The sequence below is a fragment of the Parasteatoda tepidariorum genome, chromosome 1 (genome assembly GCF_982258835.1).
Source record: "Parasteatoda tepidariorum strain Cologne lab strain chromosome 1, Ptep-v5.0, whole genome shotgun sequence".
Classification (NCBI taxonomy): Eukaryota; Metazoa; Arthropoda; class Arachnida; order Araneae; family Theridiidae; genus Parasteatoda; species Parasteatoda tepidariorum.
Window position 1 is genome coordinate 96,247,612 of NC_141755.1, and position 72,089 is coordinate 96,319,700.

Here is a 72,089-nt window from a genome sequence, read left to right on the forward strand (position 1 = left end):
CTAAATAACGTTAATCAATACGTTTCTGTTAAATATTAACTAAGTGTCGCTATTTACTTGGCATCATTTACAATTTTAATTATTTTTTAGAGAATTTACTCATTATCATTTAAAAATCTCTAATTATGGTGCATTTCAAATCTGGGCCATTTTATAATTATTATTCTATTTTTAAAATTTTAAACCTCTGCTGGTTTATATTACTCCTCGAAGTACAACCACTACACCTTTAAAATAATATTTCAGAAATACTATTTCTACATCCTTAAAATTATACTTCTGAAATACAATTACTATACCTCCAAAGTAATATTTCCGAATTACTATAACTTCACCTTCAAAGTAATACTTTTTGAATATAACATGCTGTATTCGCTCAAGGAATCGGAACAACTTTTTTATGAAGAGAAAAGTACATGGCCCCCTTTCAAGTATCTTAAGGTTTTGGTTAGATGACAAGAAATAAAAAAAACAGAGAAAAAAAATTTGAATCCTCTTTTTTGTCAAACACATAGTTTTTATAGGTCAAACAAAATAGTTATTCTGCGTACAAAAAAATTAATTAACATAAAACTAGTCCAAAAGGTATTAGTAACCTCAATTTTAAGAATGTGTTTATTGTATGGCATACTATAATGTCTCTACAAAATATTGAAATACATGACTTGCCAAAACAAATAGTTTTTTAACGAATAAAATTAGTTACAATTGTTTTTCGTATTCCAAACAACTAATTTGCCCATTTGCCATAGGTAATTGAAAACCATGACAACAGAAGGGAAGTCTTTTATTTTTATTATAGCAACGGCACCGTTAGGTGATTTGAAGAAACAATATGTTGAGTAAAATGTGAAAAACTGTTTGCAAACTTAAGGATATATTATAGTCAACTTTGAACAACTTATAAAACATAAATCTAGAACATAAATCTATTCTTGCAAGGCGCTTTTTAATATCATTTTGCTAAAATAATCTTTTCTATGTGCTCTGAAACAGATTCAACCAAGTAAATCAAAATTCCAGGTTCCAAAAAATAACCGACGATAAAAATAAATTAAAGAAAAACAGAAGAAAATAGAAGGAAAAAAATGATTTATGACACTTTGCTTTGCAAACCAGAAATACTTTGTCAACAAGTTTTAAAATTATTTATAGATTTTGTTGGCAGATGGCGCTGTCGACTGATAAAAACTATGAAAAAAATGTTAAACTATTCGCAGCAGGAGTGAGGACAAAATTTACAGACGACCTGTATATATTTCAAAAGGAAAGTTCTGATATTCCGCAGAAAACTTTATATAGTTATTCAAATTCTTTGTGGTTTTCGATGGAGCAATATATTTCGTAAGCATAATTTTTCCTTGGCATTCTGAAGCAGTAAAAATTCAAGGGTTTCCTAAAATGACTGATTTGTAAAATCAATCAAAGAAAAAAGGTTTAAGAAATAAACGATTTGTTACATTCCTCTCAGTAAACCAGAAAACTACTTCCCACAAAGTTTCAATATTAGTCTTCGAGTTTTCCGGTAGATGACGCTGTTAACTTCTAAAAACTTAAAAATAAAACAATTTTCAGCAACAACGAGGATAAAACCTGACGACCTGTTAATATTTCAGCTGAAAAGTTCTGATAGGTAGCAGAAAACACTGTTTTATATTTTTCCCAGTTAGTTTTGCTATTTGTCGACATAAAAATGTATTTGGTACTGATAAATAACAAGTATAATTTTTTTTTATTACATCTAGAAACTCTGAAAAAGGGCTGTTTTCATGTCACAATTAGTTCTTCTTACCATTTATAATTCGTTCAGTATTTCTTTACAAATATTGCTGTAGAATTAATTTTAGAGATGTACTTAGCTTCAGAAGAATTTCCAAGAGTAGCCCCTTGGGTGAAATGAGAATAGGTTATCGACCTTAATAAATGAAAGCTTCTGTTTTGTTTTATTCGGTATCATATATTTAGTTAGAAATATATATTCTAGAGCTGAAATTTTTTTTCTTCCTATTTATTGATTAATTTATGCCAACAATTTAAACTTAAATAAATTTGCATTGTTGAATCGCAATGTTAATGGTTTTAAATCAATATTGTTTACTAATACTTAATTTAAATAAAATTTTAACGAAATATCTTGTTTGCTTAGTATCATAAAAGAAGAAAAGTTTCGGAATCAATTTACGTTAAAGTTTTAGTGCTGAAACAAAAATATAAGTTTTTATAGGAAAAATCTTATATTGGTTTATATTAAAAAAGAAGAATTTTTAAAAGTTTATTTTAGCACTGAAATAGTATTTTTATTTATTCTTCCTTTTGCATTCAAAGCATAACTATATCTATATATTGATTTTTGACAGTTTGTGAAGACATTTCATAAGCGTAGCAATAGGTTTAAATTTTATTTCATGATAAATTTAATATTTTTCGTCAACAAAAGAAACTATTTTATTGCTCCGCTCGGATATATTTCCTTAGAAGTACTTTCCGATAAAAAGAAATGTTGGATTTTTGATTCGATAACTTCGAAGTTTTTTTTTTTTAATATAGAATCTTTAAATTTTGCAGATATTACTCTAAATTCTGCAGCCATTTTAAGTTAAACTTGAGAGAACTTGAAGGTTTTTTTTATTAGTTTTTGGTTCGTAAATACTTTTAGAGATACATAGATAATTGGAATTTTTAAATCCTCTTACTAAAATTATTCTGTTTTTATGTTTCATTGAGATTTTGTGGATCTTTCCTAAATTAGAATTTGACATTCTGGTTAATGTAAAATTGTATAAGTTTCAAGTTCATAACATTATTTAAGTTTACATAGCAAATCATTTATTTTGTTTAGATGGCTGGGAAAGGTAGACATAGAGCACATCCCTCTCCCGGGAATAGAATTATCCCTATTTTTTAAAAAGGGATTTATTACAATTTGTTCTAAAGTTTAGTGTTTATTTCAGCTTGATGTCGCGTTCTTAAAAGTAAGGAATTTTAATTTTTTGATGTACGAAGGAAGTTTGTTACGATATATCATCCTTAGAATAGAATAAAATATCAAGAACCATTTTTTCTAATGAGTCAGACTGTGTTAGATACTTCGCATTTTTGATTTTTTTAAAATTTTCTGGTCATGTTCTTCATGTAAAACTATCAGACTCATGATTTTTTTTTTATTTCTGCAAAAAAAAAAAAAAACTTAATGTTTATAGTGAGGAGATTTATTTATAGACTATGTCAATCTTCATCTATCATAAGGTACCTCATGATGGAATCAAGTTAACATGTCTTATTTACTAGTGATTTGACATTCAATATTTGTAGTGGCAGTTACACCACATTACTCCCCTTCCAGAATTTTATCTGTGATAGAATTCGATGTCCAGATTCCGCTAGTTGATTCATGCTGTTTTTTTAAATTTTTTTATTTCATTTTTGCTCATTGTCTTTTTCGTCTTGTGTTTTTAATAGCTTTTCGCTATTTTTTCCCTTCATTTTTATACATTTTTTTTCTTTATAGCATTTTGCTCATTCTTTTTTCTTTTTATTTAAAGCATTTCGCTCATTTTTTTTTATTCTCAATGTTGCTTATTAACCGGGAGACTTTATTTACTTCAATGAATTTTTTCTCTCTCGTTGAGCAATATATTTTTAAGCAAATCAACTTTTTTTATTGTGGACCATCCATCATTATTGGCAAGTTCATATCACGTCCGGGTCACCAATGTGGGGAATTATATTATCGACTATGTCAACCTTCATCTATCAAAAGGTACCTCTTGATGGAATCAAGTTAACATGTCTTATATACTAGTGATTTGGTACTTAATATTTGTAGTGGTAGTTACGCCACAATAGGGTGTCAAAACTGAAAATCCTCTAAATTTTTGAAAAAAAAAATAACATCTATTTATACTCGGTACTACTTTTTGTGAAATGAGTGAACCACGGTATAGTGCTATCCAGGCAAGTAAAGTATCTATACCTTACTTGCTTTGTCAAAAGCATAAATATGCACGAGTCAGAATTTCCTCTGTCTCTATCTGAAACTTAAATGACCTCTAACTTTTAGATATAACGACTTGGGTGGGATTTCATTCGATTTAGAGTAACTAGTTATACCAGAAGCATATCATTTGCTTCGATAGCAATCGATATGTTTTGCACCTGTTTGCCCCATCCCTCTCAGTAAATTTAAATCGAAACTAAACGTCACTTAACTTTATATCTCAGACATTCATACTGGGCCTAAATCACACTTTTAAAAACAATTTACGGCTTTTCGATAACTATTACTGCTGCTAATTTTACAAAAAAATGTTTTGTAACAGGTATGGTAATAGTTTTGATTACAATAATAAAAAACTAGTATTTTAAAATTTCTCATTTTTAACAGAATACAAATATCGAATCAAAAGTGTTCAACAAAAAACAAAAAATTGAAAATTAAGGTACATAAACTCTATAAAGTACAAATATAAAATGACTTTATTTTTTATCGTGAATACATAAGCAGTACAATGTGCATAAGTAGTACAAACTAAATTTTTATATGAAAAAAGTAAACTGATTTACAATATGAAACAGCTTAATTTTCATCCTGTAAATACTAAAAAAACAACTAGAAAGTACATTTTTGGTTATACTGACGTAAGATATTTATTTAGAAAATATTAACTAATTAATTAAAAAAATGGCGCTACTTTACATTATGCATTACTGCAATTAAAAACTCAGTTGAAAAAATTAATTTTATTTGAAATGTTCATAAATTTAGGGGTTACGTAGTATACTTGTTCCATGACTGTATAGACCAATCGTAGCATGCTAATCAATAATTACAGTTTTATTCTGATTGATGAGTATTATTGTTAAGAAATTATGTAAAAGACCTTGAAATAAAGCAAGGAGCAATCTTAATTCACATGCAGCTGAAGCTTCATTTTAATAAAAAATAATATGTTTTTGATCATAATTTTGTTTAAAAGTTTGCTAATAATTGTGTTTGATTTTTTCGAATCATTGACTTGTGTTTGATTGTAATTGTGTTTGATTCTTTCGAATCATTAACTTGTTGAGAACAACATAGCTTTAATTAAAAATCAAGATTTACAAAAATATTAATTAAAAATAATAGTTTTTGTGAATAATGTTTCAGAACTATAATAGATTTGAGGCGATAAATTTATATAAAGAGTTCATATAGCGTACACATAAAGTAAAATAATACAATGATGTAATAACACAATAAAGTAAGAAAAATGAAATAAATGATTTTACTAACAATAGTAACAATATAAATGAACTCACTTATTTTCTGACTCAACAAAGCAGTTTATGCTTTTCTTCGAAACAATCTTTTTTTTCATTAAAATAATTAAGAGTTTGAAAATACAAAATGAATGCACTATAAAGTTTGTAAATACAAAATAAATGCACTTTTTTGCTAGTTTTGCCTTTTAAGATATAATTTACTAGATTAGTTTATGAATTGTATGGCTAATTATATTCAGTTTATGAATCATATGGTTTCTTGATACAAGGATAGAGAGAGATTATTATAATCGAATGACTCGTCTAGCACAGTATTGGTATCGCTTATAAAGTATGTTAAATTTTTAATAAATGCCGAACAACAGAACGGTTAATGAACAGCGAAACTAAGTAAAATAACATTGCGTTACTGTGCAATATAAAGTTGCAGTTATTACAGAGAATCCAACTTTATCATTACAAGGAACAGGTAAAAAAGTCATATGTATCAGTTTCCTTTTTAAAAATACATTAGTTATTACTCATGCACTTTTAGATGCCGAATTCAAAAATATATATAATTTTCTATTAAATGAAATTTTAATTGCTATAAATTTTTATGAATAAATGTTATTGCCGGATCTATGAAGGCTCAGAAGTTAAGCCTAATATGGCGACTTAATAGAACAAACACAAAATCCTGGAAGTATGAAGGATAACAACGCCCTTTGTTGTAGAAAAAATCATTCAATGCAAACATTTCAACAACAAGTTATTTACATTCAGTAGATTCGAATATATGTTTGAATAAAATAAATAAGAGAAACACTAAAAAAGAATACATTTCAGTTTTTTTTTAGAAATTGAGTTTCCCAGTAATGAAGTTTCCTAATGCAGAAGGATCATCCGAAGTGTAGTATTCAATGGCCAATTCGCAGAAATATGCAAAGTCTAAAGGTTTCGTTTCATTCTGAAATTGCAAAATAATAATATAAATTTTTATTTTCCAAATGAGGACTAAAATACATTAGAACAATTGTTTTTCCGACCAGAAAACATAAAGTAGATTTAAAAGTGTATAATGTGGAAACTGGTGTGCCTCATTTTTCCAGCCAGTCACATTTAGTTGATTGAGACAAAAACCAAAATGCCGCATTTAATACGTTTTAATAGATATAGGTAAAATCTAATTTTTTATATTTGGTAGAACAAAGTGCATTTAAAGTTAAAACTAATTCGTCGTACTTGGTAGATTTAAGTGGATATAAAGAAAAAATTATTATTTCATATTGAGAAAAATAAGTAAGTTTAGAGCAAATGATTATTCACTATGAGTAAAAATAGTTTTCAAGTGTAAACACTGATTTCAAATCAAAAATTTAAATTTGAATTTATATTAAATTATAAAGCTATTTTAGAACATTAGCTAAAAATTTGAGAAAAACTATTACATATTTTTTTAAAAAAAAAAATATATAATCTAACTGGGACAAATTATCTCGGGACAGCATAAATGGCACGAATTAATTTAACGGGACAAAATATTTCATAGGCAAAATACTTTTGGACATACTTTTTTGCTATAGCATTTCATGCCAGGAGGATGTTTCTTTTTGAGGAATTAAACAAAATACTAGATTTTTACAGCTCCTTTTCTGATATTTGCATTCCAACCTTTATCAAACGAAATAAAAAAAAATTCAAACATGGAATATTTCCAATCCTTTTGTGCTTTTTCCTTCTTTTCAATCCTTTTGTGCTATTTGCTCATCTAACAAATTTTTTATTATTTTTTTTTGAAACGCATCTTCAATCTGACTATTTTGATAATAAGATAAAAAGTACCGGGACCCTGAGTGCAGATATTTTTTACCGTAATTTGATCCGGAATTTTTTAAAGTGCTAAGTGTGCAATGAACGATATATATATATATATATATATATATATATATATATATATATATATATATATATATATATATATATATATATATATATATATATATATATATATATATATATATATATATATATATATATATATATATATATGGGTCATTCTCACAAAAACAGTCATTTTCATGTCCCCAGTATATTTTATGTTTGTTTTACAACTTACGAAAAAAAATTTTTCAGGGAAAGTGTCCTTCAGAATGCAAGCTAACAAAAGAATAAAAATAAAATTATCAATTTTTATTTTTTATTTATTTTAGATAATTAAAATATACCAATATGTCATTCCCTCACTTGTCCCCACTGCTGATTTAAAAGAAGAAAAAAATTGTTTCTGAAATAAAAAAATTTTTTTTTACAAATTTGTGTTTTTTATTTGAGAATATTGAAATATAGAATTCAGAAAATAAATTTTAAATTTAATTTCTGATAAAAATATTAACACAGCACTATTTTAAACTTTGTCTCCAGTGTTTCGCGTCATTCCCTCACAACAATGTTCTTATCACCTGCAATCATCTTAGAATAAAAATATTTTAATAAAAACTTCAGAAGTTAACAACTGGCATCATAGAACAAAATTGCAGTATGTTTCCATCTTCAACTTAAAGAAGTTTTGCTGTGGAATAAATTTGAATGAATCAAACCAGGTAAAATTTTTTACATTTGTCATTCCCTCATGTCGTTTTTTAGAGTAAAATAAAATACAACTTCATCGAGAAAGTGGATAATTATGTGTTGCTTTCTTGTATGAATATAATTGTATGTGATTGACTTCAGAAATTAATAAAGCCTAACTGTTATTTTTAAATTTTATTGAATTCGTCATTCCCTCACTAGTGTATAAAGTGAGGGAATGACGCTGAAGTGAGGGAATGATTCAAGATGAGTATATTATTAAATTTTTTTTTGTTCAATCGTGCCAGCCAATTTTATTTCCCAAACCTGTAAAAACTATTAACTGTATAAGACTAAATTATAATAAATATTAGATATACTTAGTATGTTATCATTTTCAAACTTTAGGTAGATGTAACTTAGATAAAAACATGTATTAAAATAAAATATCATTCCCTCACTATTAGTGTCAGTCCCTCACTTTTTAAATAGTGAAAATAATTAATTTACTTATTAATTAATTTGAAAAATAAATTAATAAATTGATTTATTAAACTAATTAATTTATTTATTAAATTAATTAATTAATTATTAATCATTATAAATTAATAATTATAAATTAATAATTATAAATTAATTATTTAAAAAATTAATTAATTTAAATATTAAGTATAATTTATAGGATATATACTTTCTTTATAATGCCATTACATATTTCTATTAATATAGAAAGTTTCAGAGCTTTTTATTCACTTTAATTTTTTGGGATTTTATGAACTGAAAAATGACAGTTTTCGTGAGAATGACCCATATATATATATATATATATATATATGTATATATATATATATGTATCTATATATATCTATATATATCTATATATATATATATCTATATATATGTGAATGTGACCTGTCCTATAAACGGGTTTGTGGTAGTGTGACGTGGGCGACACTGCTCCAACGCCGTGGCTTCGCCGCAGATGCCCACTGGGTAACGAGAAGAGAGTAGCAGTTCTGGCATTCCTGTGGCCAATGGAATAATCCCCAAGTGCCCGTTATTAAAATATATATATATATATATATATATATATATATATATATATATATATATATATATATATATATATATATATATATATATATATATATATATATATATATTTTAATATATATATATATTTTAATATATTTAATATTTTAATATATAATATATATATATTAAAATATATATATATATATATATATATATATATATATATATATATATATATATATATATATTAATAACGGGCACTTGGGGATTATTCCATTAGCCACAGGAATGCCAGAACTGCTACTCTCTTCTCGTTACCCAGTGGGCATCTGCGGCGAAGCCACGGCGTTGGAGCAGTGTCGCCCACGTCACACTACCACAAACCCGTTTATAGGACAGGTCACATTCACACACAAAGGTATTCACAACATAGAACACACACAGAGAGAAAGAAACATCCATGCCCTGGGCAGGATTCGAACCCGTGACCATCGGCTCCGCAGTCAGACACGCTAACCACTCGGCCATCTGGCCGGCATGAACGATATGTCTTTATTAGGAAAATATAGAGAAATATATATTTAGATCCTTAAAGATATATTAAGGCCTTAATATAAAAGTTGCACTTTGATATGCCCAGGAAAATATGACCTTACCAATGTCATCATGATAAAACATTGTTTCGATTGTCTTTCGGGTATTCCGAAATTTTCTAAAATATAAGAGAATTCTTCGACATCTATTGCTCCGTCACCTGTTCAAAAATATACGATATATATATCATTGAGATAATTTGAGAGACAATTCTTTACTTCAATATTGAATACGTACAATAAATATTAAACATTTAGACATAGTAGAACACAGTATAGGTGTCTATGCAATATATGTACTACATTAACATAAACATACAATAAGTATTCCATAATCATCATCTTTAAAATGTGTTTCTTAGATTAATATGAAAAATGAAGTATATTAAACACATTAGGGTGGAGAACTAATACCGTTTTAAATTTTTTTTTGTAAAACTCTAACGAATTATTATCGAGTTTAAAGAAACTGAAATAGAGTTAAATACATTAAAAATGGTTAAATTGAAGGTTTATATATTTTATTTTTTACTGATTTAAATAATACACGAACAAAGCATGAAAATACTTTTCACTACAATTGCACAATGAGAAAAAACGTATTATGAAAACAGACAAAATATGGTAAACTTTAGCGTGTTTTTGGCTCTATGGAAATACCAACAAGCTCGGTAATTTTCATTGAATCCCTTTGGTAACGATTTTGATAAAATTGACAATAAAAAATAGTTTTATAGTTGGTTACAACATTTTGGTAAATGAAGTAAAATTTGATAGTTTTATCAGGACACTTTAGAGCATGGGATAGAAAGCATTTTTTTCCCGATTAAATCTACTTTTCAGTTTCTACTAAATGTGTGGAGGTAAGAAACATAATTTTGAAAACCTGAATTTCCAGTAAACCGCTACCATATGAACGAAAAAAATTTCAAAAAAAAAATGGTTTAAATATCTTATATTTTGGTTTTATTAGCCAGAATTATTATCCCCTCCCCAGAAATATCAGTACCATACAGTACAATAACTTTACCAGAATTTTTCTCTGTGTGCACAATTATAGGAAACATAATTCTGAAAACCAGAATTTCCAGTAAGCTATTACCACATGAACGAAAAAATTTCCAAATAATAGTTTTCATACCATATATTTTGGTTTTATTTACCAGAATTATTATCCCCTCCCCAGAAATATCATTACCATACAGTATAGTAACTTTTTTAAAATTTTTCTCTCTGTGCACAATTATAAGAAACATAATTTTGAAAACCAGAATTTCCAGTAAGCTATTACCATATGAACGAAAAAATTTCCAAATAATAGTTTAAATACCATATATTTTGGGTTTATTAGTCAGAATTATTATCCTCCCCAGAAATACCATTACCGTACAGTACAATAACTTTACCAGAATTTTTCTCTGTGTGCACAATTATAGGAAACATAATTCTGAAAACCAGAATTTCCAGTAAGCTATTACCACATGAACGAAAAAATTTCCAAATAATAGTTTTCATACCATATATTTTGGTTTTATTCTGATAATATAAGAGAATAAGAAACATAAGAACATTCTCTTATAAGAAACATAATTTTGAAAACCAGAATTTCCAGTAAGCTATTACCATATGAACGAAAAAATTTCCAAATAATAGTTTAAATACCATATATTTTGGGTTTATTAGTCAGAATTATTATCCTCCCCAGAAATACCATTACCGTACAGTACAATAACTTTACCAGAATTTTTCTCTGTGTGCACAATTATAGGAAACATAATTCTGAAAACCAGAATTTCCAGTAAGCTATTACCACATGAACGAAAAAATTTCCAAATAATAGTTTTCATACCATATATTTTGGTTTTATTCTGATAATATAAGAGAATAAGAAACATAAGAACATTCTCTTATAAGAAACATAATTTTGAAAACCAGAATTTCCAGTAAGCTATTACCATATGAACGAAAAAATTTCCAAATAATAGTTTAAATACCATATATTTTGGGTTTATTAGTCAGAATTATTATCCCCCCCCCAGAAATACCATTACCGTACAGTACAATAACTTTACCAGAATTTTTCTCTCTGTGCACAATTACCTGTTCTATCGTAGATGTTGAATCGGCACCATAGATACGTTGTCAACCACTCAGGCAGGGCACTGCTTCCATTTCTTAGAGTTTCATCTAATTCTTCCCACATCTTCACCTGCAATACACAAGCAGAAATAATTAAACTTGAAAAAATTAATTAAATAGATTGTTTGTTAAAAACTTTATTAACAGTACTAATTTTGTGCTTTAATAGTAATAAGATAAGAGGGATGCAAGACGTCTCGCATTGTTTGCAAAATAATAATGATAATAAAAAGAAATATTTTAATAACATATGATCTAATGATCAAATTATCAGGCATTTTAATGGCTTAAGGGATTTAATTCAATAATGTGATGTAAAAAAATTTCAAGAAGAAAAAAAATCTTATTTTTAAATTTTATTTCTCAAGTGTTAGCTGCTGCGTGATAGATTTTGCTCATTTTTTGGAGGATGTCATTTAAAATTAAATCAATTAAAATTAAATCGTTTAAAATGATGTAAAAATTTTGATACCATACAATTCAGAATTTTCAGTTCACTTTAGTAGTTACACAGATATGAAAAAAGCAAAATTATTATGATAGGGTCCAAGTTTTTGAGACAAATGTGTAAGGATTATATTTACTCGATTGGGGTTACTAGCAATATTTCAAAATGCAAGAGCGCAAATTCGTTGGAGTAAAACATGTTTATTCAGAAAATTTTTCAGTTTTTTAGTCTTATTTAGTTACTTAGAGCAAGCAAAGCAATCAAGCAAAAATCTTCACAGTACTTATTAAAATATAGGGGAGAGTGGGGTCAATTGTAACAGGGTACGATTGTAACAGAGCAAAAATTTCAAGTGTCGGGTTCTAGATTTGGTTCCTAGGTGGGGCACAAGGTGTATTTAATAAATCTGCATGTACCCCCTGCTGGCAACCATTTTGATGTACTTTTGAAAGAGTTACATCACAAAAGATATTTTCACGCTATGTGAGTACTTTTTTTGGTATTAGAATTTTATATTTTATCATAGTAATTTTATTTAAATAAATAAATATTATTAACCGAATATGTAAGTGGACACCTTAATTAACATTTCAATAAAAAAAGATTAGTTTTGTTAATTAACTAGCTTTGTTTTTAACAAATGAAACTGAAATGGCGTCTTGGGGACGATTGTAACAATAAGTAAAGGGACGATTGTCACAGCTGAAAATAAATAATCATCTGTTTACAAGCCATTACTTAACTCTTTAAGAACCACCAATAGTTTCCAATATCATTTATATTATGTTGCATGTGCATTATTTTATTTGTCACTTTTCACAGCATAAATTAAAATTTTTAACCCCTTAAAGTTAAAAGTTTAACCCTTTAGGTCTCTGATCATTATTATTTTTACTCCTAAAATATCACTACTATTTTGATCAATAAAAAAATATATCCCAAATATGATAATATGTATAATTAACTATGTTTTAGCTGAATTTATGAACTGTTACAATTGACCTCGTAAGTGGGGACAATTGTAACAAGTCAACGACTGTCAAAAATTGTTAATAACTAATATAATAACATTCAAAATAAGGTATTTTTCTTTCCTAGCAGAGGATAGTCTACTTTATTCGTCTGCCAATTAATACTAATAATATATTGGATTTTTTGGTAGTTAAAAATAGTTTAGTAAAAAATGTTACAATTGACCCCACTCTCCCCTACTGTATCATAAAATGTTAAAAAAAAGAAAATACAAGCATAATTAAAATACTTTTCTAGATCCTGTCAAATGTGGATCCAGTTGAGATCGAAATACACTCAATATTTTCATCAGGTAATTTTGTGAGATTACAGTAATATATATATTTGATGAATGGGAGTTTAAAACTCACCCACTCTTCTGCGCTCACTGCATCATCATCATCAGCATCTGCTTCCGTTCTCAGAGATTTCCAGATGGAACGAAACAGGTCTTCCGTCATCTCGAACTTTTCGGAATCTGGATCCCAGCCATTTAATTTACACACATACTACATAAACAACACTTTTATTCGAATTTACACTTTTATTCGCAACATTCTTTAATGAAATATATTGTTATTCTTAAGTAATTTATAGTTTGAACAATGCTTATGACAAACAAAAGTGCATGGGTAATATTTGTGCTTGAAAAAATATTAGCAACTGTATTCTTTAACTGTATATTAGCAACTGTACTGTAAGCGTAAAATTATAAAAGCATGTTTTCCATAAGATTTAACATTTTGGCGTAAAATTTTTATTTTCATATTTATTTTCAATTTTATATGAATTTACATTTTTATTCGTAATAAAATATATTGTTATTCTTTAATAAAATATGTTGTTATTATTACCCAATTTATAGCTTGAACAATGTTTATGACAAATAAAAGTCCATGGGTAATATTTGTGTATGAAAAAATATTAGCAATTGTATTTTTTAGCTGTATATTAGCAACTGCGTAAGCGTAACGTTATAAAAGCATGTTTTCCATAACATTTAACATTTTGGCGTAAATTTTTTATTTTCATATTTATTTTCTATTTTATATGAATTTACATTTTTATTCGTAACATTCTTTAAAATGTATTGTTATTCTTAACCAATTTATAGTTTGAACAATGCTTATGACAAACAAAAGTGCATGGGTAATATTTGTGCATGAAAAAATATTAGCAACTGTATTCTTTAACTGTATATTAGCAACTGTACTTTAGGAGTAAAATTATAAAAGCATGTTTTCCATAAGATTTAGCATTTTGGCGTGAAATTTTTTATTTTAATACTTTGTTTTCATAATCTTGTATTAATTTAGGTTCAAAATAAGAGAAAAATATTATATTTAGCATTTTAATAATTTATGGTTATGAAATACAGCATGCAACACAGGTGGCTTTTCCTGCATTGAAGGTAAAAACTTCTAAACTCGACTCACTAACAATCATTTTTCAAATTTGTACTTATTTGCAATTATTTAGATCTAAAGGCCTGGTTTCTTAGGACAGGACGCCGTCAGCTGGAAATCAGCGCTAACCTCTGATTGGTCCATTTGTGAGTTTGATAGTATACGTCATCGAACGCTCATCTTGAACAACAATTGCCGTCCAACTCAACTGCAGTTGAATTACAACGTGACGTTAACCACAGAAGCAATGGCGGACAACATCCAACAGCACATTGAAATCAGCCAAGATTTTGATTTTGACATTAAACATAGCTTCTTCATTAAACATAGCACTCTTCATTTAGCTCAGCTATAATGTGTTTTTTCTTGGACAAAGTCATTATTTGTTCTCTAAAACACTGGTCGACAATAACAAAATCAATGCAAATTCAAAATAAATATTTGTTTACGTTATTAACGCATGCGCAATGAGAGATAATGTCTGCGTTGGACCGACTGCTCACGCTGAGCTAACAAAAAAGTATTTTTTTGGCATCAGATCTACGTCAACTTTCCGCTGACGCCCAGATAAGGCGCTAGTTCTAAGAAACCAGGCCTTGAGCTAACAAACCAGTATTTTGTTGGCGTCAGCGTGACGTTGACGTCCCGCTGACGCCCAGATAAGGCGCTTGTCCTAAGAAACCAGACCTTAAGAGAAACAGCTATTCATCATTTAAAATTGTTTCATTAAAAGGAAAATTATTGATAAATTTTTAAACATGAAAGACAATTTTTTTTCAAACTCTTTTTTTTGATTTTATATTTTAGTGCAAATATAATTCCAATAATCTAACAGATTTTTTTCAATAACTATTAGACTGTTTTTTATAATTAAAAAATACCAAAATATATTTTTGCTTGCAATTAGAGCATCAGAAAAAAAATGTATATAAGAGACAACGACGATTTATCTGTGTAAAAGAGTTAATTAAAATGTTGAAATCCGAAAAAGCGATATAAAAGCAATATTATTTATACACGCAACGTTGAAATAAAATAATTAACGTACGTTTCTAACTTTTAATGGGTAGGGTATCGTTACATGGAGTGCCAGTTTCGGTAATAAAGTAAAGAACTGCGATTGGCATGATTATAATTTGTAACGAAGCATTTTACCTTCAAAAGAAGTTGAATTTGTTTTATTATGGCACTCATAAGCAGTGATTTAAATATTGATTATGAAAAGAACTTACGTGATAATCATTTTAAGAAATAAGATAATCGCAAATACATTAAATAATAACTAGTGGGCTGCGCCCCCTGCTCGCAAACGCTCGCCAACCCCCGAAAATTGCTACGCAATGTTATATGGTTTGCTCCGCAAACCAAGCTCGCTTCGCTCGCTACTAACTTAGGTACATTGCAAATGCACAAAATTCTAAGAATTCAAAACAATCATTCAAATCCATATAACAACTAAAAAAATTACATCTTTTTAGTAAGTACTGAGTTCTTAAAATAAATTTGAATTCAAATAAATGACATGTAATTCGTTAAATCTATTAGAAATGTGCTATAGTATAAAATCTTAAGATAAAATTTCTAAAACTGATATCTCTTTAAAAAGATTAAAATTTCGGCTATAATTAAGTCTATTAAAAATTGAAATAAGTGAATTACAATGGAAAAACCTGCATAAACAAATAAATTCTAGTAAAACAAATAAATTCGTGATATAAATCAAAAATTGTCAAATAAATTCGTAATACATAAATTCGTGAAAAAAAGCGCTTTCGACAAAAAACCAAAATAGAGATCTATCGACAAAGACTTCTGCCTAGCTTATGCTCTCCCTGGTTATTTCAGTTTCCGTTTTTAAAAGCGCTATATGTTGAGCCATCTTAGCTAGATTTGGCATGTGACATTTTTAGCTGTAATCATTGGTCTATTTTCTAGCGTTGCCATTCGGGGAGTTGTAATGAGGCTTTTTTTTATCGCCGTGTAAGAGAAATATATATATAGATGTTGGTAGCATTTAATTGACTTGTCGTTTTAAGTTACAAAACTATAATTTTACTAAAATTAGAGTCTGATAAGTCTTATGGTAGCTGTCATATAGTTTTCTTAAATTTGCATGAATAACTTATTTGACTAAAAGGAAATGACGTGCTTGCAAGGATAAGAGTCCTATCTCAAAAATGACGTGGAAATCAGGTGAAACGTTATGGGTTTAGAATTGATTTATTATAAATATATGCATGTAAATATAATATATGTAAATGTACTACAATTTTCTTAGTCACTTGAGTGTCAATTGTCGTGATAAATATTTTTTAAAATGGCAGACACTAAAATTTCTTAAACTCTTTATTCAAAAATAGATCAAAATTTATAAATGATGCTTGAAAATTATATCAACGAAGGCTAATGTTTATTTAATAACATAAATATAAGAAAAATTTCCCCCCAAATTATTTCTATTAGTTTAGAGAAAAGACGGGACACATAATAAATTTATTCCTAAAAATCGAACTATTTTCAAAATATAGAAATTATTATTATTATTTTTAAATGCCCAAAATAATTAAATTATTGTAACTTAGTTTAATTTAGTTAAGTTTAATTAATAATTCAATTAAATTAATGTTTTAAGAATGGAACATGTTGAATAAAGAAAGGATCAGAATTGCTGATGAAAGATTATTCAAAAATCCTTGATGTTTGAAAATTATATCTAAGAAGGCTAGTGTTTATTTAATAACATAAATATAAGAAAAATTTCCCCCCAAAGTATTGATACTAGTTTAGAGCAAAGACGGGACACACAATAAATTTATTCCTAAAAATCGAAATATTTTCAAAATATTATTATTATTATTATTTTTATATGAGCAAAATAATTAAATTATTATAATTTAGTTTAATTTAGTTAAATTTAATTAATAATTTAATTTAATTAATATTTTAAGAATGGAGCATGTTGAATAAAAAAAAGATAAGAATTGCTGATAAAAGATTATTCAAAAATCTTTTACTCTCTGATATTAAAGCAAAATTGGATTTACATTGCAGTTGTCAAAACAACTATAAATTGGACTTCATATTTTCAAAACTAATTACTTTTAGTAATTACGGATGAAACAATGGACACGTCGTTAAAGTAATTTAATTTCTGAACTTTATGAAGTTGTATATTTGTTGTTTAAAGGCAATAAAGGATGGAATTAGAAACACAAAATTGAAAGTAATGAGATTTGATGATATGAAGTATTGTATTCGGATGTGCGGCATTGGAAATAATGAGCTAATTACCTCAATTCATGAGTTGTGTTTAATTTTAAGCAATAAAGTTTCTCTAAATGTTAATAATTAAGAATATAATTAAATGCTGGTAGTTCGATTGCGCTTTAAATTAATTAGATACTCTGCATGCTATCTTATTCAATGTGTGTTTTATTCAAAAGATATATAGAAGATTTTTGTTTGTTATTAAGCAAAAACATTTTTCGAAATGCGTTATTCTTAAGATTCGCATAATGACGTATTTTATTTATCTTCCTTATAATAAAATTTTTGGTTTTACGAACTTTGAAAAATTTTATAAAGTATTATTTAAAATTTTAAAGTATATATTTATATTTATTATATTACTATTTATATTAAAGTATATATTTATAAAGTATTATTGAAAATTTTTTTAAAGTATTATAATAAATTTTATAATACTTAAAAAATTGCCTAATAAGGAATTTTTGAAAACACTTTCCTAAAAATATGATTTCTGGCTCATTTAATAAAAATACAAATTGCGTTCTGTAATGAAGCGTATGTGAATTCAAATCTTTTCCAATTCTAACCTTTTGCTGTCACATTAAAATTATATATGATGCTTTTGTTAAAACCACCCTTTATATCTACTTTCAGACCCTTACCCAAAAAAGAAAACAAACAAATATGCATATAGGGAGTTATGAATCAAGGAGAACAACCAAGTGTAACCAAGGAGAAAACAAAAATGATATCGAGATCAGACAAATCATAGTACAGGAAGGCGTCCATAATAAACATTGAAACAGGTTTAATTAGAAGTTGAAACTTAAAGGAATTTTTAATAATCGTCTTTCAACTCCTCTCTGTTTTTTTCATAGAATGTTTATTACGCTCGCCTTCCTTTACAGTGATTTGTTTAATTTCTATGACGCTTTTGTTTTTTACTCAGTTAAATATTAATTTACTCTAATATTCAAATTTTTTTTCAATTTCAATTTTAATAAGGATCCTAAAGATGCATATAAAAGGCGATTTTTACAGAACATCTTGTGTATAGTGTGTCGGAATTAATTTAATTTGTAAAAATTTCCGGATCAAATTCCGGTAAAAAGTACCGTCACTCAGAGTGCCAGTACTCTTTACCGCAAAATCCACCTTTACTGAAACATATTACGCAACAAAATATCTTGTATACTATAATTTTTACAGTAATAATTACTATAAAATCACTGAATGACACTAATTAAATAAATATTACTGTAAAAATCACGATATGATATTTTAATGTAAAAATGGATTTTACAGATGATGCACCCAAAGTGCCGATACTTTATCCAATAATTTGATCTGGGATTTTTTACAGCTCAGGATATTAAAGAAAAAAAATTATGAAATTATGAAGGAAAAGCGCTATTACATTTAAACACAGCTTGTTAACATTATTTTGAACTTTATATTATTCAGTGTGGTTCTTTTTACTGTTGTAGTACACGGAGAGAAAAGTATGGTTGAAACAAACGGAATATGGGAAAATTTAGCGTGTTTCTGGCTAAATGGTAATATCAAAAATCTCTGTAAATTTTGCCCTCCCGCTATGGTAATAGGTTTAGTAAGATTAATAAAAATAAATGCTTTTATATTATGCGAAAAAAATTTATTCTGATGATACTTAGGGCATGGAATAAAAACAATTGATTCGATTAAAATTCGTTTTCCATTTTTTTCAACTAAATGTGTAAGAACTATAATTTTGAAAATCAGAATTTACAGTAAGGTAATTTTCTCAAAATTTTTTCTCTGTGCAGAATTCGAATGAAACGGTTAATTAAGCTTTGGTGGCAAACAGTGTTTTCTCAGTGCTTGTCAGAGTTTCTTGCTTTGTTCAATATTCCTCTATTTCGTTAAGGTATTGTTTTTTTTAAATGCTAAGCGCAGCGAAAACTACACCAATACTATTACAAAACTATACCTCTCGATTCTCGTTTTAAGAGGTTTTAAAGAAAATTTTTATGTAATAAAACGTGGTTGAGATTCATTCTACATTTTTAATAACATTAACTATCTTAAATGTAGATCAAAATAATGTAATTATATACGTTAATAATTTAACTTAAACGAAGAGGCCATTTTTAAGAAAATTACTGTTGTCTTCCCCTTAAATCATTTGTAATATTTAAGGGAGTTAAATTTCTTGATTATTTTATTAAAAAGTTATTAAAATTAAAAGTTAATCTTTTTGCAATGAAAGTATTTTGAAAATAGTTATAAAAGGGGTGGAAATGTAATATTTATGACGTATTTTATAAACGAAACAAAGGGAATTTTCTTCTCTTCTAAAAATTATAAATTTTTACCAAGAGTTATCTTTTATTTTACTTATAACCGTCGTTGATCAGCCGACCCAATTTTATGGGTTTACGACTACTAATGTTCAACTCCGTAGCCTTGTAATTTTTATCCTAATCCAGAAGACAAGGGAACTCCTGGATCAAGTATTGGGAGAAATTTACCTTCGTGGAGGACTTTTTGATGGAGCTAACCCGCATTTGTGTTACATCGAGGGGAAGACCACGAGAACCTCCCACGGTTAGCCTGACGGCAAGGGGAATCTAACCCATGATCCGTCTATCACTGAGGATATTTCACATCAGCACTGTGGTCGGTGCAAGCAGGATGCGGAATTCGTATCGACTGGGATTCGAACCCGGTTCGCCTCATTGGAAGGCGAACGCTCTATCCCCTGAGCCATCGCGACTCTAACAAGAGTTATTAATAATAATCAATACTAACTATTGTTATTAATAAATTTAAATCGGTATAAATTGTGTGCACTGTGTTCACTTTTAACCCTTTGAAGCAGAATTTTCCGTAAACAAATTTTTCAGACTTTTTTATTATTTTGAATTTATTTAGGTCAAAATAAGTGCAAAATATTTTATTTAGAATTCTCTTAATTTATGGATATGTAAAGGAATAGATAGGCGCAGATAAGAACGCTTGTGTCCCCTGGAAAATATAGAATGAAGGCTCACTTCGGAACAATGATTTTTAAAATTTGCTGTTATTTAGATCTAAGAAAAACAGTAATTCATTATTGAAATTTCTTTAATTTACAAAAACAAATGTTGGTATTTGTATTAAAAATTCATTTTTGAAACTACTTTTTTTCGGATTTTAGATTGGTATAAATATTATTCCGATTATCTGATAGATTTTTTTAGTCACTATTAGACTGTTTATTGTAATTGAATAATGTCCAAACTTATTTTTACTTGATATTTAAAGCACCAAAAAATATATAAAACATGGGCAATTGGTGTCTCATGTGCGACAAAGAGTTAACCTTTCATATTATTTCGAAGAAAAAAAACATTTATGAAGTAATTTATTCAAAATAATGAAATTTTTTCTTTTTTTAAGAATGCATATTTTAAGAAATAGTTAGGAGGAGGGGAAAAATTCACAATGTTAATATAATTAAACCAAATTAGACATGATTAAGTAAATTAAATCTGAATTGTTTCTAAAAATTAATCATCCTCTAATAATCCCATGTTAATTAGATAGACTAATATGTGGTAAAATTAATTAATTAGACTAATATAAAGTAAAAATACGATAATTGTTTGCTAACTGTCCTCACTGCAATATTATAAAATAATTTCGGTATATTTTTGTCAATCCTGTTTCTATGTTACATATTCATAATTTTTTTTTTTTTTTAATTTTATAAAATATGAACTATTTGAAATTTCTGTTTCTTTTTCAAAATTTTATATTGAGAGAGAAAACTGTCATGATCAAATTCGATGAAATGAGAAAAAAAAACGATAAAAACCATCAGAATATGGTAAAATTTACTGTGTTTCTAGTTCAATGGGAAAACAAAAAATCTCTGTAAATTTTAACGAAGTGTTTTGATTGATTGTGTTTTTTTTAACTAAAAACTTCCCCTTAAAGAGAAAAGAAAATTAAAAAAAGGGCTATTCCTGAAAAGTATTATTTCTTTGAATATAAATCAATGCCTTTTTATAGATTAAAATAAACCAACTCTTAAACCAAATACATAAAGCGATCAATAAAGGAAATCCATACCTCTTGAACCATAAAAAAGTCAGATTCTGTGATCACACCGTCTTTGTTCAAATCTAAAATAAAAATGATAATGATAACATTAAATTTTTTTTCTTCTGTGAAATTTTTTTTGTTGAAAAGATAAATTTATTTGTTTTCAATTACTCAGCAGATAATTTTTAAAAAATTTAAATTATAGATAGTGGAAAGCGTATAAACTCAAACAAAAGATTGTTAAAAGGCGCGGTTAAAAATTATTTTTCTATTAGTTAAAACGATAAGAGAGTTCTTGCTCCTCCTGCTTTTTTCTTTGCTTTTATCTTTCAGCTACGTGTATTGAATTTAAATAAGTTTCTGTAGGTTTAGTTTTATCATTTCATTTTTATCAAAGGTGGAAAACTAAAGGCTAAGATTCAGATTTTATATTAACAAGAGTAAGCTTTTTTCTTTTTCCTTCTCTATTATTTTTTTCTGGTTTTACTGGATTTTTTTATTGTTTTATTTCTACAAAAGACTTGAATAATTTATTATTATTTGCGCTTTTTTGGGAGAAAATTAATGTATTGTCAGCCGGGCATAATTCATTTCAAGCACGTCTATGTTATAAATTCTAAATTATAAGAAATATGAATATTTTAAAATTATCCAACAAAACAGCAACCGATTCTTTCTCCTAAAGTAATTGGCTAACAAATCAGCATTTCAAATGTGACATATACGGTAAAATTAGAAAACTTGCAGTGCAGTATTTTTATTCTGCAAACTTTATTATTGTTTTAGAAACTTTCCCTTTTACGTAATAAAGTTAAACGCTGTTCTGTAATAGCCGCCTTTAACATTTATTTTATAGAACCGCAGCAAATAAAGCATAAAGATTACAGGTCCAAAATTAAAAGCAAAGCAAAGAACAATGTAAAAACGCAAATAAAATATAATAAATCACTACTCCGAAAACATCAAAATTTGTTTGTTTGTAAGAGGAAACAAAGTTGATGTGTGATGTGCGATTATAAAAAATGCTTCAAAGTTTAATAAGGCAATCAAAATGGTTTCGAAGTTTTTAGTTCCCCCTTCTAACAGAAGGGAGATTCAGCACAGCAATTTTTTGACAACATTTTTTTTCTTTTTTTTTTTTAGCGTTAGAAATGTTTTGAGAGCTTTTGTTAGACTATTAAGGATTCTAAAGATATTTATTCAGGAGGATGATTATGAAATACTCAGTGTGTGCGTATGTTTTATAAACTGATCAAAATAGAAAAAAAATCGGTTCTAAATTATTAAAATCACAAGAGTAATTGAAATTACTATTAATTGGGTGACTAGAGTTAAAAAAAGTTTTTTTTAAACAATTTACAAACAACACTGATTATACTCATTGTTACAGTCACTACTCATTCATTAAAAATAGATCATGAGTTTGATTTAAATATAGAATGTTCCTAAATTATTCAGATAAATTCAGAAGGAGGACTAAGGGCATCAGATGGATCATTGTTTGGTTGCAAAACTACTTTGAGAAGGTGAAAATCGCTTGAATGCTCTGAACTCAGAAGCGACGAAAGATGGCAGTTGTTGCTCATTATTGTAGCTGGAAGACATCAAAAACATACTTGGCACCCTCAATTGCATCCAGGAATAGTTTTTACGACGTTGTGGATTGCACAATAATGCCAGAAAGGGCCACTTCAAAAAATTCTTGTCTTAATTAATCAATTAAATCCTTCGTATTTGCTTTCTAGTGTGACGTTGTAACCTGTAAAAGTTTTTTTGGCCTTATCACCCTCGTAACGTCACCAGATAAATTCAGTAGCGTGGCTTGAAGACCCATCGCCTTATGTACCAAAAAACAAAATTTCTGGTAAAATAGCGTACTGTATGGTAATGACATTTCTAAATAAAAAAAACAAAATTCTGGTTAATAAAACAAAAATATACAATATTTAAACCATTCATTTAGTGATTTCTTCCATCTATGGTAACGGTTTACCGGAAATTCTGGTTTTCAAAGTTAAAATTCTTATTATCACACATTTAGTAAAATATACAAAACTGAAAAATATATTTGTCCTAATAAATGTTTGTTTCTAAGTGTGTTCTAAGGTATCATGATAAAATTACTGAAAGTTATAAAATTTTTTTCGAATTTTATCATAAGTTATAAAACCATATTTTATTGCAAATTTTACCAAAATCATTATCAAAGCGCTTCGGTAAAAATTATCTAGCATTTTTTATCTAGCGTAAAGCCAAAAGCATGGTAAAGTTTAGTGTATTCAAGTAGTTTTGACCATATTCTTTTCTCAGGGTGATAAGTTTTAATCCTCTTACTTTTTATCAAACTTCTAAATTCGGAACATCCTTATACGATGTATTTTAGCTTTTAAGTGCACGATAAATCACTACAACGTAATATTTTTAATATTTTTTGAATGGGTCAGTTCCAATCCCCTGTTTCCGATCAATTCTAACCTGACGGTTTGACTAACCGTTTTGGATATATGTCGCCAGTAACTCATCAAAATGTATTGAAATATCAATAAATAATAGAAATGTTTTATGTAACCCACTAAGTCAGAAAGCATCAAAGAAATATAGTCTTACCATAAAATGTATTGAATTCGTAAAGGAGTTTGTTTTTTCTGAATTCAGATAGTGGCTCATTATTCTTTTTGATTTTACTTATATCTTGGCCCATTCTAGTAGCTTGAAGGCATCTGGAAATAAATTTAGAAAAAATATATAGCTTGATATTTGTCACTTCATATGTACACTTTTTCTTATAGAAAAAAATTACTATCAAAAACTTTAAATATAAGTTACTTATTTTCGACGTTGTTACGGTATTGTTATGAATGTTTTTTTAGAAATGTATTCACTCTGACACAAATAATAACACTCATTTAGTAAAATATAATGAGACGACGTGTGACATATCATCGATAATATGTAGAACACTAATACATATCTTGTCCTAAAACCGTTGATTTTTTTTTCGTTGCCAACAAAGAACTTAAATAAATGGAGATATAAACAGGGCAGAAATAAGAAGTTAAAAGCAAACTATTCATGTAAATAAACAGAGTTAATTCATTTATGCCATGCTTATCAATTTATGCAAGCTTCAAAGTAACTTAGAGTTAAAATTTAGTTTTAATGATGTTTAATGCGGAAGAAAGAGGTGTTTAAATGCAAAAGTAAAACAGAATCAACAGAAATTCGCATGTTGGATGAATGTTGAGTGAAGAATGTTGAATGAATGAATGTTGAATGAAACTGCACATTGACTCAATCAGCACTTTTGTTTTAGCTCAGGAATATTACTTTTATTTTTAGTTCGATTTGACTATTCTTTTATTTCTTTATTGTGAACCTTTTTCTATATTTTTTTTACACATTTTAAGACTTCATGATAGGACAAAGTACTTGAGACAGTTGGTAGACGGAAAAAAATTTCCCGGAAAAAAAGGTACGGAAAAAAAGGTACAGAAAAAAGGATCCCTGGAAAAAAAGGTCCCGGTAAAAAAGGTACCTCCATAGGGAAAATCTGTAGGGATATTTCCCCTCTCGCTTTCTGGGCAGCATGAATGCTTCTCGCTGTTTCAATGAATATTCTTTTTAGCTGTAATAATTTAGATTAGATCATTGAGGTAAGAAGAAGGGTAAGGGGCTGGTTGTACTACGCTTTTTTTTAAATTTTTATTTCATTTATTTATTCTTCTTTGATTATTTTTTAAAGCGGGAAGATACTATTTAAATTTTTCAATAATGTTTTACTTTCTTTTTGTAATTTTTTAAAGTGAAAAATGTGTTATTTTCTATTTTAAATTATATTTTGTGAAGAAGTTGCTAATGTGAGGCTTAAAGTGGCCAGCCAATCGGGGAAGTTGGGAGGATTTATGTGTTGGATGTTTATTCGTGATTGGAGGTGAAAGTATTGGTCCTTTTTAATTAGTTAAAAACGCGCGACACGAAAAAAAAAAAACATGCACGGAACAGCAAAAAGCGCTTCAATCTAATCTTTTCATTTCAAATATTTTCCCCTACAGAATTTTCCCTACACAGGTACCTTTTTTACCGGGACCTTTTTTTCCTGGGACCTTTTTTTCCGGGACCTTTTTTTCCAGGTACCTTTTTTTTCGGGGACCTTTTTTTCCGTACCTTTTATTCCGGTTCCTTTTTTTCCTAGAACCGAGACAGTTATGTCTCCAAGCTTTTATGTTTAGATTTGTGGCTACCGGGAAAATCAATGAATTATTTGTTTAAATAAAACTTCCATGTAGCATTGAATCAAATGTTCATTTCCATATAGTATGTCTGTTGATCAAATCGTCAAGCATATAAATTGAATTCAATGCATATAAAACAAAAAGTTCCTGATATAGATATATGGTGGATAAATTTAGAGCCTCGTGATAAAAAGAGGGCCGCCATTAAACTTAAGTTAGATTAAAATACATTAGTATCCGCTTAAATAAAAGTGATATTATTTTCTTTTCGTTAGCTAAATAGGATTCTTTTTGTAAATATTAATCATTAAAAAAAGAAGTTTCTTCAGTCGAAATTCTAATTGAAATAAAATAAATATATTTTATTTTCATTTTTCTTACTTGTTTTATTTCTCTTTTATAAAAATTTTCCATTCAATAATTTTTTTAAAATAAAATTAAGGTTTTTCATTCTGAAATTAAAATATTTAAAAGAAATGCATAAATACTTTTACGCTAATTTTAATTTATCTCAGCTATAAAAGAAAAATAAGCATTTTTAGATGAAAAATTTAAAATTTTACTTAGCTAGTTTTGGAAATCAAATTTAAAATAAAAATTTAAATTAGTTGTTTTTATTTAAAAACATAAATTTTTAGACATTCAAAAAACTGGAGATTTCAGTCTAAATCAAATATGTTCTTAATATCTATGCTTTAAGGTAAAAAAAAAAAAAGCACTTCTCAGTATTAAGAAATAAAAATTAAAATCTTTCCTCCACTGCGATACAAGCATCTTCTAAGACATGATTCAGATATCATAAACACTTGGTCCCAAATGCATAACCTCTCGAGGTTTTTTTTTAATATTATAATTAAATGACTCATGGGCTGAAGTTAAGGCAAATTTTCACCATTTTCCATATTTTTGACCATGCGCTTTAATTTAAGCTTGTTTTCGCTTCAATAGGAATTTTACAAATGTATACTTCCCTTTTAAGATGCAAATGAAATAATGATTTTTTTAATAGTATATTTATTTCCAAATTTTAAATATTAGTATGCATTCAACATGTGCCTTTAGTAGAAATATGTTTGCATCTTAATATATATGCAAAATTCCGATTATTAAATAGAAAATCATTCAGGTGAATATTTTTCCCCATTGTACTTGTTTATGTATTAATAAAAATTAAAAAAATTCTATTTTCTTTTAATCGGTCATAGCGGTCTTACCTCTTAAACATAATTACAATTAAAAAAAGAGAGATATGAAAAATTTAAAAATCATTACCTTTAAAAATCTCCTATGAATGCATAACGTGCCGAACTTAAGATTCTCTCCCAAGATTGGCACTATAACTCCAACTCAATAGGTGCGTTAAGGCGAATGAATATTGAGCTCAGTCCTTAGAACACTTTCGAAACTGCTTCACATTTCTCAGAACACAATAAGATCACCACCATCAACTGAAAGCCGTTAAAAATCCATTATGATTGTGTGTTAAATCCAGGCGATTGAAAATGTCTCGTAAATTACGACAAATGGCCGGGGCTTCTAATTTGCTCTGCTTAATAAATTCTAAGCGGCCTGCGACACGTGCAAGGGGAAACGTTATTTGTGTACCTGTGAGAAACGGTGACGTCATTTTCATATGAAATCGTTTGCAGGTGGCTGCGATGAAAAAGAACAAAAAATATTAACAGATAAAGATATTCCCATCCATTATCTTATATGCAAGCTAAAAGTTGTATTTGGTTTTTGTTTTATATTTGATTTAGTTTGATAAGGAAAGAATTGTTTTACTTATATAAGATAAGATGGATGTTTAAAGCCATCTTTAGATTTGGTAAATGCTTAAATCAAACTTTTTGTGAAGTCTCTTTCATGGATGCTTTAAGTCCTCATATTTTGAAAGATCCTAGGTGAATTTTTTGAGGGGCCCTATTATTATTATCGTTCTCAGTGACGTCATAAGGTCGCACAAACGGGGCATTTGTACAAGGTCTAGAGAAGCTGTGTCGATTCCTTGAACTTAATAGGGGGTGGGGGAAGAGTGCTTGTAAAATAAATGTTTTTAATGACAATAAAAATTTATATATTTTATGGTTCAATGGTTTGGAAAATGAACTATCATTCCAAAAGATTGGGCTTTGATCTCCAATAACGGCTTGATGCTTACCCAGTTTCTTTGGTTTGTAAAAGCGGTCTGTGCTCAATGCCGTTGACATTGCCATAATTATACAGTAGTTCATGAAAGTGTCAAGCCTTAATTTCCATGATCCAACTAACCCACAATGGACTGTTGTGGAATTGCTTTACATTACTTTCTTACTTATTTTTTGAAATATCCAAAATATTCTCTTATAGTATTTCATCTAGATAAAATAATGTATGTATCGAATAATTTTTAAATGATTATATAATTGGGACCCTTAAATACAAAACTTCTTACTTTTAAGGGCCACTAACGATGTGTACATAAAAATTAAACACTATGTAGAAAAAAAGAAAAAAAAAAGTTTTTTCTTTTTGAGAATTAAACTCGAAAAGGAAATAAAAATAACAAACAAATATATTTATTTCAATAATATAGGCAACAATTTAGGATTCTAAGTGAGATTTATTTTACCGGAACCACCACAGAAGGAGAATATTTAAAGGGGCCCGCAAAGTTTGCGACTGATCCGCTATTTTTGTGGTGTCTTAAAAATGAATGACTTGAAGTTTTATGATTTGTTTCAAATTTAATTTCTAATAGCGGAAATCTTAAAAAAATTTTACTTTATTATTATTATATTTGGTCCCATTTTTAAGTATTTTTAAAAATGATGTACCAGGTGAGGGGCCTTTAGAATATATTTAATTTTGGGCTTGAAACTTCACCTTAATCATGTAAAAGTGTTTAAATCTATCTTACTATATAATTTTATGGTTGCTATGGTAATGGAGAGACCATGACTTTCAGCATCTATGATTAGGCTTTAAGATTTGGCATTTATCTACATGATTGAAGTTTTCAAATCTTCAATAACAAAAATAGATTTTAAAAAGGAAACCAAAAAGAAGATGAGAGAAAGGAAAAGTCTAATTCGACTCAGTATCTTTCAGTGTTCTATATATCGGGGGTCTTGAGCTTTTTTTCCACAGCTTTGTGGATACCGGAAAAAAATGAAGAAGGAAAAAAAAAAACGATCTGAAATTATTGTGGATATTCTACGTTTAAGTTAAATCTACGTTTTCATTACTAATTTTAATATATTTTGTTTGAATAATGATTTCCAACACATTGCTTGGTTTAAGATCACTTCATTTTGGTTTCATTGAGAATTGTCTTGTATCCAATATTTCTCACAACACTTTACAAAATTCTTAATAATATTGTAAAACAATGCATGTAGCAATCATTGATATCTAATAATTTCGAAGCCTAAATTAATTTTACTCTATTTTATATACATTATTATTTATTTACTTAAGCGTCCAGTTGAGTACAAATTCAAGCATTTTTTATCCTTTCTATAAAGTATATCTTAGTTTTTTGTATTATCGGCAATACTGTTAAAACTTCTGACCATATTTTATTTTAATAACCGTCGTTGAACAGCTGACCCAATTTTATGGGTTCACGACTACTAATGTTAAACTCCGTAGCCTTGTAACTTTGAACCCAATCCAGATGACAAGGGAACTCCAGGATTGAGTATTGGGAGAAAATTGGTCTTCGTGGATGTCTTTTTGATGGAACTAACCCGCATTTGAGTTGCACGGAGAGGAAGACCACGAGAACCTCCCAAGGTTAGCCTGACGGCAAAGGGACTCTAACCCGTGATCCGTCTACCACTGAGGGTATTTCACGTCAGCACTGTGGTCCATGCAAGCCGGATGCGGAATTCGTATCGACCAGCCATCACCGGGATCGAACCCGGTTCATCTCATTGGATGGAGAATGCTCTATCCCCCGAGCCATCACGGCTCTTCTGATTATATTTGAGTTACTATAATATAGAACCATATAGAGTTGTTTGATTAAAAACTTCATTCGCTTCCAAAATATGCAAATTGGAAATAACAGTCGCCGTTTCTCAAGCGCTCATAAATAGGCTCCCATTTTCAAACTTGTCAGACGAGAATGAAAGGAAACAAAAATGATTTGAAATATAAAACGTAAAGTTGCTAGCGAAAATTGGAAAAATAAAAGCGAGAAACAAAGCTAGAAAAACCACAGTAGCCGAGGACGAAAAAAAGAAATGAAAAGCTGAATGTTAAAACCAGTTGCTGAGAGTGGCAAATCAATGTAAAATGCATTTCCAAGCACCATGGAAAGGTGGTGCGGAACTAATGTCGTTAGCAAAAAAATCAGCATTCAAAAGAATAAGACAAGATTCCAGGGTATCAAGATAAGCTGATGTGACTAGGGAGAAATATTTTTCTCATTGTTGAAATTGAATTTATAACCAACATTTCAAAAAAGTGCAGCAATTGTTGGTTCCTCGCATTCTTGATAACGGACATTCCTTAAGTCAAAATTTTCAAGCGTGTCTACTTTGCCTGATGCAGCCAAGGTGATAAGAAATGTTTTAAATGCCCCAGCGATAATTAAAACTAATAAGATCTTTAAGGGGTCACAGTACCTTTGCAAACATTTTTTAAAATAAAGGTATAATCATTCATTTTGAGGATGCTTTACATGCTCATTTAAGTTATAATCAATAATTTATCTTCAAAAAGTAATTAAACTGTTTAATTTTTTTAAAATTTTAAAAAAAGTTGAAAAAATTCTAAATTTTTAAATCCCTAAGGCTTTTTTATTTTAACATATTTTCAAAAAAAGTTTTTTTCATAGTGCTTGCAATATTTATCTTAACAATTTTGTGCATTCATTTGTTGATATATGAATTAGAATATTTTTTATAGATTATTTTGTAAAAAAGTACAAAAAAAAGGGTAAAAATTCCTGTTAGGTATATATAACATGCCGTAAAAGTTGTAATACCTCATAAAATGCTTATTCCATGCACAGTTTAAATAAGTGTATTATTCTCAAGATAAAAAAGTTTACTTCAAAGCCTTATCTTAAATAGAAAAAAATCCTTAGGGATTTAATTAAGATTAAGACACAAAATTATCATCTATTCGAAAAAGCACTTTAAAGTCAGACTGCTGAGCAAGTTTCTGTATTAGAACAATTTAAAATCATTCATAACTTTTTTAAAAATGTAGATAGAGAGATGAATTTTTTTCTGTACATTTGAAATAGTTTCATGTTTTATTATAAGCAATAAAAAAATTTTGGTATTTTTGTCATTTTTTGGGTAATGTGACTTAATTCTTAGGTTCTTAAGAACTTCGCTATCTTTATTATGTTCCTTTGTTAATATTAATATGTTTCAATTTATTATTTTATTACTTCTGAATTATGATTGCATTTATTATTTCATTAATTCCTAACTGTTAAATTTATTTGCAATTGTTAATATAATTGTTAGTTATTTTTGTGTTTCTTCGTTACTGTAACGACATTCTTCTGGTCATTATTACAAGTTATTATTTTAAGTTATTACATTATTTCAAGTTATTATTTTAAATCTTCTAAATTTTGATTACATTTCTTCTTAATTATTATTTCTCGTATTTCATTATATTTAATTTCGATTGTTATTATAATTGTTTGCTATTATTGTGTTTCTGAGCTAATTTCATTACATTTCTTTGTTAATACCATCATGTTTTAAGTTATTATTTTATTCCTTTTCAATTATTACTGCATTTATACTTACTCATTGTTAGATTTCTTCAATTATTATCATATTTTTCATCAATTATTATTAGATTTTTTTTCTCCTTAAGTTGACAGTCAAAATGCAATTTCAAGCCGTTATTACATTTCTTTGTAATTCTGCTTGTTCCTGTTTACATAAAAATAACATACCTTCAGTACAAAAGATATTTATCAAACACCAACGAATTTTTAATAACTTCTATTGTAAAATCAAATTTAATAAAAAGCTATGGAACGTTCGGATGTGTTAAGTATATTACTATTACAATTTCATCTAATTTTAATTAAGTTATGAATATTATACTATAACCTTTTTCTTAGTTTTTTGTCTAAGGAAAAAGCTTTCAATAACAGAAGCTTTCGATTAAAGAAAGGGTTTAGGAAATCGTTAAAAACCGTCATTGAATATTGAAAAGTCAGCATTTCTAGGAAGAAAACGGTTCCGTGACTAGAAATATAATTTATTTTTAGAACGTGTTTTTAGCTTGTTCTAGTAATTTTTGAATATAAAATGTACTGCCGAGAATTTCAATATTTTCTTCTGTATTTAAATTTTTAAGAGGCAGAACATATTACTTATAACGTGTTTGATGAGACAACCTGTTTAAGTTTATATTAATTACCAGTAATGAGAATTTATTGTACTATAATAGTCTGAATTTTCTCATTTTAATAACTCCATAGCGATTTCTATTTATAGTTAAAGTAATAAAATTCAAATTAAAAAATAAAAAGCACATTTATTTTTTTATATATTGTATGCGATTATCTTTAGATGGTTAATAGTCATTTAAATAATATTTCACCCCCTAATTTTGTATATACTGTAAACACAATACAGAAATGGAATACTAAGTTTAATAGATGTGTGTCATAATTTATATTTTATTTATTTCTGCGAAGTTGACTAGTTTGACTGTGTATTATCAATCAGGCAAGCAAGCATTTTTTAAAAAATAATAAACTTAATAGATGTCAAAACTAATATACCAGTATGGTCTCAATGTGCATGCGGTTGACTTATGTGATTGTATATTATCAATCATTTTTACAGAATAATAAGTCGAATATGTGTCAAAATTAATACATTATTAAGGTCTCAATCATACTATGAAGTTGCTCTATTTGATAGTACATTATGCAAGCATGCATATTTTATCAAATAATAAGTTTAATAGAAATCAGAACAATATATTATTATGGTCTCTATCATACATTTAGTTGACTTATTTAATGGCACATTATCAATCATAAAAGCACGCATATTTTACAGAATAATAAGTTTAATAGATGTCAAAACTATTATATTATTGTTGTTTCTATCATCCTTAAAGTTGCATTGTTTAATGGTACATTAACAATTACACAACCTTGTATATTTTACAGAATAATAAGCTTAATAGATGTCAAAACTATTATATTATTGTGGTTTGTATCATCCATAAAATTGAATTATTTAACGGTACATTATCTATCACCCAACCTTGCATATTACACAGATAATGAATTTAATAGATAACAAAATTAATATTTTATTATGCTATCTACTGTTTATAAATTTGAATTATTCGATGGTACATTATTCATCGTACAAGCATTAATATTTTCAGTATAATAAGTTTAAAAGATGTCAAAACTAATATATTATTAAGGTCTCAATCGTACATGAAGTTACTCTATTTGATGGTACATTATCAATTCTGCAAGTATAAATATTTTGTAGAATAACAAATTTAATAGATATTAAAGCAATCTATTATTATGGTCTTTATTGTACATTTAGTTGACTTATTTAATGGCACATTATCAATCGTGAAAGCACGCATATTTTACAGAATAATAAGTTTAATAGATGTCAAAACTATTATATTATTGTGGTTTGTATCATACATAAAATTGAATTATTTAACGGTATATTATCTATCACCCAACCTTGTATATTTTACAGAATAGTAAGTTTAATAGATATCAAAACAATCTATTATTATGGTCTTTATTGCACATTTAGTTAACTTATTTAAGGGCGCATTATCAATCATGAAAGCATGGATATTTCTCAGAATAATAAGTTTGATAAATGTCAAAACTATTATATTATTGTGGTTTCTATCATCCATAAAGTTGAATTATTTAATGGTACATTATCTATCACGCAACCTTGCATATTACACAGATAATGAATTTAATAGATAACAAAATTAATATTTTATTATGCTATCTATTGTTTATAAATTTTAATTATTCGATGGTACATTTATTCATCGTGCAAGCATTAATATTTTCAGAATAATAAGTTTAAAAGATGTCAAAACTAATATATTATTAAGGTCTCAATCGTACATGAAGTTACTCTATTTGATGGTACATTATCAATTCTGCAAGAATAAGTATTTTGTAGAATAACAAGTTTAATAGATATCAAAACAATCTATTATTATGGTCTTTATTGTACATTTAGTTGACTCATTTAATGGCACATTATCAATCATGAAAGCACGCATATTTTACAGAATAATAAGTTTAATAGATGTCAAAACTATTATATTATTGTGGTTTCCATCGTACATAAATTTGAATTACTTAATGGTACATTGTCTATCACGCAACCTTGTATATTTCACAGATAATAAGTTTACTATAGATAGATAAATATACTATAGATAAATATACAATAGATAACAGTACAAAATTAATATTTTATTATGCTATCTATTGTATATGAAGTTGAATTACTCGATGCGTCCAGCATCCAGCGTGCAAGCATTACTATTTATCCAGCGTGCAAGCATTACTATTTTTCAAAATACTAAGTTTAATAGATGTCAAAACCAATATATTATTAAGGTCTCAATCGTACATGAAGTTGCTCTATTTGACGGTACATTATCAATTCTGCAAGTACAAATATTTTGTAGAAAAATAAGTTGAAAAGATGACAAAATTATTATATTATCGTGGTTTCTGTCATACATGAAGTAAAAATATTTGATGGTACATTATCTTTCACGCAAGCTTGCATAATTTATAGAATAATAATAAGAAAACTAATATATTATTATGCTATCTATTGTAACTAAAGTTTAATTACTTGATGGTAGATTATCCATAGTGCAATCATGACTATTTTACAGAATAATGAGTTTAGCAGGCAAAAATAACATATTATTATGGTCTCCATCGTACATGAAGTTGGCATATTTAGCGGTACATTATCAATCATGCAACTTATACAGAATAATATATTTAATGAATGTCAAAAATTATACATTATCAAGTTCTCAGTCGTACATGAAATTGACTTATTTCATGGTAAAGTGTCAATCATTCGCATTTACCTGTAAAGAAAGATAAGGCCTAAAATGGATTATAGCATTTGTAACTAGCTCAATGCTGAACCATATTATGATGCAAAATTACTGAACTTTTATTATAATAAGGAGCAATAATGAACAGTATTTTAGTTCAAGTTTAACAATATCATGTCATCAGGTTCAAGTAAGTCGTCGTTAATATAGGTCAATTCTACACCCTATTAAAAATGTAGCAAATTTCAAAGATATATTGGTTCAACTCGTTTAAAAAAACTTTGTCAAGTTAGATTAAATGCTTAGCAGCATAATGAGGTTTGCAATTCGTTAAATGAAGGGTATTCATTAGTGCTTCTAGAATTTACATGCGTATTTAAGTTATATATCTTTTTCAGTTCAGCAGAGAAACAATATAACAAACGAAATTTCGCTTCAAAGCCATGTTGTAGGGAGAGATCAAGTTGCAACATTATGTTGTTGGGATCATGAAGCATTCGGATTAAATACCAGCGGAATTATCTACCCAATTTCCAACACTGAATTATGCAGCCTATTTCCGTTGATGCCATCTCACGATCAGGCCTACGGATTAACGGCGCCCCCCCTCAGCAGCAGTGATTAAACATTCCAGAGGTTTTGGTACTCGGATATAGCGTGATTGTGGAAATGGTATTGGAATTCAGATAACTCAATATGTTATATCTCGAAGCAAGATTTGGAATACTTTCCATAGAAAATATACCATTTTAAATTTTTAACAATGTATAATATTTATAACTCTTTAACAATAAAAATTTATTATTTTTCCTAAATAAACACTCATTTATTAATTATAAATATTTTAATGGAATAACTTGAATTTTATTTTAACGTAAATCTATTCTGAAACTGAATGTTTCAGAAGAAGGCATAATACAATAATAATAATAATAATAATAATAATAATAATAATAATAATAATAATAATAATAATAACAATAATAATAATAATAATAATAATAATAATAATAAAAATAATTATAATGATAAACGTTTTCAGAAACGTTCGTAATCCGTACGTTCCGTTCGTAATCTGTACGTAATCCGTAAATCTGTACGTACGTTCGTAAACCGCAATCCGTTCGTAATCTGTTACTTTCGTAATTCGTAACAGAAAAAACGTTCGTAAAAAAGGAGGCATAATATAATAATAATAATAATTAAAAACGTTTTCAGAGACAAGATTTGTTTTATGCTACTCAAAATAAATGCTAATTTTTTTTAAGTTAGCGCAATTAATGCTTCATGCACTTAAATGTATGTATTGAATTAAAAAATACAGAATAATCTTTTTCAAATAATTTTTCTAGATGTTTAGATTATTTAAACTTTTTTTCTCTAAAAAATGACAAATGACCAAGAGTACAGGCATTATTAATTTTAATTTCCCTTGCAAGGAAAATTCTTCCGTTTTTAGTTTTCATTTATTAAAGTTTTCATTTATGAATGTTTAAATTCTTTATTTAGTTTTTAAAAGGTTAGAAAGGCAATAAAAATCTTTCTTGCGATCATTAAATAAATTAGTAATCTATATGTTATTAATAATTTTAATATACATATATAGTTAATAAAAACTTTGCTCCGATAAAATGCTATTGAATTTGAAAAGTATTACTCCTATATTATTATTGTAATCTGACAAGTGGACATTTAAAGTTTATATTGACCATTGTCAGTTACACTATCTATACCAATAAATATTTGGACACCTGTGCAAATGACTATATTTGTAGTCCTGAGATACGTCACGCCATCCACCGGTATATATCGTGTAGGGAACAACATCGGCATTAGTCCCATGCAAGATGCCTACCGTGCTATTTTGGATGACAATGTGCTTCCTACGTTGTGGCAGTTTTACGGGGTGAACCCCTGTTACTTCCAGGAAGACAATGCCAGCTGTCATGCTGCGAGGGTCACCATGGCTTGGTATGGTACCAATGGGGTTAATCGAGTGGGCTGGCCTGCCCAGAGCCCAGACCTGAACCCTATCGAGAAACTCTGGGACCAGTTGGATAGCCGAATTAAGGGGTGTACTACCCGTCCAAAATCGGTGAAGGAACTAACGTGTCTTCTCCAAGCCGAGTGAAGAAAATACCGTCATACAAGGACTTGTGGAAAGTATGTCCCGGAGGGTTCACGCTGTAATTGCCTCTCGTGGAGGCTCTACCAACTATTGATTATGAATAAAGTTTGTTTTTTCTTTTGAATCACACGTGTCCAAATACTTATTGGTAGATGGTCTATAATTAAAAATTGAATTATAGCCATAATTTTTTGTTCTTCTTCTACGAAATACGTTCCGGTAGCACATTTATACTTTTTTTTATTAATTTGAATACAAGATTATAAAAGAGAGTAAAAACTTCGAACTGGAAAGAATATCAGCAGGAAAAAAATTGGGAATTGAAAAAAAATATCATCTGGAGAAATATTGGGATATAAAAAAATATGAGCAGAAATATTACAACAAAAGCAATATGACAAGATTTTTTTTATGTGTTATATCATAATTTTGATAATGTTCACCAATATTATTATAAATTTATTATTAATTTCGATCATGTTATATTAAAAAAAAAAGCTTAATAATGTATCTGGGAAAGTATTGACAACTGATGTGCCTGATTTATGCCAGCAACATTTCGACAAAAAAACATGAATTGTTTTTGAAATTCAATCTTTACCATTAAAATCCTGGAATTAACAAGAAACTTTTCGGAATTCTTAAAAAATCATGACACTTTAGACTTAGAGTTTTTGACACTTTAGATTTTTTTCATGTGTTATATCATAGTTTTGATAATGTTCACCAATGTTATTATAAATTTATTATTAATTTCGATCATGTTATATTAAAAAAAAGCTTAATAATGTATCTGGAAAAGTATTGACAACTGATGTGCCTGATTTATGTCAGCAACATTTCGACCAAAAAAATAGGAATTGTTTTTAAAATTCAGTCTTCACTATTAAAATCCTGGTATCAACAAGAAACTTTTCCGAACTATTAAAAAATCATGACACTTTAGACTAGAAACGTTTCTAGAATAAATTAGGTATTTTGAATAGTTTTTTTTTAAAATTACACGTAACTATTGAATGGGGCTTAGTTATTTAATGTACTTGAGCCATCTGGTATTAGAAGTGGATAGTGCTATAGTTATTTATCGGATGATGATCAGCAGATCTGTGGTGCTTCCATCTATGTTTTTTTTTAGTGTTAAGAGTCCAGGTTAAATAACTTATCATTGCGTGAAGTAGAAACTTTCTCTGTTTACATAAAGGATTGAGAAAATGTGTGGTTCTCGCGTTTGGAATCTAACTCTCCATTAACTGGTTGTAAAAATAAAATGTTAGTCCTCTCAGATAATATGTACAGTGTCAAAAAACAGCAACAGACAATCTTGAATGACTTTTGATCTGATGAATGGATCTTAACCTTCTAAAACTCAATCTTAAAGGTTTCAGGGGAGGACCTCAATTACGCTAATTAATTAGTCCAGACAATATGGCTTGTTTAAAATTCGGTTTTTCAGGAGCTATTAGACCGATTTCGCTCAAATTTTGTATTTTGCCATAAAAACTTGCATTCTCTAAGACGATGTAAAAATTTGCATACCTAGCAATTCGAAATTTTTCCGACCATTTTTTAAATTAAATAATAATATCTACTAAAAGTTAAAGTTTGCATGGACTTATCTTTGGATAAACGAATTTTATAATTGTGAGCAAATTTTCTTAAATCCGCTTAAAAAATTATCGAGATACGGCGAAATACGCAAAAATAAAATTAACATTAAGGGGATCAAGCTTTGGACCACCCTCCTGATTAAACTAGGGGGACCATTTTTCCCTGATTGCGGCTACCCCCTATATTTTGAGGCCAGAAACTCGAATTCGTCGAAAAAAAGGTATGCAGAGAAAGTACGTTTTCGTTTCTGATTCACCAAATTAAAATATCGCTTGCACTAGTCAATTAACAGTTTTGAGGTCCCCCCTAAAACCATTAAGATTGAGTCCTACAACGTGAAAATCGGATTATTAGATGAAAAGTTATTCAAAGAGATCCGTTTTTTATTTCACGCTCTGAGCATACTTCGTTTGGCGAAGTTCAATAGTGTGAGGCATCACCGTAAAATGTAGAAAAGTATTTATCAAGTCAAATTATCTTTCTATCTGTGGTTTAATAATTAATTTGTGGAAATGAAATATAAAATTCAATCAATTAAAAAGCAATTGATAAATATATCGAGATATTACCCTTCAAAAAACCAATCAAGAGGATACCTTTGGGGAAACTTTTCATGACAAACCTTTTCTTGCCACCATTGGTAATTTGAAATTTCAAGTGTAGTTTTGGTAATTTAAAATTGATAAATTTTAATTAGTAATTTAAAATTAAAATGAGTTCAGGCATAACAAAAATGGAAAAATTCAAAAGCGGAAAATGTTTTTGCAAAATATTAAAATTCTAGAACATTATATCTGCTGTTTAATCCTGCTATAACGTGTTTGCTCTTGATATTATGAAAAAATAAATTTCAGCAAATGAAACTTTAAGGTTTATCGGAACTCACTTATTTTCTATACCTTAAATTATTCATTTAGAATAGCCGTGAAGCCTTTCTCTTTCGGTAAAGTGTCCTAGTACTGAATTCAGAATGCGATTTGGAAATAAACTGTAATTTCACTTTCGCACGGACACGTTCTACCAACCAGGCTATCCACTACTGCAGTTCTGTTAAATAAAACCAAAATATACTGTATATAAACCATTCATACGGTAACGGTTCATGTGGTAGCTGTTTACCGGACATTCTGGTTTTCAAACTTATAGATCTTATTACTACACACTTAGTGTAAAATACGAAACTAAATTGTAAATTTTAATGAATAAATAACTTTTATGTCAGGCTCTAAGGTATCGTAATAAAATTACCAAATTTTACTACATTTACCAAATTTTATCACGTAATATGAAACCATGTTTTAGTAGTAATTTTACCAAAATAATTACCAAAGAGCTTCGGTAAAAATTACCGAGTTTTTTGATGTTCCCATAGCCTCATAAACACTGTAAATTTTTCTATATTCTGGTATTTTTACCTACATTTTATTTTAGAGTACAATGCGTTTCCGAAAATATATTATTTGGTTTGGATTTCTCGAATTAATTTTAAAAATAAAATCTTTTCAAGCGTCTTGTTTTTTTAAAAATTAATTATCATATTTTTAAAATAAATGAAGTATTTTTAAATTTTTTTTTAGAGTTGACTGATCGTTAAGACACAGTTCCCAGCAGATCACCGAAGTCAAGTATCCCTGGCTGCAGTCAGTGTGCGGGTGGGTGACCACTTGGACCAAGGGGATCCCCTTTAAACTGTTCTACCGTAAAGTGCGATCAAAATTGTGATGGCATGCCTTCGGATCATCGTCGGAGATGTTTCCCAGGCCGTCGCCAATTGCCCATTGTCAGTGCAACGTAAATGAACAACAATAGCGCAGTACTTTTAGAAGCACTTAAACAATTTGCAAAAGAATTCGAAAGTTCCTTTTCCCGTCAATAAAACCTCGTTATTCAACTTATTACCACGAAATCTGTTATCTGTCTAATCTTAAAATAAACTATTTACTATTTCGTTTTTTTAAAACACGTTCAACGTTTTTCAATCAAAAAATTTTCCAGCATATTATCGAATATTTTCAAACAATACATCTCAAAAGCCAATAACGCTTCAGTTTTATCGCGCTATAAATGGGATATTTTTCCAAAAATGAACTACAACTTCAACTAAACGAGTCACGGCATCAACAATTGCTTCCAAAAAATTGGATTTAAAATTATCGGCAGCTTATTTAAAGATAAATTTCGCCCACAGAACAAAACAGCTAAAAACATCATTTCTCCAAGAAATAATGATCTTTCTCTTTGAAGACACTCGGCCACGGTGAGTTAAGCCCACCCAGAAAATGGGAAGAACTTTTCGAAGCTAAAATGGGCCGTAAATTACTTCCTTTTAAAACAATGAATAATAACGTCCCCATAGGTAGAAAAGAGAAAGGCAGATTGTTCCACCTTTTACACAGTAGTAAATCACGGGGTTTGAAAACAGCCGCTTAAGGCATTATTGCGGCAAAAATTTAAATTTTTGGAGAAAGCAAATAACTCACAAAAGAAGACGTGTTTCATTTTGTCTTTTGGCGCAGATATTTATGGGGTGGGAACTGTTTGAAAAGGAAATGCCCTTATTAGGCACGTTTGGCGCTTGTTATGGAATTTTAGAGGCTGTAGAAGATGGTAGGCATTATTTTTGGAAAAAATAGTAGTCCATTTTGATGTTATTTATCTAAAGATTTAAGTCGTTTTTTTAAGAATATATTTTTATTTTTATATTCCGAAGAAACTAACGCCAAGTTACACTTAAACAATAACACTTCACGGAATCTTTTGAAAGAATACACCTTTTCTTCTTTGTTCTTGGATAAAAACTAACAAAGATTGCTTTATACTTGAGGAAGAATTACAGAAATTAGAGCTTTTAAATAATTATTTTGCAACATTTGCAAACAATAAACAAATTAGATTTTTTTTTGTTTTTATATAAAATTAAGAAATTCAAACTAATCTAAACTTTTTACAGAAAATTTGATTAATTTAGATATTGAACTCAAGAGTTATTTTCCATACATCACACAATGTCCCATTTTTAACATGAAAACATTTTAACCGCTCAAAAAAATTTCCTTTTTTAAAGTTTTAAAAAATATTTCTTTGATGTTATTTTGGAAATTTAAAGTCGAAATTGCTGAAGATTATTAAATGCTTGTTAGAGAGTCATAAAACAGGACTCGTTTCCTTGCAGAAATATGTTAAATGTTTGTTATAAAGTCTAAAAACGGGAATATCGTAGCCCGGTAGAAGTATATGAGTATTAGGTGAAGTTTCACTAGTTGGTTATTAATTGGAGTTTGTAAAGCGGGGAAAAAAAAGCCATGAAGCCACCAAACATTATAAGGCTATTTCTACCCCCCCCTAAATGTTCCAATTAAAACGGTAAACTTATAATTAAAAATTATTCTTCGCATTTTATTAAGGCTTTTGTCAGGCAAAGTCATTCTCGCTAAGTATTAGTTTTTTTCCTCCTACATACACTATACAAGTTTCATATGCTTCAATTTAAAGATTTTTTGAACACATAATTCAGTGTTTCTCAAACTCATAAAGCATATATTCTTATTAATTTTACTAAAACTCTTACTACAGCGCAGTGTTTCCCTAACTTATGGCTTTTGTGTATCATTTCTAAATTTCTCGTTACGCTGTGTACCACTAATAAAAAATGAATGTATTTTTTACTATAAAAAATTGCACAATAGTTAAAAATCACAACTGGCTGTTGACACCACTAATTATTAACTGTTAACTCTACAAAAAATAGCCAATAGAAAAATCCGTAATCGTAAATTTTCATGGCTAGCTTTGTTTTTAAGTAAAAGTTTTGGAAATTTTCGTTTGTTGCAAGATATTTCGCATCGCCATCCTTTCCCCTGGCCATATCTTTTCTATACGAATTATAGTACATCTTACAATAATACACAGTACTCTTACAATGATCTAAAAGAATTTAGCAATGTCTAGTACCTGAGAATATAAATATACCTAATTATGTAATGGAAATAGGAGGAAAGTTTGCATTTTTTTCGTCGCAAAGTATTAATCAGTCTCTTAGTTCGAATTAAATTAGTGTCTCTACTACACTGAGAAAAAAAAAGTATGGTCAAAACAGCCAAATATAGAAATATTTAACGTGTTTCAAGCTCTAAGTGAATATCAAAAATCCCTGTGATTTTCTCTGAAGAGCTTAGGTAATGATTTTGGCAAAATTGACAATAAACATGGTTTTATATTATGTGGTAAGATTTAGTAATTGTGGTAAAATTTGTTTATTTTATCATGATACTTTAGAGCATGGCATAAAAACCATTTATTCGGTTAAATTTGTTTCCAGCTTCGTATCTTTTATTAAATGTGTGGTTATAAGAACTATAATTTTTAATATCAGAATTTGCTTTAAAACGTCACCATATGAATGTTTAAATACCATATATTTTTGTTTTATTAACCAGAAATATGGCTTTTGCTGTATTTTTTTAAAATCACAAATGTTATAACCATACAGGACGGCGATATTATTAGAATTTTGCATAAAATAAATTAAGAATAAAAGTAGCTTAAAAGAATAAAATAGGCTGCATATATTTGAACAGCATAATCGCAATCATTCTATAAGATAAATCAATTATACATTCATGAAGTTCTTCATTGTGGACATTTTAGTTATTTTAATATCTTAATGTTAATCTATACTAGTAAAAGATTGAAAATGTATTTTTAATCAAATAAACAGATTTTCTTCCGATTGAAAGAGTTCGATAGGTTCAACAGACTAGAAAAATCACAAATGTTTTAAAGGATAAAAAAAAATGCACGCAAGCAAAAAGATGTCTACGTAAATATTTTAAGATTTGTCAAACTCGGAAATATTTTTTTTATTCTTTCTTCGAGAAGGATTCTCAAAATAAAAAATCTATCTATCTTCTATCAAAATAGTGGCAGATACTTTTTTTTTTCTTTCAAAGCAGATAAAAACTTCGTCTTTCTGACATCTTTCTAACATTTGCTTTGATAAATGGATTACTATGAAAGTTTGCTTTCATTATTTTAAGTTTTTATTTTTAGTTGTATCGTACCATATCTTTTTTAATGTTTGAGAAACATCTTTTCATGGATTATTTTTTTAAAGCAAAAACACAGAAAAGATTTTTGTATTGCGTGTTATTTTTCTTCTTCTTCAAATCCTTGTATATGGTGATTTGTAGTATATCTAAGATAAAAATTGCACAAGAATAAATCGGAAATAAATGAAATTTTTTTCAAAATTTTGTTTTGGGAGAGTAGATTTTTTAGTAGATTTTTTAGTACTGATAGTCGATGAACAGCCGAACCAATTTTATGGGTTTACGACTACTAATGTACAACTCCGTAGCCTTGTAATTTTGAACTCAATCCAGAAGACAAGGGAACACCTGGATCAAGCATTGGGGGAAATTTGCCTTCGTGGTGGACTTTTTGATGGAGCTACCCGCATTTGCGTTACATGAAAAGGAAAACCACGAGAACCTCCCACGGTTAGCCTGACGGCAAGGGGACTTTAGATTTGTGAAGAGTAGTCTTTAGAACGTGAGACTTTAGATTGTGAGGGTAGATTTGTGAAGGGATGATTTTATTAAAAAATAGTCCAAATGATTTGGAACAAATCAAAAATTAAAACATTTATCTCTGGTTTCTTTAGTACGCCTAATACTCTGACTAAAAACCGGAAAAAAAAATTCAAGTATCCCTGGAGCAACTAAGTTTCTGCCAAAGGACAGGAGAATCCATTATCAATTTTAAGATTGAAAATGAAGTCAGTAGAAAGTGCCTGACGTTTTGCCTAATAAAAGGAATTTTCTGTAGGTCGTGAAAGGTCCTGAAGGTCATGAACTAGAGCCACAATCGGTAACTATGAACTTTTAGGCCATTTTCTTCGGACATATTTGTGATTTGATGTTGATCGCGACTGCATTCTCGTTTTCCTTCCAATATTTAAAAAATTCCCATCATCTGGAAACATTATGAGCCAGAGGGAGAAACTTTTTCCAGAATCACCATTCTCAATAAGAATAATTGTCAAAAACATTAACAAATATCGGTATCTTTAAATGGCGATAAGATATTTTTTGAGTACTGAAAATAATTATTGGGAAAAATAAATAAATATTGGTTTGAAAAAAGCATATCACATCAGTTTTTTTCTAAATCTCCCTTGCTTCATTATGTAATTCAAACCAGTTCTTGTCCCGCAGTGGGCTGATCGTTAAGACACGGTTCCCAGCAGATCACCGAAGTCATGAATCTCTGGCTGCGGTCAGTGTGCGGGTGACCACTTGGATCAGTCTGCGTAGGGACCGAGGGTGTGCGGTATTGGTCCTCGTTAAACTGTTCTACCGTAAAGTGCTCGACTTCGAGTGCAGGTCGTCGGGCTACAGAAGTGGGAGTGCCATCCCCTCTGCAGAGGATCAAAATTGTGATGGCATGGCTTCGGATCATCCTCAGAAAGGTTTCCCAGACCGTCGCCAATAGCCCATGTGTGCAACGTAAATGAACTATAATTACAATTACAAAACAAACTAGTTCTTCAATCATTATTGGTTATCATTTGCTGTTCGTACTCCAAGGAAGGTTCCTGTTTATAGAACCGGAACTACAGTATGTCTATTTATGTACTTTCATTTGTGTTTATTCACTTTTGTGTTTTATTTTTTGTATAGCTTTTGTGTATTATTTTTTAGCTGTTGTGTAAATTTCCTTACCCCTATCCATTTTGGAAATATGTTTTTTTTTAAAAATGAAGTTTAGGTTTTTCCTCTCTGTCCTAGGTAAACGGAAATAGAGAGTTTAGAGAAGAGTTACATTTATGAATTACCTTAAAATAATTCTTACCCTGAACTATTTTTCTTCTAAAAAATTGAAAAGAAATATTTGGATTTTTTTAAATTTACCAAAGAATGCTTGCTAACAAACAGTAAATTGTTTAGGTTTTACTATAAATATTTTTTTTCTCATGCTGAAAGGTTGCAAAAACGTATTACTGTTAAAATTTTAATTTATCCTCCCGGCATTGATATTCGTTCCTTTTATAAATAAAAAACAAAATAACGACACTGCTTTTCCGGTGATGAAACGAGAACTCTTTGAAATTTATAATATTTTCTAAAATGTTGCTAACGTTTTCTTTTATCCTTTTAAATAATCATGTTACATTCATAATATGTACACGCATGCTTAAGAAATATTATTTTTAAAAAAAAAGATTATAAAGACATTTTTTAACAGTGGAATAACTTTAAGAATACCGTGTGTAATAAAATGCATCTTTTTAGTTTATTTATTTTGTATATTTTGTACATGGATATAACTCATTGAACATATCTTCTATACGTTAGTTTAACGAATCGATGATAGATGATAGATAGATAGATATATATTAATAAATATAATATTATTTAATAGTTAGTTTAAATAATATTATATTTGATAAAAGTATAGGTCTCACTAAAATTTGTAAATAATTAAAAGAATAATATATTACGTAGAAATTGTAATGCAAAAATGATTTCATTTTTTAAAATGTAGAATTAGAATAGATTTGGGTATTGTTTCATTATTAATTACTTGCTTACGTTTGCAGTCAAGAGAATCTATAAAAATGTTTCTGAAAACAAGAAGTTGACATTGTTTATTTAAAATTAAAAATGAAAACAAACTGAATAAAAAGTGGATTAACAATGAATGATTTATTTTAATTTGAAATATAATTTAAGTAAAAAGCATAATTTGTTGCAATACACTGTATTTTTGAATTTAAAAGAGATTAGGGAAGGGCTTAAAGAAAGAAAGTTGCTAATGAAACTACGTTTTTTTTATAATAGAATAGTTATAAGAAAATGAGGATCCCTAAATATTTTTTAAACTGCATCCCATGGGAATGTGAACTTTCATTCATAGATGGCAGCATGGTCAACGCCAAAATGTTACTGTGAAAACCGAGGATAAGGTTGAGAATTTATATGCTCATTATAAAAGTATTAAATAGAATACTACTTTGAAAACAAAATCAAAAACACTTAACATTTTTTTTACAAATTTCATTAACTAACTGTGTAACTGGAAACTGCGAAACTTGTTGCTTTTGTTTTTAAATTATTTGCATATTTAATATCGGTTTGCATTTTCTAGTATTTAAGTATCAGTCAGAACAAGGGAGTTAGAAATGTGAAAATCATTATTCTAACACAATGTATTTTATTATATGTTAATATCATTCGTAACATTAGTAATATTTTTTCTTCTTGAATAACAATGAAAATAATTTTAGTAAATAAGTATGATGCACATGTTAGGTATAGTATTTATTAAATTTTAACGCATTACGTTAACATGTCAAAGGAAAGGAACAGGGTTCAGCTTTTGAGACGTTAAAATAGTCTTAATGCCATACACTATTTTGCAAGATTTAAGTGATATGATTAATTTAAAATTAAGTGATGATGAATTTGAATCATAAGACTTATTTAAATATTGATATCAAAATTTCTCATTATGAAAAATTTTTTTTTTTTGCAAAAGCAGAATTTTTTCGGTTATTTCATGTATCTAAGCGTACCTTGTGTAAAAGCAAAAGAGACACTGAATAACCTTTGATCTAATGATCGGATATCACGTATTAGGACTAAATTTTTATGGTTTAGACACCTAACCTTTATGCTAAACAATTAGTGCAAAGCGTATTTTAAGTTGTAGAAGTTAATCAGTTTCATGATAATTCAGTAACTGCAATTTTGCCGTGTCAAACAAAAAGTAAAAATCGGAGTATTTTTTTTATTCCGATAATTAAATTCCCAACTCAATGCTTATCAAGTTCCTCATAAATTTATGAATTACATTTAAAAAGTTTTTTAAATGTTTGATATTTGAACAAAAGTTTTTTTTAAATACGATTTTAAAATTTTTATTTTGTTGCATCTCGTATTTAATATTGGTTTAAGTTCTGATACAACATATATAAGTTAAGTATGTTCAAAATTTAAATTGCATTTTAATGAAATACATAATTTAAATACATATTTATGAAAATTTTATGATACTATTGCATACTATACTATTGCGTTTTATGATGCTATTACCATCACTTTCCTAATTTTTGCCATATATTGTGATTTCACTTTATGTCACTATAATCTATTTGTACTGAAATAATTTGATGCACCAACTGATACAACATCCCCTGCATAACTTCTGATGTTTTTAAATATATGTTTTCTTGAAGAATATTAAAAAATAACAATAATAAATGCATTGCTGCATGGGGAAAAAATTCTGGTAAAATTACCGTACTGTATGGTAGTGAACATTTCTGGTAAAAAAAAGCGATAATTCCGGTTACTTAAGCCAATATATATGGTATTTAAACCATTCATTTAGTAATTTTTCAGTTCATATGGTGACGGTTCAATTCTGGTTTTCAAAACTATAATTCTTACTACCACACATTTTGTAAAAAAGTACAAAATTGGAAAGTAAATTTAATCGAATTTTTGCTTTTATGTAATATGTTAAAGTATCATGATAAAATTACCAAATTTTAGGACATTTATCAAATTTTATCACATATTATAAAATTATATTTTATTGTTAATTTTACCGAAGCCATTATCAAAGCTCTTCGATAAAATTTACCGAGAGCTTTTATGTTCCCATAGTGCCAGAAACAGGATACTTTTCACCATATCCTGATGGTTTTGACCATACTTTTTTCCTCAGTGTTAATTTTGAATAGATTCTTTTTGTTTCTGAACAGATTGATGCAGTGCCGCCGAAAGAATGAGAATAGATTACATCAAAGAAATCAGAAACGTAGAGATGCGGTAGAAGAATCTAGTGATTGATTACAGCATTGAAGTTTCGTTGCATAACAGCAAACATGTATGTTAGAATCAAGAATCCTGTTTTTACGTTAGTTTCTATTGTTTCCTTCAATCATTTTCTATATTTTGCACATTTTTAGTAAACGATTTTTATTGTTTAACGGATATTATACAGAGATAAAAAAACTGGCAGAACTACCATACGGCATGGTAATGAGATTTCTAGTAAAAGAAACATAAATCTAGTTAATTGAACCGAAATATACAGTACTAGTGGGCTGCGGCCCCTGCTCGCTAACGCTCGCCAACCCCCGAAAATTTCTACGCATTCTTATATGGTTTGTTTCGCCAACCAAGCTCGCTTCGCTCGCTACTAACTTAGGTACATTGCAAATGCACAAAATTCTAAAAATTCAAAACAATCATTCAAATCCATATAAAAACTTTTTTTAAAAAAAAATTACATCTTTTTAGTAAATACTAAGTCATTAAAATGAATTTGAATTCAAATAAATGGCATGTAATTCGTTAAACCTATTAGAAATGCGCTATAGTATGATTCGTGATATAAATCAAAAATCGTCAAATAAATTCGTAATATATAAATTCGTGAAAAAAAGCGTTTTCGACAAAATACTAGAATAGAGATCTATTGACAAAGACTACTCACTTCTGCCTAGCTTAATAGTATGAGATTGCCGCAGCTGCTGCTCTCTGGTTATTTCCGTTTCCGTTTTTAAAAGCGCTATATGTTGAGCCACCTCAGCTAGATTTGGCATGTGACATTTTTAGCGGCAATCATTGGTCGATTCGCCGTGTAAGAGAAATAGTAACGTAAACAAAACAAAACAAACGTTGCCACCGGTGGTAAAGAAATACAGCCAAAATTTGGGAGCCACATAAGAGAATTATATATATTTTATTTAAACCATTCATCTTGTAACGTTTATCGGAAATCTGTTTTTTAAAAGTATAGGTCGTAATACCACACATTTAGTAAAAAAATACAAAATTGAAAATAAAAAAAAACCGAATAAATGGTTTTTAGGCCATTCTCTTAGGTTTTTAATACCACTTAATTTTACTACATAATTTTACCACATTTGCTTCTTACCATGTATTATAAAATAATATTTTATTGTTAATTCTACCAAAATAATTAACGAAAATTAACGAGTGTTTTGGCGGCAGAGCAAGAGACACGGTAAATTTTACCTTACTCTTGTGGTTTTGACCATATTTATTTCTCGGTGTATTTCTAATACCACTGCTCTTCTGTTATAGTTTGAGTACTGAATTTTACTCGAATAAAAGTTTTTTATATATACAGATAAATAAAACCAAATACTTGATGATTATTATTCTTTTCGTAGTTTGACTTTATTTTGAAATATTTTTTTATCATAACCGTAACCCTATAATAAGCTGGTATTTCTCTGAAATATTATAAAATTTGTTTTTAAGTTTTTCTGTTTGCTTGAATGTTTACATCTTTTAAAATATTTTAAAGCAAATTTCTATATTTCTTAAAGAATTAGACCTAATTAAAATATAAAATTTACATACTCGTAAAAATTTTTTTAAAACTGATTTGGTACGTAAGAAAATAATAAATGACTATAAATGTTAATCATAAAAAAAACAGTCAGCGTTAAAATGTTTATTTTAAACGAAGAATAAAATGAGAAAAGTTTAAATCGATGCAGTAGACCACGAGAAAAATTTCCATGTTTGCTAACGACAATAAGCGAATTTAATGTTTCGTTAAGATGTGTAAATTGAGTGGACGTTATGAATAAAATTATTCAAGCAACCAAAACCCCAGAATTATAATTAAGAAAACTTGGGAAGTATTCTTCAAGTGAATTAAGAAACTTTGAAGAATTCTGTGCGGTAGTCACGTTCTGAAGACACAAGGAAAAAAAATCTTAAAATTAGCAAATTTCGAATTTCATGAATAGTAAAATACTCTTCAAAGAAGTACAAATGATTACGTTTCAATCACTGCAAGATTTGTATTTTAAATTTCAAGGTTAACTCCTTGAACCATAATTTTCATTAAGCATATTTTTCATAAATTTTACATTGAATTTTATATTAATTTTTCATTGATTATTGATTACATTGATTTCATATTGATTATTGATTATATTGATTTTATATTGATTTAAGTCAAATAAGTGCAGTTTAATTATTTAAGGTTATGAAATACCGGTGTCCTTTTCTGAGTTGAAGGAAAACTCGCCACACAAATGCGGCTCACATTCCAACAATAATTTTTCAAGCTTGAACTTATTTGCTTTTATTTAGATATAAAGGAAACATATATTTATCATTGAAATTTCGTTAGTTAGCAAAATTGATTCTTGATAATGTTTTGAGTAAAAATGAAAAAAAAATTAAATTTTTTAGAACTGCATTATTTGGATTTTATATCTTAGTACATGTATAATTTCGATAAACAAACAGATATTTTTAGTAACTATTAGTATGTATTTTATAATTAAAAATTACCAAAATATATCTTTGCTTGCAATTAACAATATATAAAAGGAACACCGGTGTCTTATCTACGTCAAAATGTTAAGTGGCTAGACCGTAAAAAAATAATTAAATAAATCACATGAATGGAAATTATGTCTTTAAAAAGCATTGAAATAGTATACATTAATTGTAAGTGTGTTTAAAATGTTATTAACACAAATAATCATTTCAGAATAAAGAACAAGTCATACTATAATAAATACAATAAACATATATTTATAAAATAATTGGCGTTATTCAAAACTTACTCTAAATATTTTATCAGCATTAACGTATACTTCTTAAAGCATACTACTCAGTATATTTTAAGCAAGCAGGTAATTCATTTTTCAACGCCTCTCATCCATCTTCGAGTTTGAGTAGCTCTGTAAGATGGTTCCATTCTCAGAGACAATGCCTAAGACTATACGGAGAAAAACATTTCTGGTAAAATTACTGAACAGTATGGTAAAGACATCTCTGATAAGAAAACACCATAATTTTGGTTAATAAAACAAACAGATCCGGTTTTTAAACCATTCATTTAGTAATTTTTCAGTTCATAAGATGATGATTTGCCAGAAATTATTCTGGTTCTTAAAATTATGGTTTTTATTACCATATATTTAGCAAAAAATATAAAATTGGAAGATGAGTGATTAAATGGTTTTTATGCCATAATTCTAAAAATAATTAATATAAAGAAATCAACTGAATACTTCCACGATTTGAATTAAGATTTTTGTTTACACAAATCACTGATTTTTTTTCCATTTATTTCATCTCAAGCACAAAACACATTTGGAAATAAATTTATGTGGCAAATAAAATATTTTTATAAATAATTAAATATTTTTCATAAAACTGTGTTTTTACAGTCGGAAATATGAAAAATAAAAACAATTTGCGAGACAAAATTGAATTTTGAAAAATACATTATTTAAAATAAAAATCTTTTTGGCAATCAAAAATATTTTTTTGTCTCAAACATCGAGGCATTCTACGCCTTAAATTATTTTGAAATTTTTTTTTTAACTTAACACTTTTCGATTTAGTTTGTAGTTACCTCACGAACAAAAAATAATTGCGAACATTAGATTGTTCTTTCAGTTTCTCTTCAAAAACTATTTTTTTTGCATAAAAACGTAAAACAAATTTCCGAAATATTTTTCGTAAAAATACGTTCCGAAATAAAATATTTTTGAAAAATTATTTTGTTTTAAATTTTTCTCGATCACAAACAAACAAAACGAACGAAAACAAAATTCAAAATATTCTGTGTCACATAAATTACTTGTATTTATTATTACACACCATTTCGCGCACTAATTTTAAAGTTCCAGCGATAAGAATTAGTTTGTTAAATAGTGAAAAAATATATATTAATTTTACTTATCTGCTATTTTTATTTAAAATTTAATTGCAAAAGAATATTTTTTCTTTTCATAAAATTAGTAAGGCAACCATTTCTCAAATAAATTCCTAAATTACTTAGAATTTCACTTTCAAACTACAAGATCATTGTTTTAAATATGTAATAAATAAAAATTTCCTTAAAAATCTCCAAAGTTTTAATTAAATGTACGAAAAATATGAAGATTTTCTAAGGAATATGTACTAATTTATATTTCTTGCCTCTTTGAAAATTTATTCCATCCTAATAACAATTTTTGAACGGAAACTGTCTTCGTCTTTCTAATTTGCTGTCTTTATCGGTTTTCGAAATATTCTATTACATAAATTAACTTTGTCATCATCATTTTTTAAAATGCACTAGTAATTTAAGATTAATATCGCTGAAGTAATATTCATTGAAAAATTTTATTTTCGTTCGTAATTATATGATCAGCGTTCGTAATATGAAACGATATGATTATTCAAGTGAATGAATCAGCTTTGAAAATTGATTTTTAAATGAGATAAAATTTCTGTTGTTGACAGCTATCTCATTAGTCTCACCCTAGCAGTAAGAATTTTGAGCACACAATAATTAAATATTTGCTTGAAGTTATTCACTGTTTTCTGATGGGAAAATAAACCATGAAGTTTTTGTAACATGTTTCATTATAAAACTATCATAAGCAAAAGCTAGAAAAATAAACCAAATGTTTTTAATTTACGAGTTACATCTCATGCGTTTACAAATTCAGTTATTATTATTATTACCATCATATCTTTTTATGCAACCGTGTTCACGTTATATCACACTTTTCGACATGAAGAAAACTTGATGTATTCAGATTCGCGATAAAACGAAAATTATTGCAAAATAACAAAACTAATAGTAAACAAACTCATTAGATTGTTAATAAAAATAAACAGCAAATTTTAATAGATGTCTAATGTTAGAAAGTATTAGAAAGGATAATTTAAATTGCTAGTTATAGGTTACTTGAAACAGTATTGATTGTTAACTATAGTATTAAAAGTTATTAATATATTATTAATGATAATATGATTGTAGCAATTAAAACACAATTAATAAAAAGGAATCAAGTATAAACAGCCAGATTAACGATTTAATTTTAAAATTTATTCCATAAACTCCACGAAACTAAGACGAAACATTATATATACATTTTATAATTCCCAGATAACAGTAAAGAAGGTATTATAATATTTTATGTAAACTGATTCAGGCGACATTTTTTTTTACAAACTTATCATAGTATGTTATGTTAATTAAATATTACTGAGGAAGAATTAATAATTATTTACATCATTGTTGAATTTGAATGAATTGTTAATGGGATTCTAATTATTTTCCGAATGAAGGTACCACAGCTTCTGTGCTGGCAGTGTTGTTATTTTAATATTATAATGTAAGGTTACACTTGATTCCTTCTTATTAATTATGTTGTAAATGATGCATGAGTATAAATTATGCAGAGCTAAATAATTAGTTTTAATATATGTTATTGTTTGTTTTGTATTATTAATTTTTGTATCGTTATAATATAAATAACTTCTCAGTATTTAATAAACATACTGCGCTAGTATGAAAAATTATAACAATAATTATTTTCATCATTGTTGAAATTAAAAGAATTATCAATGGAATTCTAATTATTTTACGAATAAAGATACCAAAGCTTCTGTGTTGGCTGTGTTGTTATTTTAGTAACCTGATTATACTACAAGGTTATACTTGATTTCTTCTTATTAATTATGTTGTAAATGTCATAAGAGTATAAATTATGGAGAACTCAATGATCAGTTTTAATAAATGTTATTGTTTTGTTTTGTATTATTAATTTCAGTATCATTATAATAAAAACAACTACTCTGTATTTAATAAATATACTGAGCTAGTCTAAGATATTATAACAAAACCTGCATAGATTCTAAATAAAATTACATCATTTAATAAAGTACGAGAAGCACTATTTTACTATTGTATTTTAAATTATACACACTTGAACCAAAATGAACCGTTATTTACAAAGTTCCATAGTCAATGGAATTTGAAGGAATTACAAAAGTGATGCCACAGGCAATTAATTGCATTAATTAAAAGTGTGTAATTTCTCTGGGCCTCATTGTTGCTAAATTTAGTTTTAATAAATGTTATTGTTTGCTTTCTATTATTAATTTTAGTATCATTATAATTTAAAAACCTACTCAGTATTTAATAAACACACTGAGATAGTATGAGACATTATAACAAAACCTTCATATATTCTAAATAAAATTACATCATTTAATAAAGTACGTGAAGCAATATTTTACTATTGTATTTTAAATTATACACACTTGAGCCAAAATGAATCGTTATTTACAAAGTTCTCCAGTCAATGGAATTTGAAGGAATTACAAAAGTGACGCCACAGATAATTAATTGCATTAATTAAGGGTGTGCAATTTCTCTGGGCGCATTGTTGCTAATATAGGACCTTGACTTTTAAACAAGTCTATACATAATTCCCATTTATTAATTATATTGGAATTCGCTATACAAATCACGCATTTCAATTTCTGCCAGTGATGTTAGATCTCCATAATAAATGTGACGGCTGCATATGCAGTAGATTCTAATAAGTCACCGACAGATACATGACAGTTACAAACGATTCTGAAATTCAACGCTCCCCTGAAAATGAAATTAATGATGCGTCAGGATTTAGGAGTAGAAAATGTGAGAAAATCTCAGCAAGAGAGTAAGGAAGCGACTTCATAACTGAAAATGAATGATTGTGCGCGAGTTATAATTTATAAAATTAATTGCAGCTAATTTAAATATTCTTATTCTAATAGAAAAAAATGGTTGATTTTTTTGTTGATTTCAAAAAATATGCATTTTTTTAAAATATGATATATTGCGGGGATAAAAAGATATAATTAATGAATAAATTATTAATCATTACCACGTAAATCAGTCAAAGAGCTAACTTAATGAATAATGAAGCTGAACTCTTGAATTGATTAATCTGATGCGATGCTTAATTAATGTTGAAAAATGTATTTATTTTTTAATCATTTCTGATTTTAGTTTATAATTTTTTTAGTCTAGTTTTTTTTCGAGTCTTTAAGAAACAATGGAAAAATGATATGTAAAATAATTTTCCTCAATCATCAAATCCCAAGAAATATTTGTTGGGATAATATTTGAAAAAAGTGCTTATTTTTTTAAAAAAAGTTTTCTGTTATGCATTAAACACAATTTCTAGTAACACTGCTAGAAATTTCATTCTAAGATTACGGTAAAATAATCGACAGCAGTCTGTCCATCTAATTAACAGTAAAGCCTTTCTGGTTTTGAAGCCGTTTACAGCTATTATGGTAAATGAACCATGAATACAAAACTATATGATTTCTTTTAACTATTTACAACTAGCATGGTTTCAAAAACATAAAAAAGAAATTTTGCAGGACATTGGAGCTAAATTTTTCTCATGCAATGGGCATTGGAGTTAGATTGTGGTTGAGTTGTGTTTTATCAACTGAACCATGGAATATGGTTTAAGTATTTTAGTTGTTTTTTTTCACCTATTGTAAGAGATGGGAAGTACTGGACTTTTTTGCGTGAAGCACCTTTATGGTGCTGTCATCTATGCATGAATGAATGTATCGTATTCTAATATTCCAGTGTCGCAAATTGCAGGACACTCAAACTCTCTATGTGTTCAAGGGAAAGAAGGAAATATTGTAATGCCTACACTGGTACTCAAACCTGCGTTCTGTCGGTCATGAGAATGGCAGATTAGTCCTTTTGGCTATAATGTGCACCAAGTTGTAAGAACCTGAGTGGCCGCATTAGGTGGGCCTATTTGGTGAGATAAAATTTTAGTTGCTTAACCGTATTAGGTAAAAGCAGTTAATAAGGTTTTTTTTCCTAAATTAACAGTTAAGAGCCGCGATGGCTCAGGGGACAGAGCGTTCACCTTCCAATGAGGGGAAATGGGTTCGAATCCCAGTGGATACGAATTCCGCATCTGACTTGCACAGACCGCAGTGCTGACGTGAAATATCCTCAGTGGTAGACAGATCAGAGGTAGTGGTGGATGGGTAAGAGTCCCCTTGCCGTCAGGCTAACGGAGGGACGTTCTCGTGGTCTTCCTCTCCATGTAAGGCAAATGCGGCTAAGCTCCATCAAAAAGTCTTCCACGAAGGCAAATTTGTCCCAATACTTGATCCAGGAGTTCCCTTGTCTTCTGGATTGGGTTCAAAATTACAAGGCTACGGAATTGAACATTGGTAGTCTTAAACCCGTAAAAATGGGTCGGCTGTTCAACGACGGTAATAAAAATTAATAGATTGAATACCATCCTATTTATGGTAATTTGACTGTTTCGCTTGAATATAGAAAAATAACAAGTGGATAGATTGTCATTTAACCATTTTCCCCAAGAAAGTTCTGACAGTGTAGCATAGTTAAGTTTTTATGACGGCCATACATTACATAGTTATTAAAACATATAATTAAACAATTTGTAATCTAAAACTATAACACTTTCAGCTTTATTAATTTTTATGTTTTGCTAGACATTTTTCACATGTTGCTTAATTTATTTTATTTTTGTTTCTTTTAATTTTACGAATTGTTTTATTTATCACTATCAGTTGTTTTTAATATCTTAATATGTTGCTTCATTTATTTTAATTTGTTATTTCATTATTTTTATGAAATAACACTTCGTTAATTTTTTCCGAGTTGTTTTATACTTTTCACGTGTTTTAATTTTAATGCGTTGCCTCAATTATTTTCTTATGTTCGTTACTTGTTTATTCGCGTCGCTGTTGTTGTTTACAATAAGAAGGTTAAAAATGTAATGCATTGTTGTTGCACGTACATAATATATTATTAGCAAACCATTAGCAATTTTTTATTAGCTTTTAGTTTATTTTAGGAATTCGCAATTTTTTTTTTTTGATAGCTTTAAATGAAAATTTGGTTTGGAAGTGGGCTACCTAGTATTACCCTTGAAATATGCTCTTTTGACCTATGAACATGATTAACATTAATTATAACAAAAGTATTGAAACATTTACTATAAAATAAATAACAATTATAATAAATTTTATTACAATTGTGTAATATTATAATCATTTGTAACTTTATATAATAATCGCTTTTTGTTATTTTCCAATAATTCTAACTGGGAATTTTATTTAGTGGTTAAAAATATTATGTTAACTGAGTGAGAATATTAAAATGATAAAAAGTATTTTTCAGTCCGTTTCGAGTCAAGGGGTCATGGAAGTTCAAGCTCTGCAATTTCGTGACTAAAGGCATGATGGTGGCAAGCTAGCCAGTAGCACTCACAAGCTGCTTTTATTTCCTTGACCAGCAGGTATCCATCAATCTGGATTGAATTCGAGACTGATAATCGAACTCTAATTTTTCACAAGGTCATCAAAGCTCCTTTAATGAGCTGCTCAAAATGCAACGCGGCTCAAAATGCAACTGTAAAAATTTAATAAAAAATTTACCACAAATTCTCAAATAAATATAATTGAAAAGCAAATGAAAGTACCGTATATGTTAATGTGAAATTATTAAAAATTAGAATAGATATTACCTAAAAGAATATAGTCAATTAAATTATTTCAATGGAAATTACTGGAATTTTTTGAGTGCAAAAAATGCAGCTTGAACAATTAAAATTGATTTGATGTAATCGAATGGCTTTACATAAAATTCGCATGCTTTAATAATTAGCCTTTAAAAAAATTGCTATAAAAATAAATATAAAAGTAATATTGCCACAAACGTGCAATATTGTTACTATAGGAAATTACACCTTTCAAAAGTTCACTCCTTAACAGAATTAATGAATAATTATATCCTATTGTTTAATGGTGATAAGTAAAAAGAGCAAACGAATTACAAAAGGTGGGACAGAATAAAAAAAAATCTAAAAATTTGCTACAGTACTGTTCTTTTATGGAGAATGATATTTCGCTAAAAAAAAATCTCCACACAAATAAATGTCCGCATCAATATGTGTTTAGAACAAATTGTTCCAAAACTCGCAATTTCATTTCTTTTCTTCCTTTTTGCTCGTTTTAACAAGTTCCTCACCAAGATGTAGTCCTTAAGGACCTGCAAAATACAAAAAAGGAGGTGGTCCTCATTTTTATTCTTACGTCCTTGAGAAAAGGAAAGGAACAATTTGCGAGGAAGCATATTGGATAATAAATTGCCATTTCGGGCGAGGGTTCTCTCCTGTCGTCTTTTCCTTCGCCAAGGGAGTGAGCCAAGAGGAACCTTCTTCCTTAGAAGATATTGGAAATGGAATAACAAAAGGAAAATAAGAACGAAGAGGATGTGGAATTCCTAGGGATCCTCCTCATGACATCCCAGATGAGGAAGGTGTATGGTGTGGTGGGGTGGACTTGGGAGCGAAAACTTTCTTCTATTGTCATTCAGGGTATGGCGCAAGTGGCGTGAAATTGGGAACGTGCCTTCCTTGTTGCTCCAGCGACAGCGGACCCTCCCACTCTCTCTGTTCTAAAATGTCAAATAGAAATTGGAGAAATACGAGAATGTTCGAAAAGTTTTGAGACAGCTCTAGAAAGCCAGAAAGCAGAAGAAAAATAAAAGTTGACGTCATGGCTGGACTTTTTGTGTTCTGGGCGACATTTTTCAGTTTTGTGACGTCATAAATTTTTCCGCCCTTTCAGTTTCGATGATAATCAAACTTTTTTTATTGTTTACATTTAAGCCGCTTCTAAGAAAGTTTGGGAAAGAAAAACCCATCTACTGCCCTATTTTATTTTTATTTTTTTTTGCTACAGGTCCCTCTGGTTGCTTTTCACGGTAAAATACACATTTTCTTTTTCAGATTTTCCCTTCAATGAATAATTTTTTGTCTTAAAAATAATTTTAGAAGCATAATTTAGTTAAAAAACGACACAATATTATTTTTGTAACATATTAAAATTATATTTTTAGAAAAACAATAAAAATTTAGATTTTTTTCATGTTTAATTTCTGGTTACTTTTGATATGTTCGCAACATTTCCTTTCATTTGTTAAATTGACAGATATGGATACTGATTAGTCTATGAACCGCGAGCTTGTCATTGCTCAGGTAAGGCGGAAGTTTAATGGCGATATTTAAGAACAGGTGTTAATCTTTTGAAAGCATAAGTGAGAAAAAGTTATTCTATCCAATCAATTTGTTAATGAACACAGTTTTTAATTACTTCGTAAACTGAAGTTATTCCAGAAATTTTAAGGTATTTTTTTCTTAATTCGAGTCTCGTAGTTCCAGTGTGAAAATAGTGCTCAATACAAAAAAAATAAAAATGAATTTTATTGAGGAGCACTTCGATTTTGTGTCACTTGGATGATTGTTCTCTCTCCAATAATAATTAAATGAATATTGTGCCTTCTTCCTCTGCCTAAGAATTGTTTTTTTTCATCCTTTCTCTTGGCAATGACTTTATATATATATATATATATATATACACACCGAAGAGCCATTACATTAGATCACCCTCCATCTATAACAATGGGCTCACACAGGTTTTCATGGTTTCTCGCCCTGGAACAATGTTTTCATGGGGCACATTAGGACCCATAATCCTCATCGAACAATCCCTGTCATCTGCAAGCTACTTGAACATAGTTGCAGCCAGGTTCACCCATTCAAGCCAACAGTTTTTCCTGCGGGGGATGGTGTTTACTAACAGGATAATGCACCATGTCATAAGGGTCGAATCGTCGAGGAACATTCCAGGGACTTTCAAGTCATGTCTTGGCCCCCAAATTCACCTGACCTTAATCCAATAGAGCATTTGTGGTCCTACTTGGAAAACCAAATTCGTGCTGCTGCGCTACCCCCTCGCAATGTGAGGGAATTGCAGGACCAGTTGGTGAGCGCTTGGTATGAGATACCTCAGACTACCTATCAGCACCTTGTGGAATCAATGTCACGGCGGGTGCTAGCAGTTTTGAGGGCTAAAGGTGGTCCTACATGTTAGCAAAGTGGTCATAATGTAATGGCTCTACATATATATATATATATATAAGATTAGAATGCAAAGACGTGTTGATCTGAACTCAAAAAATGAAACGAGAGGATAACGTGCTAATTTATGAAAATATTTCTTTGCAGTTCTGGGGTTATTCAAAATAGTAATAAGTGTTCAAAATTGCGTCCCCTATTTATGGCTGCGAATGAGGGGTAATGCAGCGGATATAGAACAGTAGAACAGTAGTGAGTCGGGCAACCAGAACTAGACGCTACGATGATACTAAGCATGCATTTGTGTTGGGGGTTTCGAGTTTGATTTTTTTTAATACTGTATTGCTGCAATGAAGCACCTTTGAAAATAAACACATTTTTCCTTCCTTTGCGTTCGTACTCTAAATCACCACTTTGAGTACCTTAAAATGTCACTTTAAATCCTGCATTCTTAAAAAGATATATGTTTCCCCGCATGCACAACTATCCATCCAAGTTTGTCCCATGATTGTTGAAAAACTCTGTATAAGACTCCTTTATAAAATTTTCGATGTTTGTCACAAAATTTATTACAATTCCTAGATTGTAGAGACATTTATGAAAGCATTTCCGAATAATACAAATATGCATTAATGTATCCTAAATATAAATATGACGCTTAATGTTGGGAGAGATCACACTGATAAAAAAATATAATCTGGTTCAATAAAACAGCATTTAACTAACATTTCATCTCGCACTTTTTTGATTCTGATCCTTGCTTCCAGTGCCACAAACGTTCAGGGATATTTTCTGTATTATTAGCACGTTCCATATTTACAATTTTTACATTTCTCTGTTTCTTTGAGCACCAAAAGCAAATCATTTCAAAATAATAAATCCAAGAATTTTATTAAAGGAATGGAGAAAAAAATAATAAACTTACAAGACCCAGACGCCTTTCTTTTAATCTATAGAATTAACTTGTTAATTAATCGTTTCTCTGCTCCGTTTGCAACAAAATTGCTAATATGCAGTTTTAAATTTAGAGTCATCTACAGGTCTATTAACAAACGATTAAAGAAAAAACTTAGAATCCCTTGAAATCTTTCACCACACACTTAATAAATGCAGCCTTAGTTACACTGGGCAATTCAGATGCGCTTTTAAATTTAGTTTAAGTGAGCACTATAGATATATCAGTCATTAAAAATTTTCTAAATCATCAATTGCCACATATTAACAGAACTTTGGTATTAATTTAGTTGCAGTAACTCCAGGATTCTTTCTCCCCTTTTCACCTCAACTCATCTTGATGCTCTGAAATCTTACTTCATTCACATAAAAGTTTACACACCAGTTCCTCAACGATCCCTCATACAGCTTGGAAATGCATCCTGACTTGATTTTCCTCTTTCGACAGTTGTTTTCTTTGGCTACTATGATCTTAATTGTTCTTCACCTTCATTTTTCCGTCTGTAGTTTCGTGTTTTTTTAAAAATCTGCTTTGTTTCACCGCATTCTCGTTTGGTGGATTTCGAGATTGGGCTCCTGAAACTTGTAAACTTTTACCCCTTATTAATTTTCGAAGCTATTGACGTTTTCCATCGTCAAATAATGAATTTTCAAGATATCATCATATAAATTTTATTAAAGAGTGTTGAAATCGTCCCATGCTTTTAAAATATAAATAAGATACTTAATGCCATACGGGATCACACTTATTCATTAGAATGCCATAATTTTATTAAATAAAACACCTTTACGCATATGATATTTTTCTTGAGATTGTTTGAAAGCATTTTGACTGTATTTCAACGAGCATAAACACTTCCAACATGCAACTAAAGTTATTCCTAGGCGGACGCAATTTAGGTGACAATTATCGCCCCCCTAAACACTCAAAAGGATGCGACGAAATGTTCTAAATTATCACACTTCTCCCGTCTTGAATATTCGACGAGTCCCAAGAGACTTTCACTGACCAACATTCCTCACTAACTGCCTTCGATTACAGGCCATCTCAACACCTTTCCAATTCTGGAGTGACGCCCATTACAGCTCCCTTCACGACAGACCATAGGGAAACGACCCTTCTAAATCTTGACCACTTCCTCGAATGGACGAGGGGGAAGGATGAGAATTACCAGAACCACCCCATTAACGGACTAACTTCAGAGCTTTTCTCTGCGTTACATCATCATGACTTGTTTCAGAAAAAAAATCTACTGCCCATGACTTACATGGGAAATGCACTATAGAATGTTCTGGAAAACCAGATGGAAACGATAGAAGAATGTTTCTTTGTTCTTTTCCCACCCCCAAAACCATTCGAATTCCCTTTTTGACTTCCATTTCCGGAATTTGTGTGGGACAAAAGAGGATAGGCCGGTTGTTCCCCCCCCCCTCTTGAACTCGATTCCATTAACATCTAGACTTGGCGTTGGGAAAAAGGGCTTTAGAACTAGAGCACGTGATATATCTGTTCCAAAGGAAGCAATTCCTCTGGGCATAAAAAAAATCCGCGTTCTTTTCCTTTATCTCTGACAATTTTGGAAATAATTCGTCAAATTTGGATAATAAATATCTTAATATTTTAGGGAGCACTTAGAACCATTTATAAAATTATCATGCATAACTATGAATGAGATAATATTAGAATACTATTTAAAATTCTTCATATTTTGGAAGATGTTTCGAGAACACCTTGTATTCTTTATTATCTATTATGTGTTGAATAGTAAATACCGTTTAAAAGAATATATATTTTAATTCAGAAGCTAAGTGTTTCCTCGTCTATTGAGACAGGGCTGTATATTGCTCACTTAGCACAGAGATCTGAAAATCAACGCATTAACTATTCTACTAAACGAATTTTTGATTGTGCAGTTCGTTATTCTAGCCTTTTATCTGGCCATGGTGTTTGCGTACTATCTGCCTCCATTTTTGCATAACCTTGCTCTGAATAGGTTTGTTAAATTACCTGGATTTTATCAGAGTTGGTCTGCTGGATGGTCATAAAACCGTTCTCAAAAATAGCATTAAGAATCTAATATACCATCATACATCAGCTTTAAATAAAAGCACAACCAGATCAAAATATTGTCTAAAGTCTAGAAAATTCTGTGAGATTTCAAAGCGAGCTTATAAGAGAACTAACTGACAAGGACTTACGTTTTAAGATGTTTATGTCAGAATAACACTTTTTTTGACAGAGATGTCGAATCAATGACACGTGACGTTTAAGTAGCACGTGCGCAGTACATACAAAGTTGCTTTCCAACGCATCATAACCCAACACACAATAGATTATTCACTTACTTTTCCTGAGAATAACATTTCAAAAGAAAAAAAAATCTCCATAAAAGGTGGATTCAAAAACAAGTATGATTTTGCACACCATTTTAAGACTTTTTCAGAACATTAGGTTTACTATAGCATCCCTTTTACAATGTTGTTCCGTTAGGAAGTAAGTCATGAGTGCGATGAATAGTAAAGAGGCGATCCAAACTGAATTGCGAATTATGAAATATTTACTATAGTAATTTTGCACAAGCTCATGAGCAGGTGTTTATTCAACGGATAGCAACAATACTGGGGAAGAAATTTTTTGTTGCATTCATCATTTTGTTTAATTCGGGTTTGTGGATTTCAAATCTGAAATTAGCTTTGATCCTAAAGCTACAGTATATTTTAAATGACATTTTAGTAATTTTTTTGTCTTAATGTGCAAGATTAAAAACTTTATATATGAATGGGGATCACGTAAAATGTTGCAACAAATTCTCAGGGGAGTAAGGACGCATCAATAGGATTAAAATTGTGTAGGAATCCATGCTTGGAAATGTCACCAGGCTTGGGTCACTTCCCTATTATGACCTGCTCAGAAGCGCACAAAGAACAGTTCATAATAGTGATAAATCCGGGCAAAGGTATTTTAATCCTGATGATAATGGTATTAATATGGTATTTTAATCCTGATGATATCGCTCATGGGCTGCAATAGTGGCACAACTAATAAAGCACGCATTTTGGACTAAGAACAGGTGTAAATAAGAAAATACACATTCTTTTCAGCTGCAATACTACCACAACTCATAATTGAACTTGAAGGTAATCTTCGTTTAAGCAAACTGAAGCATTTCCTATGCGTTATCATCAACAATGAAAACTTTAAACCCACTTATCTCAAAACTTGATTTTTTGAGTTTTGATGCTTTTGCAGCCCATGAGCGATATGTCCTAACTCCTTCAAAAGTTTGTCGCAACATTTACGCAATCCCCTGCTAGACACTTAAACATGTTTCTAAACATTTCAGTGAAAAAATAGAGTAAAAACGTCATTAAAAATTTATAGCTTGGAGCGAAAAATCGATTTCAGATTCGAAATTAGCGATACGAAAGTACCTAAGATCTGTTAAAAAAAATCTCATTTCAACGGAAAACAAAACATTATTTACCAGTGTAATCAACAATCAGAAACCACATTGTTTCCGATTTATGTTAACCTTGCGTAAGGTTAACGGGGACAAGTCATGACATGATTGGTAAGGATCAGCAACAGGTGTCGCACTAAAGGGCAGCCCGAACTCTTTAAGTTTGCTGGAGTGAATAATGTTTTAGTTCTGCGAGCTCGCTTTTCAGGTTTTCAATTTCTTTTTTAGAGTTCTCGCTTTCAGATCTGTTTTAGACAGCTTCTTTTTTTCCAACGTTTGCACGTCATTTCTTAAGTGGGTGATTGTTTCTTTATCTGCTGCATGCAGAGTTATAAAATTCTAAGTTTCTCGAATGAAATGTTTCGAAATTAAAGATTTGAGTTCAGAGTTATCTTTTACCGATTTTGCAAATGCATTTAAAGCTTCTTTTAGACAAGTTTCGCTAGACGAGTTACAGGATTTATTGTCGGTGTAGTGTATTGAAGTTTTTTTCAGATTCAATGATAGTTTGATTACCTAGAGTTTGGTTTATAAGTTTTTAATCCTGTCGTTATAATCATTATCTATTTCTACATCCTTTGGTGAGCCTAAAAGGACTTTTTGCTAAAATAATGAAAGTTGCCTTGATAATTTCTGGAAGATTGCATTATGGATTGTTGGTTAATGATGCATAAAAAGGCGTTTTTTTTTATGATTAACACTTAAAAATTGATGACTGATATATTTTAGGTAAAATATTGGCACTTTTTTTATTTTATAAAAGCGTAACTAACGTAGTGTAGATATTTAATATTCTTTTGTTTAAAATAACTTTAAAAAGTCTGAATTGCTTCAGGAGACGAAAATATAAGCAACAGACACTGTTGTTGCCAAGTCTTTAGGTAGTGTTGTTGCCAGTCTTTTAGGTAAAATATTGGCAGTTTTTTTTTATTTTATAAAAAAGTAACTAACGTAGTGTAGATATTTAATATTCTTTTGTTTAAAATAACTTTAAAAAGTCTGAATTGCTTCAGGAGACGAAAATATACGCAACAGACACTGTTGTTGCCAACTTGCTCTTCTTCTCTTACTCCTACTTAATTTTCTCACCTGAAAGAAAATTTATTTTATACATTTAAAGATATTTTTCTCTTAACAAAAAACGATGTTAAAATTCATAGCTTTTCTAATGTTAGCTTACTTAAAAAGAATTATTTTTCCAAACAGATGAATTTTGCAGATATAATTCAAATTTTATTTAACGCTGAAAGAACTGTACATCCCTCTCTTTTTTTTGTTGCTCTGTAATTCAAAAAATAACTTTCTAAAAGTGTTGAGTATTTTCCTTCAGTCTTTTCATAATTTGATCTAATTTATGTGCTTATTTAACCATTCATGTGTTAGTCTTATAGAAATATAGATATAGAACCTTATACTTAGAATGAAAAGAGGGACAAGAGTAGTACCTTAGGTATTTTGAAAGGTATCCCCAAACCCCAAGCAGTTTTGGGTATTAGGTACCTTTAGGTATATATGAGATTCTCCAGTTTTATTAAAGAAAAAAAATCAAGAGTATTTCAACATACCTATAATTATTATTTATAGAGAAAAAGAAACTTAATTGTCTACGAAATTAATGTATACACGTATAATTAAGGAGCCAGTATTTTGTTTAAACAAATATTCTCGCTAACTAAATCGAATAAAATACCCTAAAATTTCGATGATCAAGTTTATATTATGTTTTTATAGATTTAATAGTGATTATATTTTATGATTTTGGATGTCTAATTGATCTATACACAAACAATCTGGGAAGAATCGAATTAGCCTCTTATTATTATTGTTGAGTCTTTCTAGCAATACAGCAATGTTCAGTCTTTCTAGTGTACACTATTGTAAATTCTGAAAATAATTACTTTTTTCCATATATTAACGGCATTTAAAACAAAAGTACTAATTATAACGATTGATAATATTATAAAGTACTAATGATGATGATGATGATTATAAAGTGATGATTGATGATGATTATAAACTACTAATTGATCTATACACAAACAATCTAGGAAAAGCCGAATTCGCCTCTTGAGTCTTTCTAGCTGTACAGCAATGATCAGTCTTTCTAGTGTTAAACTATAGTAAACTCTGCAAATGAAAATTAAAAAAAAGTGGTACCGCATTTATTCTTTCTAAATTCCAATGTAATAATTACTTTTTTACATACATTAACGACATTTAAAACGAAAGTACTAATTGTAGCGATAAAATTTATGGTAATAAGTTTTTTTATATTAATTTTAACTTAGTTCTTGTTATTAAGTACACTAATCATTAACACAAGTGTAACAGCCACATTTGCAAAATCTTCTTGAACCCTTTTCTAAAGAACACTTTTTAAAAGTCATAAATTTCGATCCGTAATTTATGTTTACTTTCTAAACTGCAGTAACGTTCCTTGAACGTTAATGTCAGTTGTAAAATTAGAAGAGGCGATCGAATGTGTTAATTAGGGAAGAATGATTGAAATCCTTTAGACTTCTTGCGCATCACGATATCTTCCAATATGGATGATGATTAAATTTCTACTATTCATCTCTTCGAAAGCGATACCAGGCACAAACTGTGGCGCTAATGAAGGCATATTTTATGGTCGCCATTGGCTCTGTTGGCTCCTATTCACTGTGTTGACAGCGAGGAAAATAATGTTCTTAGATATTCAAGTGATACTATGTTTTCCTTTCATGGATTCAAGGAAATAAAAGGTTGATATGATGGATAAATTGCCCATTTATTGTTGATTTTTGGCGGTTCGGATTAATTGACGAACTTTCAAGGTATAATAGTTTAAAAAAAGCACCATGTTATCATTTTAAATTATTCATTATTGATTACCAGGTCTCAAATATCACTAAGTAGTAAGTACTAAATACGAATAAAGTTTCAATTTTTGCGTCACTCGTAGAAAAGAACAAAGAAACACAGATTCTGCCAATTTGAAATCTAAGAAGTAAAAGCGAAGCATGTTTTTTATTTCAACGGGTATTCTGTAAACTTGTAAATGAAATAAATGTGAGAATTAGATGAAAAATTACATGTTTAATGTGCTTTTTTGTTTCTGATTTCAGAATAATGGTCTGTACTAATTAATTAAGACGTATTAAGTGGGTTGTTTATACCATGAACTTGAATCCGATAATTTTGAAATGAAAAATCCAAATGAAACGCAATTTCCGAAACGAAAACTCTGTAACTGTATCAAAAGTTGTTCAAGTTTTGATATAGTTATAGTTTTATCAGCCGTTTTCATTAAATTAACGGAATTTATCAACTTGCTTCTTATTTTAGAACACAATGCACTGATTCGTCTTACTGTAGAGCTCTTTGCAGGATTCATCTTCCCTTATTTAAAAGTGAATACTTTTAAAATTTTGTGATGGAAGCTCATGCTATTTACAAATAACATTAAAAGTCCTCAATCAGTAAGGAATTATAAAATTTCATAACTTTTCATTAAAGAATGACGCGATGAAAGCACATGTTACTTTCAAAAAATGAATGAATAAATGAAGTAAAACACATTTATCATTAAAGTGTTACTGTACAAAATTCTTGCGTGTCCATAATTTGTGTCTTAACATCCTCACAGATATGAAAGAAACATACAATTGAGGGTTGTACAAAACGTAGTTTTTTACGAACTTAAATGCTAATTAAGTTTTTAAAATGCCTGAAAATGTGGCTTAAAGCCTACTTTTTCTACGCTCTTCAAAGGAGTATTTTAAAGTAATACCTTTAAAAAAACCTTAATAGTGAAATTTTTTCGATATTTTCAAAAGATTACAATTATAAAATATAATTAAAGAAAAAAATACGGAAAAATCAGCTATTTTTGGAAACATTCACAATATTTTACTATCAAACTAATGACTTTGCAGTTTAATGTAATTTATTTATTAAACTATTCTACTTCTGTGTAATCTATTCAAACCTGAAATGACAAAATGCATTCTTCTACAGTACAATACACGCAAAGTGTCTAAATATCTATGCATTTAAAACTAATTGATATTAGTTATTAATAAATATAAGAGAGATTTGGTGGTAGGAAACCAAACAATGCAGCGATAAGTTCCTTTGGACACGAAACAATGGACAATCATTGAAGCTGTTTTACACTTTATTCATCTGAGCTTATCTTTTACTGCAAACAGACTAATATATCAGAAGAAACAATGAGCTCGTTTACCGTTAATCATGATTTTAATCCATGCGGGTTCATATAACTGTAACCGTATTTAAATCTTTATTTCGCTATAATAATCGATAGAACCTATGAGAAAACTGGAAAATTGTTGCAGTGGGATTAAGGGATGAATATTTCTGTCGAGTTTGAATTTCACAAGGTGAAATCTCTTTTAAAGGAGTTAATTTTAACAACATACAACTAAACTTAGCTGGAATATTCGCCTTCACTTATCTCTGAAGGATGATATGTTACGTTTCTACTTGGGTATTATCGGATCACTAAGTCAATCTTGGCTTAGGGAATTATTTAAGTTATTGAAACTTAACTGCACCTTTAACTAATCACTATCGCTGAGCTTCTAATTCAAATGTAAATTTATAATGCACATGAGGATTATTCGGTTTCAGAAAATGAAATAGTAATTTAAGTATTTTTTTTAAAGATCATAAATTAATAATGTAATCTTAGATATTTTTAACTTATTTTCTTGAACAACTTCAAGTGTAACTCTAATTTAAAAAGAGTATATTTTGGAATATTAAATTCTTTTTTTTTTTAGAGTTTCGGTTTAAATGCCATGGCTAAAATCAATTAAAACTTTTTAGAGTAGATGTCAGGTGACTCAGAAGGTTTTGATTTTAGGTGGTCTTAGAAACTAGACAATTGGTTCAAGTGTTTCCACGTCCTTTAAATACGAATAACATAATGAGTAAGTCAATAGGAAAATTTCTTTTAAATATCTCTGAATTTAAAATATAACTAAAAAAAAAATCTGGCTTCGTAGTGTGTTTATAATTTTACTTATCTAGGTTCATTTTTATCCTCTGGCCGATAAATGAGTACCAAGCATGCTTCGGCAAAAAGCATGTAAATTTTTAGTCGTGTAATGAAGATATTTGACGCCCGGTGGCTGAGTGGAAGGGCTTCACACTCCCTTGCCACAGGTCCTGGGTTCTATCCTCGGGCCGGGCAAGGTTGACTCAGCCTTTCATCCCTTCAATGGGTCGATGAATGAGTATCAAGCATGCTTGGGAACTGGGGGTTCCGCGTTTGTCTGACCACCTAACCGGAACCCAAGGTCAAGAACAATGAGATGGGCACAGTAGGTCTTGGGCCTCTACCGGCTGTCATACCACTGAGTTTAGTTTAGATTCATTTTTAATCCTGTGCTTTTAGGTGCAGCTGTAATTGGCACCCAATTTACTCTAAAATACGTTGTTCCTATATAAGAGTATGTGTGGAACATATTAAAACTGGACCAATTACCACGTTATAGTGCTCAATACCAGAAATAATGCATCATTTGTTTCAATAATAGTATAGCGGCCTTTTACGATACCCAATAACGAAATAGTTCTTTTTCTTCATTAATTTTGGTTTTCAGTACAAAACTTATTCTTCTTTATTTCAATTATCATCGATTTTAAATTATTGAGTTTTATAAAAACACGCTTTAAAAGCATAACAAAAATAAACACTATGGTTTCAAATATATATATGGTCAAATATAGTGTGCTTCTAATTCATAGCGTGTGTTAATTAGTCAATTAGTTAATTAGAGTGTATAGCTGCATGTGTCTGGTTCTGATATGGTCAAATTTACCGAATTGGGAACTCCATTTGACTCTATGGGAACTTTTTTTTGTACTAAATGTATAGTAACAAGAATCATAATTTTGAAAACCAGAATTTCCGATAAACCGATACCATATGAGTGGAAAAATAACCAAATAAAGGGTTGAATACCACATATTTTGGTTTTATTAATAAAAGTAATTTTTTTAAATTTTTTTAAACATAAGATACGGTCATTTTAAAGAAATTTTTTTCTCCTTGTAGATATAACTAATGTTTTCATTAATACAAGTTTCAATGAATAATTTTAAGTCTGCGCCGCAATGAATCGGCAATTTTAAAAGTGTTTTGAACTGTGAATGGCAAGTTTTTACTACTTCAAATACTCGAAAACACAAAAAGTTTTTTTTGTTTTCAAACTGAAATAAATAGTTTTATTTCCCTCAAAATTTTTTTTTATATAAAATTCAGTGAAGAGTAGATAAATAATAATAAAACAATAAAATAATAATAAAATATTAAATATTAAAGTAATTACTATTCAACCAGAATATTTTTTGAGAATAACAACTTATGTAGAAATGTCATAAACTAAAATAATTACTTAATAAGAACACATAGATCGCAACAATCGCCTTTACTCATATTCAAATGAACAGAGATTTTAGCATTTCTATTGAATATACAGCAGATATTGGAAATTGACTAATTAGTTGAATTCAACATCAGAACAAAGCCCAATAATATTCTGTATTAAAAGCGTTATTCTAATGAGGTTTCCTAGAACTGATGACTCTCACTTTAAGTCAACTAATTCTAATGACCGCGTAAAAAGTCTAATTATCTCTACGTCTAACGATCTAAAAATTCCAGCAACTTTCCTGCGAGATTTTTTTTTCTCTATCTTTTCACTCCATTTGGTTCCCCTTTTGGTTTAATTTTCTGTAAACTCTCATTGACTTTGCGTCGACTTCGGTTTCGACAATTTTATCTATTATAATAATTACGCTGGAATTTGTTTTTAGCGCAAGGTCTTATGGGTCATTAACGAAAAACGATTGTCATGGAATTTAAAAGCGGTAATTACCGAAGTGAAGAAGAGTTCTTTCGTTTTTAATTAAGAAGTATTATCCATGCAGAACTCCCTCAGAACTCTTGGAATCAATTATTCCACACAGCAAGCGTAAACAAGGAGTTGCGGATCCTCCTACGATGGAATTCCTGAAGAAATTTTATGCCTTAATAGAGCGTTTTCTCTCATTAGAATGACATTGGAGGCAGACGATAAGTTTTATCCCCGAAGC

At 29.0% G+C, this 72,089-nt stretch overlaps 1 protein-coding gene across 1 annotated transcript; it reads right to left on the reverse strand.

Annotated features, from left to right (window-relative positions):
- Positions 1 to 4,458: 4,458 nt before the first annotated feature.
- LOC122272067 (calexcitin-2) lies at positions 4,459 to 27,609 on the reverse strand. The gene is made up of 7 exons (XM_087169277.1): positions 27,266 to 27,609; positions 24,369 to 24,481; positions 21,789 to 21,841; positions 13,410 to 13,547; positions 11,541 to 11,649; positions 9,504 to 9,601; positions 4,459 to 6,211 (listed from the first exon to the last, which is right to left on the reverse strand). Exons 2-7 carry the CDS (start codon positions 24,460 to 24,462, stop codon positions 6,098 to 6,100), a joined length of 606 nt encoding a protein of 201 aa, XP_087025403.1. The 5' UTR covers positions 24,463 to 24,481; positions 27,266 to 27,609; the 3' UTR covers positions 4,459 to 6,097.
- Positions 27,610 to 72,089: the final 44,480 nt, after the last annotated feature.

Excerpts from the sequence above, each read along its gene's own strand:
- LOC122272067 (XM_087169277.1), bottom strand. The coding sequence starts at position 24,462 with ATGGGCCAAGATATAAGTAAAATCAAAAAGAATAATGAGCCACTATCT. Across the intron at positions 21,842-24,368 it reads CGAATTCAATACATTTTATG|ATTTGAACAAAGACGGTGTG; the intron begins GTAAGACTATAT and ends TTTTTATTTTAG. Across the intron at positions 11,650-13,409 it reads CAGTGAGCGCAGAAGAGTGG|GTGAAGATGTGGGAAGAATT; the intron begins GTGAGTTTTAAA and ends TGTGTATTGCAG.